The sequence below is a fragment of the Phocoena phocoena genome, chromosome 6, assembly GCF_963924675.1.
Source record: "Phocoena phocoena chromosome 6, mPhoPho1.1, whole genome shotgun sequence".
NCBI lineage: Eukaryota > Metazoa > Chordata > Mammalia > Artiodactyla > Phocoenidae > Phocoena > Phocoena phocoena.
In genome coordinates this window covers 101,151,920-101,224,008 of record NC_089224.1, presented here as the reverse complement: position 1 = coordinate 101,224,008, position 72,089 = coordinate 101,151,920, and positions in this window count along the sequence as shown.

The window sequence follows — 72,089 nt, the reverse complement described above, 5'->3', positions numbered from 1 at the left end:
ATCCCTGTGCAGTCTGTGTGCCTAGTGACTTCGGTGGCAGAGCTGGATCTAAAGTGAGCATGGTCTGTGTCTTCTCCTGGGGTATGCTGGTGGCTGCTGCCATGGTGGGGGTAGGGCTGGAGCTGGAGGGGCTAGAGCCAGAGCCCTGTGTGGGCTGGAGCTTCTCCCCTGGTGCAATCGTGGTTTCCACCCTGCTGGAGAGTGGGGCTGGGGACTAAGGGGCTGGAGCTACAGCCCTGAGCAAGCTCAGCTTGCCTCTGAAGGGATGGCAGTTCCTGCCCTGTTGAGTAGGTGGGTGGAGACAGATTTTAATCCTAGATCAGCTGGATTCTGAAGACTCTGTTCCACTGGCAACACTAGGATTGCTGTCCAGGACATGGAACCCTCTCCTTCTTTAATTATATTTTTCCTACCACAAATCTTCCTTTGATTGGAGAGAACTTAGCTCTAGGCATCTTCTATATCCTTGGTTCTTGGTTTCAACACTCATGATGAGCAAACTCTTTTAGCAGTCATACTTTTGTGGACTTGGGTCCTTGGGTGGAGTGGTTCTCCAGGAGTAGTACTAGGGTTCCCTAAGTTATGAATCTTTCAGCAGTTATCACTGCTTATCCCTCCAGAGTCTAGTTCTCAGAGGGAAGACTTTGAAGAAGTGACATGATCAAATTTTTGTTATAGGATTCTTAATCACTAATATTGGACACGCACTGTGTGCCAGATGCCATTCTAAAGCACTTTACATATATCAACTCATTTAATTTGCAATAATCCTATGATGAAGGTACAATTTTTTTTTTTTTTTTTTTGTGGTACGCGGGCCTCTCACTGTTGTGGCCGCTCCCGTTGTGGAGCAGAGACTCCGGATGCGCAGGCTCAGCGGCCATGGCTCACGGGCCCAGCCGCTCCACGGCATGTGGGATCTTCCCAGACTGGGGCACGAACCCGCGTCCCCTTCATCGGCAGGCGGACTCTCAACCACTGCGCCACCAGGGAAGCCCCGAAGGTACAATTTTTTGCCCAATTTTCACTTGAAAAAACACACAAAACCCATAACCAGGTAAGAGGTGTTAAGTGTTTTTCCTGAGGTCGTGTACCTAGAAGTGGGATAAGAAGTCTAAAACCAGTAACCACTATGCATTCAACCTCATTTAGACGGCAGTGTGGAGGAGGACTGTAGGCTGCCAGACTGGAGTCAGGGAGACCAGCCAGTAACGATTGCAAAAAGCCACATGGTGACTGGGACAGAGATTAGGGAATCTGGAATGGAGAGAATCTAGAGTATTGGATGGTAATTCAAATGGTCGACTCCATAGGATTTCATGTTGTAGAGCCCTGCCCTCCTCCCTTGAGCCCCACCGCTTCCTGGCTTACTTCCAATGGTAGTATCCATATCTTTTTGGCGGAAATCTTTCTCTGAAGCTGGGAAACTTCCTGTGGGTAAGACAGAATGTAAGTGCCAGGGAATTAACACGCCCCAGGAGTGCCCTCCACCAACAAAGGGTGTTGTGACTCTGAGGCTTTTCTACATCATTTCCTCAAGTTTTCATGTGGAATTAAACTCCAATTGCCCACGTTACAGATGACTTGATAAACACATCCATGGTTGATTTCCTTTTCTTCCCTGTCTCACTTCCTCTTTCCTTTACCTTGGGTTTCCTGCACCTTCCAAAGAAACTACTGGCATTTAAATCCTTGTCTTGGGGTTTGCTTTTGGAAGAACCCAAAAAGAAGACAGAGGCAGATGATTATACAGAGTAAAGGAGATGTCAGAGTCAAAGGTACTCCCAAAGGATTAGGTGTCTGGTTTGGGTGACATCCTCTGAAACCTGGAACTCTGGGACAGGAGTGCATTTGAGTGGGAATGGGAGGAGATAATGAGTTATGCTTATGACCTGGTGACTCTGAGATGCCTGTGAAACATTTTGGAAGGGATGCCCCACAGGAAGTTGGCTCTGTGGGTCTGGTGCTAAGGAGAAGGTTCTGGGTGGAAGAGAACCTGTGTTGGAATCATCAGAGTCATTCATGACTCACCTCAAGGTGTGGGCGTGCCTGTGTCTTTACCATCTCCTGAATCATGTCTGATCTTTTCTCCCCAGCTCCTACCCAGACGGAAGGAGAGAATGTGGAGGTGTTTATGTGGGTGGGAGCCGAGAAAGTGTTCATTAGAGGGAAGAGAGAGGAAGCACGTTTATATTGAGGGAGCATTTATCGAACTTTTGCCAGCGGATGCAAGCAAATCGCTGATACATTTCAAAAAAAAGTGTGGAAGGCTTTCCTTGCCCTGCAGGGAGTGTTTTTTTTTAATAAGTCATGTGGTCAGGGGTGTCAGTGTAATTTTTCTCAGCTGGTGCTGCAGACACTCTGAGAGTCCATTGGAGAAATCATTCGGGCTTCCTAAGGCCAGCATGGACGTATCACCATGCTTTCTTTGCATCCTATACTCTCAAAGTAGAACGTATCTTTGAAGAAGTCTGGTCTACCATCCTACCTGACAAATGCTGGGATCCTTCTGTTGAATTTCTAACTGGAGGTTGTTGTTGGGCTTAGATTCCCTGGGCAATGACGAGCTGATTTCTTTGCAAGGAAGACCATCTGCATGGTTTAACAAGCTTCCATTGTTATATAATTCTTTTTTTTGAAGCTGAACTATGCCTCTCCATCATTTCCACTCATGGGTTCTAATGTTTCTCCCGCACAAATGCCCCACTGACCTCCTCTCCTCCCTGTAAGAAACCTTGTAAAGAGCTAAAGGTAGTGGCTTGCCAGGCTCACTTGAGTCTTCTCTTGTTTGGACTGAACTTGCTTTTGGTCGTCTTGTTCCCAAAGCTGGGGACTCACTCCTTCCTAGGTAACGGTCAACCAGAGTCAAGAGCTCAAGGCCAGAGAGTCTGACAACCTGGAATGTGTAGGCTGCCACGTGGGCTGCTCAACCCTAGGGGGCACCATTCCTATTGCAGACATCCTGCACCACCGTACCTGGCTGCCTTGAGGCTGGGCTTCGACCTCTTCTCAGCAACTTTGCAGAAACACACAGTTGCTTGTATGATAGAGAGATAGTTATGGAAAGACAGAGAGAAGGCTTAGAAAATCAAAAGGAATGATCCTATGTCCAACGTGTCTCTTTGGCTAGGAGACTGGTGGTCACCTCTAATGTCTCCAACTCATCAAGTCTTATTGAGTTTGCCTCCTTCTAAATACACCCATATCCAACTACCTGTCTCTGTCTCCCCTGTTGCCAATCCAACCAGTTCACCATCGTCTGGATTATTCAACAACCTCCCCTCCACGCCTTCCAATCCATTCTCCATATAGCAGCTGGAGTTATCTTCCTAAAATTCAAATTCACTATGTCTCTTCCCTGTTTAGAATTTTTCAGGGGCTTCCCAATGTTCTTAGGCCAAAGACCAACATTTTCCACAAGGCATTGCATGATCTTGGGCCCCATTCTCCTGCCGAGTTTTTCCCCAGCTGAGGGGCCGTGGTGTTTGGATGGGTGCCGTAGTAGTTATTGGGAGATTTTAGAACAGGGTTTCTCAACCTCAGCACTGCTGGCATTTGGAACCAGATAATTCTTTGTTGCGGGCGGTTGTCCTGTGCATTGCAGAATGTTGAGAAATATCCCTGGGCTCTACCATTAGATGCCATTAGCACCTCTTCTCCCCATTGGTGACAATCAAAAATGCTTCCAGACATTGTCAGATGTTGCCTGGGGACAAAATAACTCCCGGTTGAGAAACGTTGCTTTAGAGCGAGACCCAGATGAGTCCACTCCCAGCTCTGCCTCTTGCTGGTTGTGTGATCTTAGGGAGGTCACTTAACCTTTTTGTGCCTCAGTTTCCTCACCTATAAAATGAGGTTACTAACAGGAGCTACTACATGGGGATATGACAGTAAAATCAGATCATCCACATCTAGCGCTTGGCAACATAGTGCCAAGAGTATTATGTGTCCCGTAAATACGCGCCGGTTATTATTATTGCTGTTGTTGGTTTTCTCAACATTCCCACCCTAACCCACTTCGAGGGTGGGTTGATGTTGAAGAGAAAAGTCCTTCTGATACACACAACGGCCACCTGCCCCCCCAATAAAAAACAGCAGCTTCTTCCCAAGCCAGGGAAGAAATCAACCTGACCCCCCCCCCTTTTTTTTTTTTTTCTGAAAAGTCGGTTTCCTGAGGCAACGAGCATAATGGGCTTTTCTCCTTTGGGAGATAGTGGCCTTTTCCAGGGGACAGTTTAATCTTTTGGAGACAGGTGAATATGAGCTGCCGTAATCCTGCAATGCTACCAGGAGAGTTGGGGAGAGGGAGAGAATTTCAATAGTGCCTTAGAGACTCTTAGGGTGTTTCAACAATAGCACTTTGAGGCTTGAACCCCACCCCCCCCACCCCGGGACGCATTCCTGGAAATAACAACTTGGGCTGATAGGAGGGAATTTTATGGGTGGAAAGGGGGAAGGTCCTGTCTTTCCCAGGGTCATGTTCAATTCCACCTAGCAGGCAGGTAGGTGGAATTATTTTTATTTATAGATTGGGAAACTGAGGTTCAGAGAGAGAAAGGCATCTGCCCAAGGATGCACTGTGAGTTAGTGCTGGTGACAGGTTTTTCAAAAATCTTGAAGTATAATTGACTTATAATGTTACAATATACATATAATAATACTCCTTTCTCTCTCCAGACGCTCTCTCTGTGCTCCTCCCCCTGCTCTGTGCCCTGGGAGGCCAACCTTTAGGGACTGCATCAATGGCTCCCTTACATTTTGGATCCTTGTTGGGTTTGGCCAATGGGGAAGCAGCAGTAGGAGATCCAAGGGTGGGGGGAGAGAGAGGTCAAACTAACTTCCCTTCCTTTTCCTCCCTCCCTAGAGGCCCCTGCTAAGTTCCAGCCATTGTGTCTGGCTTTTGGTAACTGCGTCTCCCTTTCCCCTTTCAGACCTCCGAGTGGTGACTCCAGAATACCGCATGACCCCTTGTTGGTTTTCACTAGCCTTTATCAATAAGAGACGTTATTAAATTCATCTCAGTTACCATGTTTGAGTATGCCTTTGGATTTCTGCGGAGTCTCTCTTCAGGGAGCCCAGAAGAAGAGGGCAAAATCCAGGCTTTACCTCCCCCAGGCTCTGGCTTCTGATGGACCATGTTCTGTTCATCTCTGAGTTCTCACTACAGCGCAGAGCACAGAGTAGGTGCTCAGTGAATGTTTACTGACTGGAATTAATGGGATTTATAATTAAGACAGAAAGGAGAAGTCAGAGCAGTGAGTTCTGCCTCCCTGAGCTTGCCAATATGTGCCAATGCTGTGGGCATCAGAAGGACATATTGGTAAGTGGCAGGAGATGTGGATGGATTCTGTGATCTAGCTGTGCAGTCTTACCCTCAGGGTCCTATTGGGTTTATGGAAAGTCCAATAGGGAGTTTGGTGACCCATTGTGACATGTTTGCAAAGAGCAGCATCTTAGTGGAGACTCTGGAGATGAGGGGAGTGTTAAAAGCTCAGAGAGAGGAAGCTACCTATCCAAGGTCACACAGCTAGAAGCACAGAGTGAGCCCAAAGCTTGTGACCTAATCACTGTGACAGCCGTCACCTACTGGGCACTTACTGTGGCCACACGCTCTGCTTAGCTTATCTCGGTTTTCACAAAAATCTCACAAGGAAGGTATCATCAGCTCTTTTCACAGGTGGTAAAACTGAGCCTCAGAGAGGTAAAGGGATTCATCCAAGGTCACACAGCTAAGAAGACACATAGCTGGGATTCAAATCTGACTTTATAACTACAGTCTTCTACTTCAATTTGCTCTCTGTGACCACTAGTGTCTAAGTCTACTTCCCTAGGATTTATTTTCTTTTAAGAGTTCTTGCCAAGTCTCAAAAACAGGTTGGGGTTCAAAGAGAAAGAAAGGAGAAAAGTAAGTAAATTGTAAAATTTGGGGGTGATTTTAATTTTTGAACAGTAGGCAAAGATTGACCAGGTCTGGACAGCTCTGGCCTCTGCCTGGTTCCCCTGTCACATCACAGGGGAATGGTTAGGAGGGGCCCAGGGCATGGGCAGAGTAGGAGCTAGGGCAGACAGAGCCTACCCAGGTGTCTGGGCCATGGAAGGGCAGGTCCTACGTGGTTTGTGGGGAGCTACAAAGACACTTCTTCCTGCTAAGAAGCCAAAGCTCCCGGGTCACAGATCCAACAAGGGATTCTAGAGTTTTAGAATCTTTCATTTCTTCATTCATTCATTCAATTGAGATCGAACGCCTCCTTTTGGACAGAACTGGAGATGCACTGGTGAGCAAAATGCCTTGGCACTTGTCCTTGTGGGGTGGAGAGTCTGCAGGGGTGGGGACATTACTTGAGCTAACGTGATCGCGTACTTTGAGTGTCATGAGAGGGGAAGCAGAAAAAGTGGCCCCTAGGAGGTGATATTTAACTTGAGACCTGAATTCAAGATGTAAGAGCCAGTGGGAGGAGAACATACAAAGGTCAGTGACCCAGGAGGAGGTTGAAGAACCTAGTCATCACATAGGCAACTGGGAGCCACTAGAGGTTTTAGAGCAACCTTGATGAGAACTGGAGGCCAGACATGGCTGCATGATGGAGGGCTGCTTGGAAGAGGTGGCACTGGAGGCAAGAGAGTCCATGAAGACACTGCAGAAAGGTTTGGGTTGGTGATGATGCCGATCTAGATGGACACAAGGGGAGCAACTGGATGGACATGAGGAATTTTTAGAAGATAGAGGTTATTGAACAAGGACTGGTAGAGAAGGACTAGTTAAGAGTGACCCTTTAGAATTGTCTTGTCATTTTCTATACTCTTGTACCCTAAATGTCAAAGCTACATCCCAAATTTCAGACGACAAACCAGATTCCACTACTCACTCTGCCTCTAGTCCCTGTGTTCTGAGGGCCCCCATCCTTTACCCACCCTGTGAGCCTAACTTCAGCACTATTCATTCAAAAAATATTTATTGAGCACCTACTAGTACTGTTCTAGCTGCTGGGAATCACAGCAGTGAACAAATCAGACAAGGTCCCTACCCTCCTGAGTGCTAACGTTTTAATGGGGAAGACAAACTATCTACAGATGAAAGAGGAAGGTAATTTCAGAGATGAGTGCTGTGAAAGCAGTAAATAAAATAGGATGATGTGACATAGAGCGACTGGGCTGGCCAGACGGGTTGATAGAAGGAGGTGTCTCCAGCGGGGCGTCATGATGTGGAGTCCTGGAGAGAGCTGAGGTGGGGCTGTGGAGGAGGTCATTCCTGGCGGGGAGAGCCCGCGCATTCGAGGGCTGAAAGGCAAGTGGCATTTGATGGGGTGAAGTCAGGGCAGCCTTCCGTGGCTTGAGCGCATGAACCGTGTAGACCTTAGCAAGGAGTTTTGCTTTTATTTTGGTTCAGTTTCACTGCTGTAGCAAGAACAGATAGTAGGGGGCAGGAGCAGAAGCAAGGAGACCATTTGGGAGGCTATCTTGCTAGTCTAGGCAAGAGAGGATGGTGGCGTGGACAACCGTGGAGACACTGGAGTGGAGAACCCAGCGGGCAGGTGTACGGATTACGTATGGGGAATTGTGGGGGGAAGTAAGGGATCCTCTTGGTCATGGACGAGCTGCTAGGATCACCTGTCTGGAGTCCTTGGCATTTGTCCTTTCACCCACCTTTGGTTCCCTGGCCACCATCTCGCTGCGAGCAATGGAATAGCGTGACATATCTCATGTTGGCCACCAGGTGCTCTGCCTCTCTATAGACCGTCTGTTTCTTCTTCTATTCAAGGCTGAAGTCTTCTTCCCAAGACTGGGCCATGTTGCTCCAAGATGGGCATCCCTTACCCTTGTTCCCAGGATATTCACGCCTCTTATTTTCACTCTCCAAAGAATTTGGCAAAAATATCCATGGGGTCTCAAGCTTTCCTTGCTATTCTTTCACAGCCAACGTGATTAAATGGGGGAGGATGGGGATTATTATAAGTCAGGACCCAGAGAGACCTGAAGAGTCCCTCTGGCTGATAGAGCTCCCCAGTCATCTACCACCGTGCCTGAAATTCCACTATTACTGAGTCTCCTCTTCAGGTTAATCACGGTTCTCTTCAAATGCAAATGTGGCCAGGATGGGCATCTCACATAGTCTCAACCTACATATCAGTGGCTTAGTCATCCCTACCACAAGGAAATCAGCCAGGCTGAAAGTTTGTTAACTGGGGATGGTTTAAAGGGCACCGGGATTTTTGAAGCCAGAAAGATGTACCTTGGAGTCTTATCTTTGCCACTTAGCAGCTGTCTGACCTTGGAAAATTTCTTAATTTCCTTGACTCTCAGCTTTCTTTGTAGAGGCTACCAAATGTCAGCCCCTCTATCATAAAACTTTCTCTCCCCTTTAGGCTTGGAGGAGGGCTGGCCAGTCTGACTGTGTCCGTCCCTCCGTGATTAAGGTCTGCAATCAGCCCAGCTGCTTGATGGAATCAGAGCCGGGTGATTAGCAGGGCACACTTTGGCCTCAGGTTAATGGATGAGTCCATGCTGTGGCTACAGAGTAATTACCAGTTAAAAGGTCCAAGACCAGGGCTCCATGGTCTTGGGGAGGTCTGACCTCATTTAAATGCAGAATCGGGAAAACCATCTTATACCAGCCAGCAGCCCAGAGCTAAGGTGAGGGTCCAGGACCCACTGAGTGTGGCCCGAGAGCTCCATGCTCAGCCTCAAATTGGCCAGATGGGTTTTACTTGTCTCAAGGGAGGCAGCTGAGAGCTGTGGCAAGAGCAGCTTAGACAGACTTGGGGGGGGAATTCCAGCCATGCCATCTATTCCCCCTTGGAGGCTGGACCAGGCATTTAAACTCTGTGCTTTCATGTCCTCATCTATGAAGTGAAGTTAAAAATGCCTGTCTCCTGGGGAGTGCAGAGCTCACTCAGGGCTGATGGCCCCTGGTGCCGGCACAACGGCACTCCTCCCCTTCCTGGGAGTGTGTCCCTTGTTGGTCAAGGATTCTCTGCCCACACTGTTCCTGACAACTGATTGACTTTTCAAGTCTTAACTGAGTACCTATTCTGTGCCAAGTATGCTGCCAGGGGAAGGGATAAGACACTATCCCCAAATTCAAGGAGCTTGCGGTCTTGAATATGGATGGGGACAGTGACTGCTGGAGCAATGAGAGAGAAACAGAAGGAGTGCAGAAACCCTGACAGGAGCCCTTGACCGAGATTGCAAGGCAGGGATGCTTCCTGGAAGGGGTGACACTAACCCTGGTGCTCTGGGTAGAGATGCATGAAAGTAACATTTCAGGCTCTGAGAACGATCGATGCAAAGGTCCAGAAGAGAGGGAGTGAGACAGGTTTGTGGATGGAAATGACAAGCGTTCAGTGCCTGAGACACTGCTGCATGAGGGAGTTCATGACTGAGTGACTTAGTGAATAGGGGAAGCAGTGAATGGGGGAATGAGTGATTGAATTTGTGACTGAAAGAATGAAGGCCTGAATGGAGGTAGGAGTGAGTGAATGAGCAGTTTGGAGAATGAGTGAACACGTTATCGCTTTGCTGTCATTTTTTCCTTACTGGAAATTGCAGTCTCCTCCCTCCCACCCACAGTCTCCATCATCCTTTCCCTCCACTGCTTAGGGGTTGTTTTTTTTTTCATAACACTCAACCCCTGTACATATATATAATTCCCTGGTTTATTATAAATATTATTTATTGCCTGTGCCTCCCCTCTTATCTACCAGGGCAGGAATTTTATTTTAATTTTGAATTTAAATTTTTAGTGATATATATTTTGCTTTTAAATGTTTGCAAATTATTTTATTTTATTTTATTTTTTTAACATCATTACTGGAGTATAATTGCTTTACAAATGTTGTGTTAGTTGCTGCTGTATAACAAAGTGAATCAGCTATACGTATACATATATCCCCACATCCCCTCCCTCTTGCGCCTCCCTCCCACCCTCCGTATCCCACCCCTCTAGGTGGTCACAAAGCACCAAGATGATCTCCCTGTGCTATGTGGCTGCTTCCCACTACCTATCTATTTTACATTTGGTAGTATATATATTTCCATGCCACTCTCTCACTTCATCCCAGCTTACCCTTCCCCCTCCCCGTGTCCTCAGGTCCATTCTCTACGTCTGCGTCTTTATTCCTGTCCTGCCCCTAGGTTCATCAAAACCTTTTTTTTTTTTCAGATTCCATATATATGTGTTAACATACGGTATTTGTTCTTCTCTTTCTGACTTACTTCACTCTGTGTGACAGACTCTAGATCCATCCACTTCACTACAAATAGCTCAATTTCGTTTCTTTTTATGGCTGAGTAATATTCCATTGTATATACGTGCCACATCTTCTTTATCCATTCATCTGTTGATGGGCACTTAGGTTGTTTCCATCTCCGGGCTATTGTAAATAGAGCTGCAATGAACATTGTGGTACATGACTCTTTCTGAATTATGGTTTTCTCAGGGTATATGCCCAGTAGTAGGATCGCTGAGTATTATGCTAGTTCTATTTTTAGTTTTTTAAGGAACCTCCATACTGTTCTCCATAGTGGCTGTATCAATTTACATTCCCACCAACAATGTATGAGGGTTCCCTTTCTCCACACCCTCTCCAGCATTTATTGTTTGTAGATTTTTTGATGATGGCCATTCTGACTGGTGTGAGGTGATACCTCATTGTAGTTTTGATTTGCATTTCTCTAATGATTAGTGATGTTGATCATCCTTTCATGTGTTTGTTGGCAATCTGTATATCTTCTTTGGAGAAATGTCTATTTAGGTCTTCCCCCCATTTTTGGATTGGGTTGTTTGTTTTTTGTTATTGAGCTGCATGAGCTGCTTGTAAATTTTGGAGATTAATCCTTTGTCAGTTGCTTCATTTGCAAATATTTTCTCCCATTCTGAGGGTTGTCTTTTCGTCTTGTTTATGGTTTCCTTTGCTGTGCAAAAGCTTTGAAGTTTCATTAGGTCCCATTTGTTTATTTTTGTTTTTATTTCCATTTCTCTAGGAGGTGGGACAAAAAGGATCTTGCTGTGATTTATGTCATAGAGTGTTCAGGGCAGGAATTCTTTTTTTATCAGTTTTATTCACTTTTGTGTCTTTGATACAGTGCCCTGGCACATAGTAGGTGCTCAATAAATGCTTGTGGAATGAATGAATTTCATGAGAAGAGAGTGAGGGCATGTGGGAGAGAATTTCCAGAGCCCGAGCTTCTGGGTCCCTTCCTCAGTCCCCACAGCCATGCTCCAGGGAATGGATGCACCCAGCCCCCTTCCTTCTAGATCTTCCTTTGCAAAACTCAGCAGCCCTGGTGCCTGGATCCTCAGAGATGCTACCCTGGGGCCATCAGGCACCGCCCCAGAGTTGGCCTTGTAGGGGAGGGCAGGGAAGGATGGAGGGAGGTGGTGGGAGGAAGGGAGGGATGGAGGGAGGTGGGCGGAAGGCGGGAGCTGCTGGTGAAAGCCATTCTGTCTCCTCCAGCCACCTCAATGGTGACCACTTGTCAGAAGAACCAGCAGGGGAAAAAAATGACCAAAAAAAATCAGGTCCAGTTTATCACCTTCAAATTGTGTTGAACAAGAGACCAGAGCTACTTGGTTTTAAGGAAGCTCCCTGCTCCCCCCACACAGAGCAAACACCACTAAATGTCTCTCCAACCGCACAGCTGAGTGTTGGCAACGTGGCTGCCAATTAAAGGGTTCCCTGACATGGGGGCTGATCCACAGTGGCTGTCGAGGGGGGCAGTAGAGAGAATGGAATCATTAAAATGGGAGAACAAAGTGGGTGGGACGAGCTCAAAAGGGATGAAGGCACAGAGAAAAATGTTGCCTTTCTGGGGCATTTATGCCCGGGGTTGGCCTGGGTGCTTCTGGAAGAATTGACTTCCTGCCCAGGTAGATGGTAAGGGCTAGATGCCAGGTGGATCTGGGATGCACCTACATGGAAGGCTTTCAGGAGGACCCCAAATACCTTCATGACTACTGAGCCCCTTTCTTCTCAGTTCACCAGCTTGTAGGGTGCAATGGTTGCAATGATTTCCCAACCTTGTCGATCCAAGCTTTGCCCCAATCCAATGCTTCAGTCGGCTCTTCTGCCGTCACCTAAAAGGTCTGACGATCACTGCTTACATTGCCTCCCATGACAGGGAGATCTTTCCCTCCCGCAGCAGCCCCTCTCCCACCTTGGTGTAACCCTTACTTCTACAGGGTCCTTTATGATGACACAGAGTCTGAGTTCACTGTGCACTTACCATGCGCAGGCTCCACTCCAGGAATTTTGTAGAAACTGATTCATTTACTCTGTTCAGCTTGCCCTACTTTCCTCTTCTCTCTCACTCTCCAGCCATCTAACTCCTCCCCTTCAGGGCCTTAGCACAGACTCGAGCACCTCTCTGCCTCCCTCACAGAGTGTTGTCGGGTGAAACGGGATGATGAACGTGAAAGCACCTAGTACCTGGCTGTCCGTAGTGAGGGCCCAGCAAATGACAGCATTTTTGTTGTCCTCACCCAGTACCAGCTTCAGCTGACTAGGAAATAAAGTATTTTTTTCTCAGAGGTTCAGAGTTGTAACATTTCTTTCACTATTCACCTGGATGCTTCTTCTCCATCTCTCAAGGTTTTAAGAGTATCCAAGATCTATGGGTGTGGTAAGAAAGTGTCGTCACATCCTGGCTTAATTAAAGGGCAACATTATCATCCATTGTCGTCACCACTACCACCACCACCATCATCACCACCATCACCGTCGTCACCACCATCAACCTCATCATTGTCAACATTATCACCACCAACAACAACTCCATCATCACCATCGTCATCATCAACACCTTTATCATCAGTGCCACCATCACCATCATCACCACCATTGCCAACATTATCATTGTCAACATCAGCACCACCTCCATCATCATTATCACCATTAGGATCACCACCACCACCATCACTGTCATCATCACCCCCATCATCATTACCACCAACATTATCTCTGTCAGCATCACCACAAACACCACCACCTCTATCATCATCACCATCGTCACTACCACCACCGTCATTGTCAACATCATCACCGCCACGACCACCACCATCACCACCACCACCGCTATCATCACCATCTTTATCATCTTCATCATCATTAAAGGCTACTATATTTCAAGCCACTTATTTTATACCAGGCATTCTATCAGTTGCTTTATATGTTTTCTCATCTTCCAAATGACCTTTCCAGTTGAGGAAACTAAGGCTTAGAGAAGCAAAATAGCTCACCCAAGTTTTCATAGCAACTAAAACGTCCCAGTCTGGATCTGAGCCCATGTTTGGGTGACTTTATAGCCCAGGTGCTTTTTATCCAGCCCCTGGTCCATGCACCTTCAGTTTCCTGTTCCTTCTACCAGCTTAAAAAGATGCCTCTATGAAATCCTGACTATACATCTGACTGTCATGCATTCCAGACAACTGTAACAAATCTAGGTTTAATTTAGAGTTGGCTTCTACAGAACTTGCAGTTATCTCTTACTTCTAAACCTTTTTCATATAAACTTCTCTTCCCCTGTATTTCTTCCATCTTGGGCTTAGGCCATTGGCTTTGGGATCAAAGTGCAAAAATTTTACATCCATCTTTATGTATCAGGTGCTGCCCACCTTCTGGAGCCTGTCTTACTCCCAAACTGGAGCCATCTGAGCCCCACCTGTGACTTCGTCCTGCCACAAGGGCTAGGACTGTCCCTGACATGAGGTAAGAGAGGCCCCATCCTCACGCTCCAGGATTGAGCCCCACTCCCTCCACTTCCATTCTGGCCCAGATCTGAGGGGTCCTGTTTTATGTCCCAAGTCATGTTTCTATTTGGTACCTTCTGTTTACCCAAGCCCTTCAGTTGAAGCCCAGGTCTTGCTACTGCTGGGCTTCATGACTGTCCCTCTTCACCCCAAGACTTGGTGGTTGAGGCCAGGACTTAGTTGGAAGGTCACCTCATCTATGAAGGTTTTCCTGGCCCCGGTGGTAGAACTGACCCCATCTCCTTTGTGACCTGGAACACTGAACAGTTTCCATCATAGCACTCACATCTCCATGCCTTCATTTCTCTGACTCCCCCTACAAACAGTGAAATGAGACAATTTCAAGCTGGCTTCTTCGAGTCCCACCTTCATCCAAGATTGATGCTTTTCTTTCAGTTCATGATCATTCCATGGAATGATCCAAGGCCTCCAATGATTCCAAGACCTCCATCCTCTGCTCTGGGGACCTTGTAAGTGTCAAATACTTGGGACCATGGTTGGTTTTCAAGAGACGGACCAATTAGAGGCATAGTCTGCAGGGCACAGACTAATGTCACTGTGAGCTAGATGACCAGTGATGGGGCTGATCCCGGGCCAATGGGGTCCCTCGGATGCTCCTGAGTTGGTTGGTGTTCCTGGGGCCTCTGTCACCTTAGGTACAAGGTCCTTTTCTTCCTCTAAGCAATCTCCACACCACCCTCTCTGGTCCTCATGGTCCCCTTCTCTCCCTTTCTTCATTCTTCTGTCTTCTACATGGTTGCTGCCATCAGAAAATCTAGTTCTGCTGGTGTACGTCTGACTCTTTTCGCCTTTGGCAATATTCACAGAAATTTTTGTTTTACATTCCACAGAGGATGATTTATACCTACTTGTGCAGCCAGGGGATGGGGGCAGTGGAGAGACCTCCGGGGTCCAACTGAAAGAATTTGGGGGCCTCAGAGTCTGGGAGAAAGCACAGGGATTAATATGTACAAGCATTCCCTACCACACTGCATTTCCCATAAGAGCAAGGATTTGGTCTCATTTATCTTTCTCCCCACAGCACTTAACCTGGTGCGGGGCCCACAACAGGTGCTCAGTGAATGCTGTGAGTGACGGAATGAATGCAGATCTAGGTTTCTGGCTCTGACTTCCACCTGCCAATTTTTCCGGATGTTGCTCCTAGGAATCTGGGACCATGCTAACTCCTCTAAGGAAGCGTAGCTCAGAAAGTCTAAGGAACCCTCTCAAGTCACGTGAGAGGCCACCTGAGTCAAGACTGGTGGGCCTGGAAGTGAACTCTGAGCTTTATAGCTGACGTTCCTTCTGTTCATCTGTCATCTCTCATTTTCCCTGAAAAAGCTACGAGGGGGCTTCCCCGGTGGCGCCGTGGTCGAGAGTCCGCCTGCCGATGCAGGGGACGCGGGTTCGTGCCCCGGTCCGGGAGGATCCCGTAAGCCATGGCCGCTGAGCCTGCGCGTCCGGAGCCTGTGGTCCACAACAGGGAGAGGCCCGCGTACTGCAAAAAAAAAAAAAAGAAGAAGAAAAAAATAAGCTAAGAGAACTATTCCATTTATACACTTTTTTTTTTTAATTCCTACTTGGATGCTTAGTTGTAATTCTTCAGGTTATTATTTAACCTGTCTGTACTTCTATTTCACCATCTATGAAATGAGGATAATGACAGTATCTATCTAAGGGTTATTGTGAATTATTAGATAATTTAATACATGTGCAACACACTTAGCTACAAGGCTTGAACATAATAGTATTATATAAGCATTATATGTGTTAGCCATTGTTATTATTTTTATTGTTAATGGTGGACTAAGAGTCTATTTTAATGTGGTACACATTCTTTAAGACCCTATTCAAATGCTGCCTCTTCTATAAAGCTGCCCTCACCCAGGAGCCCTGGTCAGACTCAGTCTCTCTCCTCCTTCCCCCCGTCTGTTCTCTTTTACGGTATTTCTGTGTGCATCTCTTTCAATGGCCTAGTGTGTTTTGCTCACCCTTGGGACCCGACGTGGACAGTGGGTGCTCTGTAAATACACAGTGAATTGTCCAGGGCCTGGAGAAATCATCTCCATTCTCCAAACCCTGGGGGCTCCTTGGGCTTTCTCCAGAAGTGTGAGGGTTAAGGAAGCCATCCCTGGAAGATGCTGGAAGGTGGGCTGTTGGCTCCAGGAAAGCCTGCTTCTGCCTCCGCTTCCAAGCCTGCATCTTCGTTCCTGCCTCGCACTTAATGAGCACCCAAAGTGATTCTCTAGTGCTTGTAATTCACCAAAATTGTTCTGACATTTGGAAGGCCCGGAAATTGACAGCCTCATACCCCAGTTTGCCTGTCTGTCTCAATGCCTTGTAGAAGGCTGAGCTGATTGCTTCTCCTGCAATGATTATCCTGGAGCTTCAGACAACATCAGAGGAAATAAACGATTGGACAGGTTAGAGACAGGGGCTGGAGGGGAGAAGGCAGGGAGGGGATTCAGGAAAACCTGGGCGAGCAGCTGCGTTTGAGGTGCGCCGGAGGCTGACCTGAGAATTGGGGAGAGGAAGATGGATGGGAGAACTACCTCCGCTTCTCAGAAAATCTCAGCAACTATTGGAAACTGAAGTGGCACAAGAGACAGCAAGTATGTCTCCTTAGGACCTTCTGGAATATTCTGACCTCACCTTATCGTTTTATAGAAGAAAAAAACTGAGGCCTGGGGGGCGAGGAAGGGGTTGACTTGGCAGAGTGAATGGCAAAGACAGATTGAAGTCAGATCTCCTGTCATCTCTAGAACAGACTTACAAATATCTCACTGTTGCTGAGAAGATTATAAATAGCATAGGTCAACACCGAACTGGGCTTGGCTCAGAGAAGGTGCCTTAGAAGGGGGTGCCTACCACAGGATCAAAGCCAGGACCATACGAGCAGTGAGTCCAGCACAGGGTGGCTGCCCAAGGAGGGACACAAATAGAGGAGAAGACGTAGCCCCTCTCACCTGGAGGCACCAGCGGCTCTCAGGCGAGGACCAAGTCCTCCCAGCGCCGGGATCCTGTCTCAGATTTGTCTGCTGTTGCACTGAAGGTCAACCCCATCACCTAAGCCCGGTGCCCACCCCTTTCTGAGCCCGCAAAGGAGCCCGCTCCATCCTTCCTGTCTTGTTATCACCACTTCCTCTGTACGGGGGTGTTCCTGTGGCATACAAGCATGCCTTTTTTATCACCCTCTGCTTTCTGCATCATTTCTCTGCTCCCCTATAAACAGAGCTCTTGGAAAGAGTTGTTGGCGCTGGACACTCCCTCAGCTCTCGTTCCCTCCTCAGTCCACTCCAGTCAGGCTATCATCCACCTCCTTCTGCTGGGCCTGCTCATATCAAGGTCAAAAATGACCTATGGCTTGCCAAAGCCAAGGCCAACTCCAAGCATCGCTGTGCTGAGTCCTCTGTGGAAATCAGCATCGGCACTCCCTAAACTCTTGGAACATGTGCTTCTCTTGCACCCACTTCTGCCGGCCATCTGTCACCCCCTCGCTCTTTTCTGTGCTGCAGGCCCTGTCCTCAGCTTCTTCTCTTCTCTACCTGCACCTGCTCCCTAGATGATCTCATCAATGCTGTCAATTACATGCTGAAAGACTCTTGATTTTATATCCAGTTTTACCTCTGATTTTATACTTTAAGCTTGAGCTTCTATAATGAGCTTTGGACCTTTATATTCAAGTGTCTACTTGAGTCCATGAATGTGTTCATTGACTCCATTTCTGTCTCAAAATCTTTGCATTGCCTGGTTGCCACCCCGTCTTTTGGATTTCAACTCAAATGGCACTTTTTAGAGAGCCCTTTGCCACCGCCCTGGCTGAAACAGCCTCACAGGAATTCTTTGTTACATTAACTGACACTATCATCTTTATAACATGGCTCAATAACTGAAAGTTTTCTTCCTTCCTCCCCACTCTCTCTCCCCTCTCCCCCTCCTCCCTCCCATCTCCCTCCCTCCTCCCTCTCTCCTCTCTTTTTCTTTCTTCCTCCCTTCCTTCCTTCCTTCCTCCTTTCTTTCTTTCTTTCCTTCTTTCTCTTTCTTTCTTTTTTCCAAAGTCATCTAGCTACTAAGTGACAAAAGCAGGATTTGAACTCAGTACATCTGCCTTCCAAGGCTGCATTCTTCTACCTCGCTGTAACTCCCTTTATTAGCATATCACGAGCCTTTATAGTAATTAAATTATTCTAATTTTGTCCCTTTAAAATTTGTAATTATGCAACTACCAATCAGAATGTCAATCAATGTAAAAGTGCCAGTGTTTCTGAATTGAGTTAATATAATTATGACTTAAAAAAATGAGTCTTAATAGACTGTCAGCCCCTTAAGGGCAGACACAATGCCTTAACCCTACCCACTTCTGCATCTCATCATCTAGACAAGGGCTTGCACAGAGTAGGTTTACTAGTGAGTGACTGCTACAATAATGCTGTATAATGAACATCCCTAAATGTCAGTAGCTTATAACAACAAGCATTTTTTCTTTGTCTCATGAAGGTCACCTGTGGTTTAGCGGATCTAGGCTGGGTTTCACTGGGTGACTCTGTTCTAAACTATGGCCGGCTGGGCTTGGCTCCAGATGGTGGGTTTGCCTTGGGGGCTAAGCTGAAGGACAACAGCTATCTGAGAAACTGTCTCATGGCAGATCACCAGACCACAAGGGTCCAGCCAATCCACCAAGATATGTAAGGCTCTGCTTGCATCACACCTTCTGACATTCCATTGGCCAATGCAAGTCACATGCCCAGCCCAACATCAGCTGGCAGGGAGGGGGAAGAGAGTGACTACTTACTGAACGCTAACCTGCATTACGACCTAGACCTTCATGAAGGTTGACCTAAGCTTTGGGGCCTGACTTTAGGTAAAGAGCTCTCTTCTTCCTGGGCCAGACACCCTGAGACTAATGCCTTTGATTCTTGAGAATCTGAGGATCACAAGTCAGAAGCCACTTAGCAAGCCAGTCTCAAAGGACCCTCTCAGGACCATGTTTGGTGAGTGCCCTGCCTGTGTCCATGGGATCTCCTGGCTTGTACCTAAGGGCAGCCCAGGGCTAGAAGAACATGAGTCTAGTGTCAGGGAGACTGAATCCTCCACATAACAGAGAATCTAGATTCTCATCTAAGGGCCTCATGCCTGGCTTTGCTCCCTGGCTGACCTCACCTCCCTTTATCTTCTCCCCTGTCCCCCTCATCCTGGACTTCCTCTGGTTTCTGGCACACAGCGAGCTCTCCTTCCTGCCTCAGCTTTCTACTTGCTGTTCTCTTTGCTCAGAAGGTCCTCACCTGAGATATTCACATGGCTGGTTCCTTCTTACCCTCCAGATTCCAGCTCAATTTTCATCTGTTCACAGAAGTCTTTCCTAACCAACTGATTGAAAATAGCACCCCCATCGCTCTCTCTTACCACCTGGATTTATTTTCTTTACTGCCTTTGCCATTATCCAAAATAATATTTTTTCTTATTTATTATCTGTCTGCTTCTAGAAAAGAAATCCCATGAGGGGAAGGATCAAATCTGATTCAGAGCTGTTTTCGGAGGCTAGAATATCCATAGAAGGTGCTGAATAAATATTTGTTGAATGAATGAGCACACGAATTAGCTGGATAACCTTGTGCAAATGACTCTGTAAACTCAGTCTCTTTTTCTGTAAAATGGGACCACTACAGCAGGCATTGGTAATTGACAGGATTTGGGGGAAATGTATGTACAGTGTTCAGCATGGTTCTAGGTACATAGTAGGTGCTTGAAGTGGAAGCTCCTGAAATAATAATAATTATCTAAGCCCAGGGCTTTTTCTGCTACCTGCTCCAGCCCTGAAGCTTTTTATTTTTCCCAGGGCTTTTCCTGGCTGGTCTTGGCAGTCCCCATCTCCCCACCGTCCAGGAGCCAGGGAGGCCAAGAACATGGCTGAGGCAGTGAAGGGAAATGGGATTGGAAAGGATACTTAATTCTCAGGAATTGTCCCCCAACCTAGAAACGACATGCTAAATCAGAGTCCTTCCCATAACTCACAGTCTATCTCCATGGAAATGGGCACCACATGGAGTTAATTAGTAGAACAACAAAACAATCAATTAGTTCCTTAATTAGTTTTGCTAAGAAATGATAACAAACAAACACTATTCCAACTAATGCCTGAGCCACAGGGATGGTTTAATGGCCTTGGGAAGCCAGCTCAGGCACCGGCAGCTGAGAATGGAGATTTATTCCCCTGATATTGACAGGTTCCCGGGTCTCTGTCCAGCCTGTGTGTTTCATCTTTATGATCAATTATTTACAATGTCTGAACACAGCTGAGGGGTCGTCTGGGAGCTTTTCTTTCTAGATAGGGAAAAATATGTAATAACTCAAATCATATGAAGCCACCAGGCTCTGGAATGGTCATTCCCTGAATCATTTATTTGACAAATATTTACTGAGTATTTGTTAGGTGCCAGGCATGGTGCTGGGCACAGGGTAGAGAGGGCGGTAAGAAGTGATTGCCTGAGGGGCGCACTTTGGAGGGGGGTGTGGGAGGGGAGGGCAGATCAGAGGAGTAAGTCAACACCATTGTCACACATCTAGTTAAAGGCTGGGGTAGGGGCTCCAGAGCACAGGGGTGGGACAGGGGGTTGTGAGAGGGCCAGGAGGGATCTGGAAAGGCTTTAAGGAGGAGGTAGGTGGTGGCTGAGCCTCCAGGGGTGAATAAAATGAATATCCTTCTCAACAGGTAGACTGGTCCAGTGGAAGGAGCACAAGGCTGGGATTTGGAAGACCTAGACTCTCCAGGCTTAAGGCTGCATCAAAATCCATATGGTTCCCCACCTGCAAAATGGAGAGAATGATACCCAAGTTTCTCCTCTCAAAGGGTTGTTATGAAGATCAAATAGATGGAGAAGCTTCTCATAAATTACAAGAAGTTTCCCACAATCAGACAGAAGCTCTGAACAGAGCACTGGAGGTGAGAGGGGGTCCTAGAGATGCTCCTACTTCCTGCGGGATCTACGAAGGAAAGGGACACTCCAGGAACACCTGGGACATATCTGTATCTACATCTATGTCTCTATATATCTATATCCATCTGTGCATGTGTATAAAGCATGCATATATGTATGTATGTATCTAGCATACATGAATATCTATCTATCATCTATCAAGGAAAATCCATTTTTAAGAGATAGTGCATGTTCATGATAAAAATAATTGAACACTAGAGATTGTCATACTGAGTGAAGTAAGTCAGACACAGAAAGACAAATATCATATGATATTGCTTATATGTGGAATCTAAAAAAAGTGTACCAATGAACTTATTTACAAAACAGAAGTAGAGTCACAGATGTAGAAAACAAACTTATGGCTACCAGGGGATAAGGGAAGGGGGAGGGATAAACTGGGAGATTGGGACTGACATATACACACTACCATATATAACATAGATAACTAATAAGAACCTACTGTATATATAGCACAGGGAACTCTACTCAATACTCTGTAATGAACTACATGGGAAAAGAATCTAAAAAAAAGAGTGGATATATGTATATGCGTAACTGATTCACTTTGCTGTAAACCTGAAAGTAACACAACTATTATAGTTGTAAATCAACTATACTCTGATAAAAATTTAAAAAAAAATAATTGAAGCCGTGAAAAATGTCGCCTTCTTCCTATCCCTGACCCCCACTTGCAAAGTCTCCAGAAGCACCACTGTTACCTGTTTCTTCTGCACCCTTCAGAGGCACTCTGTTTAGGCAACACATTTTCATAAAGCCTTTCTTTTCTCTAAAACATACTGTTGTACACTTTTAGTTTTTCACGTATTACACCCCGGACAGTGGTCCGTCTCAGTATCTTTGGATTGACCATATTCTTTTTTATGGCTGGTCGCCATTTTATCCTATGGATGTTAGTTTATTTAACCGTTCTCCTTTTATGGACATTTAAGTTGTCTCCCATATCTTGTGACCCTAAGCAACGGGTTCTTCTGTTCATTATCTATGAAACTTTAAGTAATAGATTCAGTTTTCTATTTCTTGAGGTAGTTTCTGTTGACTCACTTGATCTTTATTGATGGTTGATTTTTGTGCCTTTTCTCGTGTGTTTATTGCCAGTAAGAACTTGAACTAATGTGAAATAATTGATGACAAAGTATACAAATGAAATCCAAGGCCAGTGTTGCAGATATCTTGGCTTAACTCACTACTATTACAGGGGCAGAAACAGGTAGTAACACACTTGAACATAAACATTAAATAACAGTCCACTAAAAGGCAGACATGAGGCATCTTTCCCTCCATTCCCCCATCCCTACTCAAGACCTCACAGGTGTTTGGACTATAATTATGTCTTCTGGTCCACTGATTGGCTGGCCTGTATTTTGAACAAAGAGAACTAGGCGTGGGCAGTAGATAAGTCTTATAAGACGTGTGGCTCCCAGCCATGTTGGGCAAAGGGAAGCAGAGGAACCTGGTTGAGAGACAGCCCAGGGAGAAGCAGAAGCACGTGGCCTGTAGGAACTGATGCCTTTGGTTCCTGGTACATTCCTGCTTAGCTACTCTGAGCCTATGAAAACATTCTTGCCTGAGCTATCTCAGGGAGGGAGTCCGTTCCTTTGCTGTCAAACAACACCTAAGTCAAACAGTAGATAAAAATGATATTCCTTTCCTATAAGATTGCAAGAGACTAGAATATCTAGATAAAGTGTGTTCATTTGATCACTAGTCCTTAAATGTGATCAGTTATGTCTTAATCAAATTCCGGTTTTCCTCTCCAGGCTTGAGTCATGCATAATTTTCTATCTCTGTTGGCCACCTTTAATTGAAGACACTTTTTCAAGAGCTTGTCCTTAGGCAATAGCATTCTTATGCCAATGTGGGCTCAACATTGGAGAGGCAGCTTGATGTAGAGGTGGCAGTGTGGATTGTGGTCCCCGGGTTCAAATCCCAGTGGTACCTCATATTATTTGTGAGACCTTGAGCAACTTGTTGCATCCTTTTGTTTCCTTGTCTGTAAAATGAAAATAATAATAATAACCTCACTGGGTTGTTGTGAGGCTTAAACGTGCTAATGTAGGCAACTGCTTTGAATACTCTCGTAGGTAGAAAGTTTTATGAGTGTTTCTCCTATTATTAGCTTCTCATATGTGCTGTTTTCAGGATTGTTAGAAAAACTTCCCTTTGAACCATTAGTTTCTTATGAGCAAAACAAACTTCCCTTCTCTATGTATCCATTTCTCTCTGTTTCAGCTAACTTGCCGGAGAGGATATTACGGAGAACATAAAGCAAGCATCTTTCCTTCAGTTCTTAGCATCTCCAATTAAACAAAGAAAAACAGTACAATCCCAGTCTCTCTCCACCTCAGGAACGGTGACCCTCTAGCCAGACTCTCAGTTTTCCCTCAGTTTGAAGAAAATAATTTTACCCTCTCACATCCAATCAATATCTTTGCTGGGTCTATTGTGAGCTGATAATTTAAATACAATTGTCTCCCTAGCAACCATCCTTTCACAGTCTGCCTTTGAAAGGGCTTGCAGTTACAAAATTCACAGTTTCAGCCAGAAACTTTTTTTTTCTCTACAGGAACTAGCTTCTCTTCCAAAATAAACTCTTTAAAAAATGGAACAGAATTTCTAAAATAAAAGTTAAAAAAAACTTTTTTTTTAATTATAAAGGTAATTGAACAGGATTTTAAACAGAGACGGAAGTGGTTTTATTGCCTCTATTTCTTTAGCTCCAGAATGGTCTATATGGGACAGGGAGGACCCAGTTAGGCTCTGGGAATGTAGGAGTTGGAGGAAGGCATACAGGTAATTTAGTCTGACCTCCTGTTTCTCCTTCTCTATTTGACAGTTGAAGAAACAGAAGCCCTGAGATTTAACAGCCATGCCCAAAGGCAGGGAGCTAGGATTGGAGGCCAAACTGGGATTTCAGCCCTGTCAGGTCTCTAAGCCCAAAGTATTCTTGCCACTATAACGTGGCCTTTGAGATTTCTTGTGGGGGGTGATGATGAACAAATACAAAGAGGACAGGGCTTTGAAATCAGGTAAACCCACAGTGGAGTCACTGGGTATAGTGACCAGCTGTCCCAGTTTGCCAACATGGGAGGGGCTTTCCAGGACATAGGACTTTCAATGCTCAAACTGGGAAAGTCTTGGGCAAACCTTGACAAGTAGGTCATCTTACTGCTAAGCCAGTCTCTAGGTGATCTGGGGAAGTTTGGGTCTCAGTTTCCTTATCTGTGTTCAATCATAGTAGTTCACCTCATGGGGTGTTGTGAGGATAAAATAACAAAAATGAATATTAGCTTCCTTCCTTTCTCTCCTGACTTATTCTGTCCAATAAGAAGCTCTTGAATTTCTTTAGCTGGAAAAAGCTTAAGAGTGATAGTGATGCTTCTTCCCCAGGTTGGCCCAGGTCGGGGGAGGCAGAGGAGTGAGAGTTTTATTCCAGAAGGTCTGATACTCAGAGATAACAGTCCTAGGAGACTCCCCCAAATGCCACCCACGACGTGAAAAATCAAAATTAGCTTCTTGGCTACTTTTGGCAGCTGTGATTAATCATTTCGTAATGAGACCGTTGAAGCACAGCTATTTATTTGCATGGGATCAGGATATGGAATATAACATTTTCATAAATTTGTTACGATTCTAGATATATGTTAGTGTGATGAATAGTTCAGGCTGCAATAGATGTTTTCATTTCAATAAAGTTATTTTGGGGATATGTTTACATGATGAAATAACCTATTATTTATCCAACTGCATTTTTATGAACTAATTTTTCTTTTTATGCCGACTTGCAATGGTGATTCATTACTTTCTGTCCTTCAATTTTTCTCTCCTTATAAATGGTTTCTGGTTTATTATTTTTTTAGTATGATCACAATTTTATTATATCTTATATATAACTTTGATAGTACTTATACCAACATGTTAATAAAAGTTACCTTTTGCTTTGCCATTATGGGCAAGTTTTAGTTGCTTTTTTTTAAACTTCTTTATTGGAGTATAATTGCTTTACAATGTTGTGTTAGTTTCTGCTGTATAACAAAGTGAATCAGCTATACATATACTTACATACCTGTATCTCCTCCCTCTTGTGTCTCCCTCCCACCCGCCGTATCCTACCCCTCTAGGTGGTCACAAAGCACCGAGCTGATCTCCCTGTGTTATGTGGCTGCTTCCCACTAGCTATCTATTTTAACATTTGGTAGTGTATATGTGTCCATGCCACTCTCTCACTTTGTCCCAGCTTCCCCTTCCCCTTCCCCATGTCCTCAAGTCCATTCTCTATGTCTACATCTTTATTCCTGTCCTGCCCCTAGGTTCTTCAGAACCTTTTTTTTTTTTTTTTTTTTTTAGATTCCATATATATGTGTTAGCATACGGTATTTTTCTCTTTCTGACTTACTTCACTCTGTATGACAGTCTCTAGGTCCATCTACCTCACTACAAATAACTCAATTTCATTCCTTTTTATGGCTGAGTAATATTCCATTGTATATATGTGCCACATCTTCTTTATCCATTCATCTGCTGATGGACACTTAGGTTGCTTCCATGTCCTGGCTATCGTAAATAGAGCTGCAATGAACATTGTGGCACATGACTGTTTGAATTATAGTTTTCTCAGGGTATATGCCCAATAGTGGGATTGCTACGTCATATGGTAGCTCTATTTGTAGTTTTTTAAGGAACCTCTATACTGTTCTCCATAGCGTCTGTATCAATTTACATTCCCACCAACAGTGCAGGAGGGGTCCCTTTTCTCCACACCCTCTCCAGCATTTATTGTTTGTAGATTTTTTGATGATGGCCATTCTGACTGGTGTGAGATGATATCTCATTGTAGTTTTGATTTGCATTTCTCTAATGATTAGTGATGTTGAACATCCTTTCATGTGTTTGTTGGCAGTCTGTATATCTTCTTTGGAGAAACATCTATTTAGGTCTTCCCCCCATTTTTGGATTGAGTTTGTTTTTTGATATTGAGCTGCATGAGCTGCTTGTACATTTTGGAGATTAACCCTTTGTCAGTTGCTTCATTTGCAAATATTTTCTCCCATTCTGAGGGTTGTCTTTTCGTCTTGTTTATGGTTTCCTTTGCTGTGCAAAAGCTTTTAAGTTTCATTAGGTCCCATTTGTTCATTTTTGTTTTTATTTCCATTTCTCTAGGAGGTGGGACAAAAAGGATCTTGCTGTGATGTATGTCATAGAGTGTTCTGCCTATGTTTTCCTCTAAAAGTTTTATATTGTTTGGCCTTATATTTAGGTCTTTAATCCATTTTGAACTTATTTTTGTGTATGGTGTTAGGGAGTGTTCTAATTCTCTTGTTTATTATTTTAAAGTGTATGTCTCCCTTCAGATCCATTGACCAGTTTCACGTGGGATCTTTGCCCTACAGCCAACTGCTTCGAAAAACCAAGGGATTTCATATAAAATGAATCATTTTTTACTAATTGTGTCTGGGCAGTGCCACTTACTGGATCTGTGACCTTAGGCAAGCCACTTTCTCTCTCTGAGACTCAGTTCCCCGACTCTGAGGGATTTTGGCCACAGTATGTTCTCAGTTAGTACTTGTCAAAGGAATAAATGGATGATGGAATGAGGAGAGTGAAGGCATTTGTTTGGCCTTAGGAAAGGTTTAGGTTGGGGGGTCATATCAAGGTATGCTTCTTTTGGTGGGAGGTTTACCTGTTATCTGCCAGAGAGGTAGACAGAAACATCTCTCTCTCTCTTTGTTAACCAGTCTGCCATTTTTTCATCAACAATAAAATAAGAAGAGGCTATTGATCCTTTTTTTTTTTTTTTTTTTTGCGGTACACAGGCCTCTCACTGTTGTGGCCTCTCCCGTTGCGGCCTCTCCCGTTGTGGAGCACAGGCTCCGGACGCGCAGGCTCAGCGGCCATGGCTCACGGGCCCAGCCGCTCCGCGGCACGGGGGATCTTCCCGGACCGGGGCACGAATCCGTGTCCCCTGCATCGGCAGGCGGACTCTCAACCACTGCGCCACCAGGGAAGCCCCGAGGCTATTGATTCTTGAAAGGCTTTGGGCACCTGTTACTTTGCTGAGTTTGGGGAATTAAATTTCTTAGAAAAATAGGGGTTTTTTTGGAGGGGGGAGGATTTTATACCTACTTCCTTCAAATAAATCAGGGCAACCATCAATAAATGGCATAGAAGAAGGTTGTAAGTATATGGAGAGAGTGTGATTAGGTAGATATCTATCAACCTAATAGCTATCAAAATAATCTAGAAGAGAAAGTAGATTCCAGAAGAACCAAACCCAGGAGTCCCAGGTTCTGATCTGCATTGCCATGTGACCTTGAGCAAGCCATACCCCTCTGGGTCTTCTCTTCTTCAACTATGTGACAAGGAAGCTGGATGAGGTAGCCATGGGTTATTTAATGTCCTAAGAGTTTAGTCCAGTGTTTCTAAAAATGGGGTCATGAGACTTTGGGGGCTGCAAAAATATTCTTGAGGACTCCTTGAGTTCTGAGAATTTGTTTCATTGCTTTCATTTCCTTCTCCTTTTACAAGTTTTATAGACAAAGCTTCTCTAGCAGTGCTAATTCACCATTGCAAGACATTTTCATGCAGTAAGACTTCATTTTATTAACTTAATATTTTTCCAACCCAGATTGGAGGACCTGGGAGGACTGGGGTGGCCTGTGAGAAGTATTTTCCTTGAAAGGGGATTTATATAGTATTCAAATTCTAGAAATAGTGCTTAGCTTATGTGTATCAATACAGAGTTTTCAAAGCACAAGAAGGAAAGATGAAAAACTTGATTCATGAAATGGCCAAGAATGAGGATAAAATACTACAAAGCAGGTGGTTCTGTGTGTCATTGTTAGTGGTGGAAGGGAGGCAGGAGACATTTTACATAACTCATTCAACAAATATTCACTGAGTGTTTACTATATGTTGAGAACCCATAAAACATAAGCACTGAGGAGACAGGAAAGTTATTCAGTACCTGCCTTCCAGATGGTCATGGCAAAGGGTGCTGGTGTACAAGTAAGCAAGTATTATAGTTTAGTGTGATAAGGGCTGTGTTGGAACAACCATGGTGGCCATGGAGTCCAGAAGAAGGTGGATTTGGGTATATGGAGAGAGCATGGACAGTGGGAAAGTAACTTCTGAACTGAGCTGTGAAGAAAGGGTAAGAACTCTCAGACAGAGGAAATGCAGCAGAAAGAATTGCTTGTGCAAAGGGGGAAATGATAGAGGAGTGAGTAATTCACTCCGACTGGAGTATGAAGGCTGCAGTGGAAACATTTAGAGGGCTGTATCTTGAAGGACTGTGTGGACGAAATGGAGAAATTTTGTCCTTTTCCTATAGTGATAGGGAGCCATGGGAGGTTTGTACACAAGAAAGTGACACAGTCAGATATGAGTTTTAGAAAGATCCCATTGGCAGCTGTTTGTGTTGAGGGTAGACTGGAGGCAGAGGGGGATGAGTAAGGGGGATGGATTCCATTGTCCAGGGGAGAGATGATATATGCTGGCCAGGACTGTGGCAGAGGATGTGGGTAAAAGGGGGTTGGTGCTGGGCTGAGTGATATTTAAGGAGACTAAAGGGAGATTAGATATGAGAGGGGATGGAGTAGGAGACTCCAAGAAGACTCCTAGATTCCTGGCTTGAATGCTGTTTTCGGAAATCAGGAGAGGATCAGGTGGGGTGAAGACAGTTTTGTGCAGGTTGATTTTGAGATGTTCCTGGGAAATCTAAAATGGAGCAAAAGTTTGGAGGGGAGACCAGGAGACTCTTCTTTTCCCTCCTGATCTCATCATGAAATTGTTTCATGAACTTAAATTCCCAGGCACATAATGGGTAAAACAGGCAGTTCTGTCATTGGGACTTAGATCTGAGTTTGAATTCTCTTCCATTAGTTACTTATTTGGTGACTTTAGGCAGGTTACATCCTACTTGAGTCCCGCCTAATTTCTGTAATGGAGAAAATAGTGTCTATGTCATGTGTGTCTGGGAAGCTTAAGTAACATAATGAATGTAGTAGGTGTACCAGGAAGGGTAGTTCTTTCCAACTTGTTTTGTGTTTATATCCTCAGCTCTGCTTCTCCTCTAATCTTCCCAGTGTAGCAAATTCTTAAAAGTTGAAGCCTGAATTTCTTTTAGGGAAGATGTTGTCTTTGTTCATAAAAGTACCTTCTTGGGGCATAGGGGCTATAAGAGGTAAAGCATTGGAAAGAGATGCCCAGAGTGTTCTGTTTAACTTAGTAAGGAAAGGTGAGAGGGAAGGGAGGAAGGAGAGAGAAGAGAAGGGGATGGGGAGAAAGAAAGAGAGCTTGCGGTAGTGAGAGGGATGGGGGATTGTGGTTGGTAAAAATTCCTTGATGGTGGTGGGACCAGAGGATATATTAGAAACCATGATATCTAATGTTTGCTAAAAAAATTATTTGCATTCATATGATATAAATTCCTTCTCTAGCCCCTTACCCCAAATGATCAGTAAAGTTGACTATGCCCAAGAATGCTCTGTGTACATGAAATGTTTCTGGTGACAACTGTGGATGATGGATTTGAGTTTCTCATTGGGTCTGGGTGGTGTGAGATAAGATAGAACATGATCAGAAGGGAGATGTTCCATTAATAGAGCAAATTCTACAGATGCAAGAAGTCAGAGTTAGGATGACTCTGGAGAGCTGTGTGCTTCCACAGGTGTGGAACGGACCTGATTGACAAACCTGATTATCATTTTCATTCATGCATTCATTCATTCATTTCTTCAACAAATATTTATTAACTGCCTACTATATGTCAATCACGTTCATAGGCACTAGGAACATCTCTGTAAGCAAAACAAAGTTCTTGCCCTTAGAGAGCTTGCATTCTTATTGAGGAGAACTACTAAAAATTAATAGAAAAAATATCTTATACCATGTCAGATAGCGATAAGAGTTATTAACAAAACTAAAACAGAGTAAGCAAAGATACAAGGGTGGTGATTTAGAAACGGTGATTCGAGAAGTTCTCCTTAAGGAGGTGGCATTTGAACAGAGACCTAAATTAAGTGAAGGGGAAAGTCATAGTTAGATCCTGGTAGAGCTGCTGGACAGACATAGTAAGAGTTTTCTCCTCATCTTCCTTGTGACCTTGGGCAAAGGACAACTTCTCAGCCCTCAGTGTTTTCATCTAAGACTAGGGTTGATATCAACTTCCCATGGTGGAGGTAAGTGTTCCAAGAGATCACAAATGTTATTTGGAAATAGAAAATGCAGCCCACATACAAGGGACTGTGGAAGACCCAGCCAAGGATGGGAGTTAATTCCACTTCTTGCTGTGGGAGTTTGGAGTGGATCATGTCCCAGGTGAGTTGTGTGAGCTCTCTTGGGGGATTGCCAGGTGTGGGAACTAAGCTTGAAGATGGACCATGTGTTAGAATGTGAATGTCCAAACTCTGCTGAAGTGACCTGGGAGAAGTGCCTTAATACAGACTATTTCCAGAGTCTCATGAATTCTGTATTACAGCAAGTCATCTCATGGTTTTGCAATTCTCTTGCTGATAATACAGCCCCTGATGTATTTAACATTACAACTCAGGCAGAAAGACCTGATAAATCTTGGCTGCATAAGGACTTGGCTGCTTGGATCCATTCCCTTCTTAACCCTTCACCCACTGGCCAGTCCCTTTTGAAGAATCACATTGAAGAATCTGGTGTTGTCTTCACCTTTCCCTGGCCTTGTGTATACTTGTCATTCCTCTGGCCTCTGTGGCAGACATCTTTGGTTGCCTACCCAGTAGCCATTATTCTTTCTTATTATTGAGGCTGAAAATACCATATATTGTTTTCCTAGCCTCCCTTGCAGCATGGAGGTGTATATCAGTTATCTCTTACTGCAATAGTACTGTGTAACAAACCTCCCCAAAACTCAGTGGCTTAAGACAATAAGCATTTATTTAGAGCATGAGTCTGGGAGAGTCGATTTAGTCTGAGCTCAGCCGTGGGTTTCTTTTGGCCTTAGCTGGGCATACTCACATGTCTGCTGGTTGGCAGCTGGCATGACTGAGCTCTCCTCCTCCATCAGGGTAACTCAGGCACGTTCTAATGGCAATTGCAGAGGATTAAGAAGTGGAAATACACATGGCCTCCTTAGAACTAACATGTCATCACGTCAGCCACATTCAACTGGCCAAAGTAAATTACAAATCCAGCTTGGATCCAAGGGATGGGGAAATAGACTTTGCCTCTTAGGTAAAGAAAGATACAGAAGCTCATGGCAAAGGTATTATATGACCATATTATATGACCTCATCCTAGATGATTCTATGCCTTGAGTGTAGAGGCCATATTGCAATCATGAAAGAACGAGCCCAATGACCAAGCCAATATAGTGAGAAGCAGAAAGTTGGAAAAAGTCCAAGTTCTTGACCATGTAGTAGTTGGTCCTCTGGACAAACCCTAGAGTCACCTGCCTATGGATATCATGTTATGTGAGATAACACATTTTTCTCGTTGTTAAATCACTCAAAAGCATTGGATATTCTGTAACTTGCTGCTGAAGGCGTTTCCAGCTATGTTAACCCATGAATGCTGGCCTCCCTTTTCTCTGTTTTGGGAGTTTGCTTCATGAGCAGAGATTGAATGCTATGACAGATGCCGGGCTTGCTGGATGATTGCATTCCCAGTCTCCCTTGTAGCAAGGTCATAGGCCCATGATCTAAGTGTTCACATACACCCCAGATTTTGAATTAGAAAGTAGCAAAATGAAGAAATGGGATGGACCACTTGGGCAGTGGTGGCTTTGATGGCAGCTGCCTGTGATATCCTGATGCCCCATTGCCACCTTGGAACAAACATCACGGCAGTTAACCCAGTGATCCGCTGAATGAGACCCAAGAGAGGGAGACTAATTTGATCCAGAAAAGAAGGCGTCTCAGAAGCCAGAGGGCTGCCTTGATGCTGGGCCAGCATCTGCCCCACACCTGGCAGCACTCTACACACCTGCAGAGGACAAAGGAGACCTTTCTCAGTTGAACCTCATCACATGCTCCTTATCATATGCTCTTTACTGTGCAGAAGTGCCTTCCAGAGACAGGCTCCAAGAATCCCACTCCCAGTGACCTCCTGACTCCCCTCTACCTTTGCCCCATGGGCTAGTTTGATCCTTGGAATCTAGTCTCTGCCTTTGGTCTCAGGCTGTCTTTAGTGTGGACCTCTTAACATTTCAAAGCCGACTCTCTTGCTGACCCATAAACCCCTGGCTGTGGTTTCTTGTCCATTTGTTGCAATGTCTGCCACGTCACTCTGGCTCATCCTGTCCTGCTACCCATGACCCTGCATTGACGAGTAAAGACATTGTCTGTCACACTCTGTTGTGGTTGGTTGCACACCTGTCTTCACCTCCCACCAGCCTCTATGATGGTTCAGGGCAGGAACCCATCTTCTCAAATCACTGTACCCTCAATGCCTAGAGCAGCCTTCGGAGTGTAGCAGATGTTCCACCCAAACAAGCGTCCAAATAAAGTGATAATAAAGTCAAACTAGAAGGAAGCAGTGATCATTCAGAGCCAGGGCAGGTTCATTAAAAATAAATCTTGTTTCTTTCTTTTCTGTGTCTGATAGAGAAACTAGCCTATTTGGGGGATGCTTCCTAACTCTTAATCTGGGTTTAAGGTCTGAAGCAAGGCAGAAATACACAGACGACTTCTGTTTGGAGATATTTTCCTAAACCTTAGCCCCATACTTCCTCTGTTGTGACACTCATCACTCTTAGTTGGTGCCCTTTTCAGTGTCCTTTTCACCCTACTCTGTGCTCTACAAAGGCAGGGGAAAAGTCTGTCTTGTGACTGTATCCTCAGACCCCAGAACAGAGAAGGGAACACAATAGGCACTTAATAAAGAATGAAAGAATGAATTGACACTGTCCCTCTTGTAGAGTAATGCCCCCCACCAAAGATGCCCACGACCTAATTCCTGAAACCTATGAATATGTTAAATTATACAGCAAAGGGGAATTAAGGTCACAGATAGAATTGTGGAGTCTAATCAGCTGACTTTAAAATAGGAAGATTATTCTGGGTTATCCAGGTAGGCCTACTGTAATCACAAAGATCCTCAAAACTGGAAAGAGAGGCAGCAGAGGAGATCAGAGTGATACAATGTGAGGTCTCCACCTGCCATTGTTGGCTTTGATGTGGTGGAAAGGGCCACGAGCCAAGGAATGCAGGTTCCTCTAGAAGCTTGGGAGGAGTTTACTTTGTGTTAAGTGCTATTCTAGGCACTAAGGATACAATGATGGGATCTGCTGGCCTTCAGAAGCAAAGAAATAGATTCCTCCCTAGAATCTCCAGAAAGGAATACAGCCCCGCCGATACCTTGATTTCAACCCATTGTTGGACTTCAACCTACAGAACTGTAGGACAAATAAATTTGTGCTGTTTAAGCTGCTAAGTTTGTAGCAATTTGTCACATCAGCCATAGAAAATAAATACACCTCCTGCTATGGTCTGAATGTTTGTGTCCCCCTAAAATTCATATATTGTAATCCTCATGCCCAGTGTGATGGTATTAGGGGGTGGTTAGGTCATGAGGGTGGAGCCCGCATTAATAGGATTAGTGCCCTTAGAAAATGGACCCCAGCCCCTTCTGCCACATAAGAATACAACCAGACAGAAGTCTGTGACCCGGAAGAGAGTCCTCACCTTACCATGCTGGCACCTTGATCTCAGACTTCTAGCCTTTAGAACTGTGAGGAAGATTTCTGTCGTTTATGAGCCACCCACTCTGTGATATTTTGTTATAGCAGCCAAACAGACTAAGCCATCTCCTCTTACCTCATGACCCTGAGGGGATGTCCTGCTCACTTTAAGGGTCTCTCCCAGATGTAGGAAAGCCCCTAGTGGCAGGTTCCAGGCTCTGTGTTTGGACTTGTCCTGCCTCTTCTTTGTGTTAATGACTCAACGAGGTCATTGTTGGTATTACAATGCTGTGAGACCTGAAGGGAAAAGCCGAAGTGGAATTATGCGTTCAACTGTTTAAATACGATATTTACTGGGGAAATTGTAAAGTTCCATGGATGGGGAGATTCTGAGTTTGAGAAAAGTCAGTAGAATGATGAGGATGGTTTTGTCAATGGATGGCCGTTTGGTGATGTGGACTTAGCAGGGCCAAACCCAGGGCAGCCTTAACCCAGACCTTTGAATCGTAAATTTGTTGTTCTAGAGGCTTTTACTTAAAAAAAAAATCTGGACCGACACTGAGACTCTGGGAAACTTGTTAGTGACCCTCAAGTGTGCTACTAATCATCTATGTGTCTAATTAACTCCTTTGGGCCTTAGTTTCTCCATCTGTGAAATAGAGTCCTTTTAGCTATGAAGTCCCTGGATCTGTCTGGAATAGGAGCCCCACCTCGTCAGCCTCTGTCCTCCAAGCCTAGTTCAAATGTCATTGTCTCCTAGTGGCTTTCGTTTATATTTTCCCTCTGCCCAGGCATAGCTGATTGTGCTCTGTGTTTCATTCGATATCGATCTAGCTATCCATTTACTTTCTGCTGTTTAATATCATAAACATTTATCTTCAAGTTTATACTCTAAATGTATGGACTTATTTATCTCTGCAGCCCCAATGCCTGGGAAATAATAGGTGTTTAATAAACCTTTGTTAACTAGAATTGAATTCAATTTGAAGTTTGTTATGTAGTATCATTTAATCTTACACTTTCCAGCTAAGCTTAACAACTACCTGGTCAAATCTCTTTGTATCAGCAGGAAAATTGAGATCAACAGGGAAACTGAGAGGGTGGGAAAGGCCTCCCCAGAGCCCCATACAGCACGTCTGAAGCAGAGATTAGAACTCATGTGTCCTGATTTATGATCCAAAGTCCTTCTTATTCTACTAAGTGGCCTTTCATCTCTGTCTTCGTTCAAGTGAGTCTAGCTGTTGTACCGAGAGGTCCTAAAGGTTGACGACTTCACACAAGCGAGGTTTTAGATTGTGTTCACATAAAGTCCTCTGGCTGTGGGATTGCCGAAGACTCTGCCATCTTCAGCATGTGACCTCCAAGGTCACCTTGAGTATCAGTGTCCAGCTGGCTGTTGGAGAAAGAGAGAGAACAGAGGAATACTTGGGGCTCTTTACGGGCCAGGCCTAGAAGGGATACACTCTGCTTTGGCCCATATTCTGTTGGCTGAAACACAGCCTGGGAGCCAGCTAGAAGCAAGCAGGCAAGCAAAGGCTGATTTAACAGACAGCTGCCAGTCTCTTCCGTGCCATCCACGTGCCGGGCATGGGTTTCGATTTCTATCATGACAATTTAATGTTTTACGTACCTACCTAAAAGCCTCTCGTAGGCTCCGAGTGAGCTAAAAGTGTATCAGGTAGTGTTGATACTATTGTTATTTTTGTTATTTGCGCTAATAAGAGGGGGGAAGTGGCAGACGGGAGTCAACTTGAACGACTTTGCAGGGTTTAACCCAAAACACGTTTTGCCAGGCAATTTCCCCTTAATCTTGAAACCTGTGCATATTTCAAGGGAAATTTAATCCTTGTGTTTCTGATTCATTTGCACTTAACTCATCAAAATGTTGCTTTGTAAGGCGTGTTTGATGTCCAAGAAGGCTCATAAGCCCTTTCATAAGCCTTTCAAATGCCTTTTCTCTTTGAAGCAGAAGTTTGCGTTCTTCCAGCGCTAAACAGAGCTAAAACCAGAAAAAGCCTCCAGTTGCCTTTCCACCCCAGAGGCCACCGATTAGTGCAGTTTGTTGGGTCAGCTGTGGACTCCGGTGAAATGCCCAAGGGGAGGCGGTGAAGACATACCGATGTTTCTCACTCTTCTGCCTCCAGACCTTGGCTGCTCCAAAGCCTGAGCTCTTTCCTCACTGCTCACTTACAGCCAATAGCTCCCACTCCTCCAACACTCAGCGCCTCTCTGAAGACCTGTTAGAAAGAACTAAGCACTCCTTCCTTTGTAATCCATTATATCCTACCATAATAACAACAGCAACAATAATAATGGTTAGCATGAACTGAGCACTTCTTAAGTGCCAGGCGCTCTGCTAAGTGCCTGACTTGTGTTAACAAATTTCATCCTCCCAACAGCCCTGTAAAGTAGGCATTATTTTCAGCATCCTTTTACAGATGAGGAAACCGTAGAAAAACGTGGGAAGGTCACTTGCCCAAGGTCCCACAGTGGGAAAGCCAGCATGGCATCTATAGCATTGACAACGTTTAACCAGGGCACCCCTGGGCTCTCTGAAAGGAGGTGCTGTTTCCTCTCTGTGTCTGTACTGATATCAGAGAACCTGGCCCCGAGAAGGCCCTCTGTCTCAGCTTGAGGGGCTGGACAGTTTGGCACTGACAAGCACAGAGTCAAGTCTTGCCTTTGCCATTTTATTTGCTGAGATCCTGCAGGAGATATTTAACCTCCAGATGCCTCCTTTTTTGTCTTCTGTCAAATGAGGATGGCGAGAGTACCTGTCTCATAGGGGTGCTGTGAGGACAAAATGAGCTCATACACGTAAAGCTCTTAGAACGCTGCCTGACCGTGTGCTCGTTAAATGTTAGACATTATAACCGAAGGAAGAAAAGGAGGTGTGGACGGCGTGCATACCTCGGTTTAAAATACTGGAGGGTCAGTGAATGTGTTGGGAGACAGACTCAGACTCAGAAAAGGTCTCGGCAGCTTACAACTTGAGCTGGAATCCTACAAAATGAAACACAGAGGGGATAAGTAGCCGCCCTGTGCTTAGGTCTCAAACATCAGTAGCACCAGCTTAGGACAGGGGGAGATAAAGCTAAGACGTAGCAAGTGTCACGGGTGCTCAGGTATTAATGTTGACAGTGAGCCCAGCTCTGGGGTGTGTTACCGCCCAGCTTAAACCTTGTCAGCAGGAATGTGTTGTCTAGAACAGGGAGGGCGCTGTCCTGTTCTCTTACGCATTCAGTCTCTACCGGGGAGCAATGCAGAAATGTATGGCATCCTACTTAATGATTTTCACCTCTAATATTTTTTTGGATTATAAATATATTCACTGTTGACAACTTAGAAACTTAGAGAAAAATGAGGAAGAAAACAAGGTTATCCATAATTGTCCAACCAACTCTTAATAGTTTGGTATTTCACTCTTTGTAGTTTTTTATAGACATATTCTTAACACAGAAGTGAATTGGAATTTCTTGGCCTCCTGAGAGCTGGGTAAATTTGGCCTCAAATCCTTATTCCATACTTTGGAGAAGCCCCACCACCTCAAGATTCCTGCAGATACCTCAGGACCTTACATTTTTATCACTGTCACTGACTTAGATTTCTTGTCTCTCCCAAATTCTTGTTCTTGAATCTGCTTTCGGTTCTTCAGCTTTGGAGGAAGTCTGCCCGTCATGCAGGGAGAGGATGGCTCTTTCTTCTTGGCTGTCCTGGCCAATGCAAATGCGTGTCTGGCTGTGGCATGACATGCAGAAGAACTTTCACAGGAGGACTGAGGGTTGCAGGGAAGAGGAGTTGCATTCCACTGCATTCAGCAAACAACTGAAGCAGACAGCCAGGGAGCACACTCCAAATTCACTTGTTCTTTTCTTTTTAATTGAGGTATAGTTAATTTACAATGTTGTGTTAGTTTCAGGTGTACAGCAAAGTGATTCAGTTATATATAAAAGAATCTTTTTCAGATTCATTTCTATTATAGGTTAATTCAAGATATTGAATATAGTTCCCTGTGCTATACAGTAAGTCCTTGCTGATTATCTATTTTATATATAGTAGTCTGTATATGTTAATCCCAAACTCCTAATTTATCTTCCCCACTCTCACTATCCCCTTTGGAATTGGCAAGTTTGTTTTCTATGTCTGGGAGTCTATTTCTGTTTTGCAAATAAGAAATATTTACAAAATAGTCACAAAATATTTTCTGTTTTGTAAATAAGTTCATCTGTATCTTTTTATTTTTTTAGACTCCATATATAATTGATACGGTATTTGTCTTTCTCTGACTTACTTCACTTAATATGATAATCTCCAGGTCCATCTATGATGCTCAAATGGCACATTTCATGCTTTTTTATGGCCCAATCCACTTGTTCTTATTCAGTCCTTTCAGTAGCCCTGTCACAAAGCTGTCTCACTGGCCACATCAGTGGTACCCAGACACCTACCACCTCTCTGGTTTCCTCCCCAAACTCACACTCAACCTCCTCCTCTCCTCATTCACCAAGTTGCTTGGGCCACAGCCTTAGGGTTAATTTTTACCCCTCTTGGCTCTATTTTAAAATAGAATGGGAGTCTGATCACATTTCATCACCCCATCCCTGCCACCCTAGTCAAAGCCATGTGCTACCTGGATCATTGCAAAGCTGGTCTCTTCACTTCCACCATTACTCCCTATAGGGTATTCTCTACACAGCACCCAGAGTGACCTTTCTCCCCTTGAATCCTGCCAATGGCTTCCCACCACACTCGGGGTAAAATCATAGCCCTACTGACGGCTTCCAGGATGCTTCACGGTCTGGCGTCTTGCCTTCCCTCTGATCTCATCTCTTGCTGCTCCAGCAGCAAAGAAAGGCTTTGCTGTTCCTTCCTTGTGGCTTTTGCACTTGCTGTTCCCTCTGCTCAGGTACTTTCCCGAGATACCTTCATGGTCCTCACCACGGTCCATACATACTGGGTGTCCCAAGTTCAATGCGAGACCAGGGGCCATTGATCCTGAGGCCATCCCATGCCTGGAGGAGGAGGTGACATTAAGGTTGAAGGCTGAATTCCTAACGGCCAGGAAAATAATATATGATGAAGTGGATGTTCTGATGAAACTCTTTTAATGGAAAGCTACAGATCCTGCGTGGCTACACTTTGAAACCAGAGAATAAGCAGTTGCTAAGCTCTTTGCAAACAGGCACGTTGATATGGGAGCTATGGTTATGGGTTGATGCTGGTCACAATATCCTTTCAAATCAGGGGACCCTATTTCCTCCATTAAACTGTCAAGGCTTTACTTTATTACTTCCTTTGAGAGAGAACTTTTTTATCCTTTTTTTTTTCTTTCTGGCTGTCCCTTATTAACTAACTCGATTCATTTGCAGTGGAGCTAAAATTAGGCTCCTGGTAGCCTCACTGTTCCCACCCTAGTCCTGGTTCTGCCATCTCTGGCCACACAGAACCATGCTGCTTTCTTTGTCCTGTGGTGACCGTAAGCAATTTGTATACCGTAAGCGAGTCACCTGAGTCTCCTCTTCTCTTGGTTAAATAATTCCAATTTTTTTCATCCATGTGTCAGAAATATGGTTTTTAGGGAGGCTCACAGAATTGTAGTCTGGGTAACATTCCCTTTTCTTCTGTCCCTCAGGCACCACGGAAAGATGCTCAATAAACTTCAGCACCTTTGACTTGTGGTGGAGATGCTGCTGGTGAAACTCATGTAAAATGAGCCTGTAGGAGGCTGCGGGCCCTGCTGCGAGCACTCTGCGTGCATTCATCGAGATAAGGACTATTACCAACCTCGCGATACAATGAGGAAACCAAGGTAGGTAACTTACTTAAGGTCACTTAGTAAGTATCAGAGGTAAGATTCCAAACCAAGGCTATTTATGACGTTAAGTGCGTGCCTATTATTTGCCAAGTGCTCTTCTAGAACTTATCGAATCCTCCATTCAACTCTGCAAGACAGGCATCATTACTTCTATTTTATGGACGAGGAGGTGGATGTGCCAGGGTTATGTAATCTGCCCAAGGTCACCTAGTTTGTAAGTGACAGAGCCTAGCTTTGAGCTAGGTGTGTGCTGCCTTCTGATGAAGGCTCTCTGCACTGCAGGGCTGCAGTCTATTGCCCAGATTCAAAAGGAGATCATTAAACACATGCCCTTCCCTGCACCCACACCCAAGCATCACACACGCTGGGAAATAGCTCTCCGTTCATTATGTGTGGTGGGTGAAGTTTATGCGTAAGGCACCGTGACACTAATGCCATTATATTAAAAGTGAGAAGATTCCAATAAGTTTCCAAGCACACGTGTTACAGTAGAGTTGCCTCTCTCTCCCCGAGTGAGTGTACAGCTTTCTGTGGATTTGCTTCACCTCACACAGTTATTACAGCGAGATTTCCCCCAGTGTCCCAGGCTCCCTTCGGCTCTCATTTAGATTTTCCTCCTAGATGCAGCCATTTAAATGCGTATCAGCTGCAGTTGAACACGCCAGATTTCGTTCCCGATTAGCTGAGAAGATGGCCCTGTTAGTTATCTATCTGTGAGCTGAGCGAAAAATCTGGCGGGCTGGGCAAAACTGCTTTGTGACATGACCTGGCTTTGTCCGTGTTGGCAGAGGGATGACTTGCAGTGAGATCCTAGGTGGTGTGAGAAGGGGGAGGGGCTTGTGGAGGCGCCCAGGAATGGAGATGGGGAAGGATGCATAGAGAGAGAAGTGTGTGTGGGTTTGGGTGCTTGGAGGTTGGGTGGGCATGTGTATCAATAGCATGGTGTTAATAGGTGGGATAGCTTGTACATCAGAGTAGGTTTTAAATGAGACTGAAGAGATGTACACATAAGGTAGTGGATGGTTGAAAACTGTTTGGATGGATGGATATGTCATTGGGGTCTCTGAGGCAGCTCATGGCTCTGTTCATGGACCCTTAGGTTTAGGAAGGCTCACCCACCCAGTTGGGGAGTGCTGGCTGAATGGGGGATGGGCCTCCCAACATGACAGCCATCCCAGGCAAGATTTAGGGCAGGGATTGCAGAGGGGAACTGTATACCGGGAGTTCAAGCTTGTTCCCAAAAAGGAGGGCTGAGCTGAACTGAGCATATGCTCTGTTCACAAATCAGATATAAGTCTCCCCAAGTCCCCTGGGCAGAGGGAGTAATGTGGTAGAGAGGGCAGGAGTTACACTAATTGCACTCTCGCTCCTGGGGGGAAACAGCAGGGGCCGAGAAGAAGGGTTCCCTATCATCACACACGTAGACTGTGAGCTCTACCACTGCTGTCCTCCCAGCGCCCAGCACAGCTCCCGACCCCCAGCAGGCACCCCGTCGTGGGTGGTGGGAGGGAATGACAGTGAGAGGGCAGTTACAGCGTAGGGAGAGGTGGGGACGCATACACGTTGGTACGGCATGTTGTGTGCCGTGTGTGCATGCATGGGATTCTCCTATAGCTGTGGAACAGGTGCTCCTAGGGATGGGATGCAGATGTGGAGACTGACTGTATGGACAGGTGATAGGGTGATGCGTGGGTTTGATGGTATCTGGGGTCACAGGTGTGTGTGCTGGGGTGGGAGCAAGGGTGGATATTTGGAAAGGCCAAGGAGTCTCCCTAAGAGCTGTGCTTGCATGAGGGAGGGCTGCATGCATGGGTGTGTGTGTGTGTGTGTGTGTGTGAGAGAGAGAGAGTGAGGAACAGTCAGTTTGTAGATGTTTTCCTTTCCTTTTTCTGCCTGTCACACTCTCACTTCCCTCTTCTCTTTCTGGTCGTTGTCACACATTTTCTCTTTCTCCCTAAGGCATCCCGGGGAGTGACAACACACTGACCTCAACAAACATCCTGACAATCACACCCCACGCCCACAACAATGCTCGTGCTCACACACACACACACACACACACACACACACACACACATGCCTGTGGATGACCCAAAGACATGAATGCTCTGATCCGAGCTCCATGGGGTGGGGTCCCCCCAGGCAGGTGGACAGACCCCCATGGGGCAGCTGGTGTTTGCTGATCACCTCCGCATGCCAGGCTGTCTGCAGAGCTCCTTGCACCATCTCATTTAATCCTGATGAGGCAGGATTTGTGGGTCCTGAGTCTGAAAAGAGAGGGAAGGGAGGCTCAGAGAGGCGAAGTGGATCGATCACTGACTCCCGTCTCATGGTTGTCCAGTGGATACATCTCTTGGCATCCCCGCTCCTTCCCTCTGGCAGGGAGGCAGACCCCTTCCCCTTTCCCTGCCTACCCCTTTGGCCTCAGCTCCTCCCTGACAACCCACCACCCCTTCCCAGGCCTGACAGCAGGTTCCTAAGGCCCCGGGCCTGGGATGCCGAAGGCTGCTGGCTGACCCGGCAGCCCAGCAGGCCGTGGGCAGAGTGGAGGAGGCTCAGGTTTGTGGTCAAGGTGGACTTGGCCTTGGATCCTGGTTTTATGACCTAGTGATGTGACTCTCCACCGGGCACTCCCCTTTTCTGACCTCCATTTGCCTCCTCTGTGAAATGGAGATGCTAAAACCTGCCTGCTGGGGCTGCGGAGGGGGGTGAACAGGGTGCTATTCACAGAATGCTTGGCTCAGAGTAAACATCTAGGAAAAGTCCATTCCTTTCCTGCACACAGCTCCTTCCTGCCTGGATCACCCCACTTCACCTCCACGCCCTCTGGAGCCTTTCTTCCATTTGGAGCACAGTTAGAGGCCAAAGCCTTGGCCATCAGAAAGGGTAGCTGAGGACATCAATCCGCCTCTTTCTCCTATCTCTTTTTCCTTCAGAGCTACAGTTTATTCATTATTTTCTTTTAATTGCTTATTCCCTCCCTGACATCTTTATTAACCCCCTCTCCTCAAGATGTCTGAAATCGAACTCAAGTATTTGTCCCCAAGGCTGCTCCTCTCTTACCTCTTGTGTCTTGTAAGGACGTTACATTGTAGGCACCATCATTTACTCCTATATTACAGAAGAGGAAACCAAGGCTCAGAGAAGGCAAGCAACTCGCCCAAGGTCACACAGCTAATCAAGTGCTAGAGCTGGAATTGGAGCTGGGGGTCTCTCTGAACCTAAGCTCAGGCCTTTTCCCTCTACCAGGCTGCCTGCCTTATGTGACAGTGCCCATTGTGAAGGGTCCAGGGGGGAGAAGATCACACAGATGCCCCCCTCCCTCCCAGAGGGCCCAGCCGTTCTCTGGCCTGAGGTGAAAGCTTCTTGTAGAGGCTTGGAGGTTAAGCCAAGGTGCTTCCTCTGTCCCTCCTTGGTCACACCAGCAGCATAATCAGCTCATAACCCAGTCACCCAAAGTACTGAGAAGCCTTCCCTGACAAGCTATGGGGCTGGCCCGGAGGCGGGTGGGGCGGCTGGAGCGTGTCAGAGGGAGCGGTGGCCCACAAGCCCGGCTCCATCCATAGTTTAATACCAGGGTAGTGTCTTCCACCCGCTTCACCTCAGCTAAACGTTCAGTGCAGTTTGTTTTTTTTTGCGGTACGCGGGCCTCTCACTGTTGTGGCCTCTCCCGTTGCGGAGCACAGGCTCCGGACGCGCAGGCTCAGCGGCCATGGCTCACGGGCCCAGCCGCTCCGCAGCATGTGGGATCTTCCCGGACTGGAGCACGAACCCGTGTCCCCTGCATCGGCAGGCGGATTCCCAACCACTGCGCCACCAGGGAAGCCCAGTGCAGTATTTTCTTTCCTTCTTCCTTTTAAAATATCGGAGGGCGATGAGGAGAGATGGCCGAGGCTCATGGTGAGATCCCTGGCATTGGGGTGAGCCCCAGCAGCTCAGTCACCAGCCTGGCTACTTAGGAATTGAGCTGTGTGGCCTGGAGCAAGCCTGTAACCTCCCTGAGCTTCAGAGTCCCTGTTGGCAAGGCGGGGGTTATCATCTGTCCCTTCCGGGCCCGATGTGAAGACAGAGCAGAGTGCCCAGGAGCACATGTCTATTTCCAAAGCTCGGCTCTGTCGCTCTGTTGCTAAGTGACCCAGGGCAAGTCACTGCTTCCCGCAGGGCCTCAGAATTCCTTTCTTGTAAAACAAGGACAAAGGGATCTTCCTCATGGGATCAAGTGAGCTGACCTGTGTGAGCCTGTAGCATCTGTCTGGCACTTGATAAGCAAGCAAACCCCCCCAAACAAACAAAAAAAGTCCCCACAGCCCCAGACAAACCTATGGTTTTCACACTTCCAATGTCTGTGCTACAGCGATGACGGCCCAGCCTCTGAGAGTTCCGTGAACGTGTTCAAGGTCAGACAGCTCAGGGTGGCAGAATGAGATTCAGGCCAGGCAGTCTCGCTCAAAGATGCCTTCTTTCTTTTCCTCTACAGATGCCACAGAGGCATCTGGGATGCACCCAGACAGGAGACTTCGGACACGAGGCGGAGACACGGATTATCTTGCTTGGACTGGGGCTGTGGGGATGGACTATCCTGGGCCCAGGGGTAGAAGGTGTTTATCCTCAGAAGCATTAAAGCAGAGGGTAGATTCCTCCCTGGGCTTTCAGTGTGATTTAGAGGGAATCAGGAAATCAAATGATGCAAAAGTCACTATTTGCTGGTTAATATGCGCGGGGAGAAGTTTGGGGAGCCTGAGGCGTGGAGACACTAACACACTTGACCTCTTACCTCATCATACAGCTGCTGCACGGCCGCCTGGCCCTGCCCGGACTCATGGTTCCCATCTGCACACCTCCTTGGACAGGCTGTGATGACAAAAACCCACGGTGTGTCTTGGGCATCCTCCCCACCTTGGCCGCCCCATCTGATAACAGAGGGCAAGAGCCAGGGCGGTGAAGACATCCACAGCCCCAGGTGCTCCTGGAGACATGCCCCTACCCAGTGATTTCCTCCAGCAAACCCCCTCTCAAGGATGCCCGGCAGCTGCCGAGCACGCAGAGTCCCTCTAAGGTGCTCAAGAGACTGTGGCACATTGCTGACCCTTTTCGCCAGCTTCCTCTGTTGACAACCACCCCTCTGGAATCAGGCGGTGGCAGAAGAGAGATCCCCAAACTGCCCAGGGTTGGGAGGGGCATGTCTCCTTTAAAGACAGTTGAGGTATTCAATTTACCAGGCATCTGCCCCGCCCATGCCTTCTCTCTGGTCCCCTCCACTGGGGACTGGGTCTCTCCTCTCCTGGTTATCGGGACTTCAGTTCCCAGCAAGTGAGACTAAAGACTAGAGATTGTCTGGGCTTCCCTGGTGGCGCTGTGGTTGAGAGTCTGCCTGCCGATGCAGGGGACACGGGTTCGTGCCCCGGTCCGGGAAGATCCCACATGCCATGGAGCGGCTGGGCCCGTGAGCCATGGCCACTGGGCCTGCACGTCCGGAGCCTGTGCTCCGCGACAAGCAAACAAACAACAGAAAAAGACTGGAGATTGTCTTGTGCATCTCCCTCAGCTGTGGTGGGGAAACTGAGACTAGAGAGGTGGGAGGATCTGTCCTGGTCAGTGGAGGAAGTCTGAGGTACAGCCAGGGTACCTCATTTCAGGGGATGCAAGGGCTGTGGGCAAAGGCCATTGGGAGTCAGCTGCAGGGCCAGACCATCATCATTGTCCTTCCCCTGCCACTTTACCCTCCCCTCGTCCCCCTCCCCTCCTCCCTTTTCCCCTTCTCCTCTTTCCCTCCCCCTTCCTTCTCTCCCTCCCCCACCCTCCTCCTCCGTCCTCCTCATTCCCCTGTACCTCCCTTTCCTCTCCCCACCCCTTCATCGTCATCATCCAGAGACAGCAGCAGTCAATAGCAGACAAGCAAGCCTTCAGTAACAACTTGCTCTGTCTGCTATTGCACTAAATTATCCTTATTATTCATTTTAACGCCCATAAAGACCTGACAGATAGATTTTAATTTTCCCATTTCAGAGATGGGTAAGGTGAGATTTAGCAAGGTTAAGAAACCTGTCTCAAGATCACACAGCTAGCAAAACCAGGTCAATGTGGCCCGCGTTTTAACCACTACAGTGTTCTAACAGGGACTCTGATGGGGGAAGAATTTGAGAAGTTCTGTTACAGCTCCAAGCCTCAGTTTCCTCAGCTGTAAGATGAGGTTCTTAATGACATCACCCCCACCTTGCCTCAGAGAATTTTGGGGAGGGTCTAGTAAGAGTGGAGGAGAAAGGGCTTTGTAAACTGTAGAGTGCAGTAGGTCTGATGGTTTGCTTAGAATGGGCACACAAACAGGGTTTCCCTTGGCTATTTATCTCCATATGCCAACTGCCTAGCTCAGCACCTGGCATACCTATGGCAGGTGGATAGAACATACTTAAATAATAAACTAATGATTATCAGGTGGTTATGCACATTCCCTTCCCCCGCAATCTTATTTCCTAAAAACATGGGGCTCTGGTCTACCGAAGGGGACAGGGCTTTGTCAAACTGATGGGAAATGTAGGGCCGTCTGGTACCTAAAACCTTTGCATCTCTGTCCGGCCGCCTGCGGAAGGTCTGGGGTCTGGATGGAAGTGTGGCTCTGTCCCGGCAGCCTCTAGGGCTCAGCGTCCCCTCAAGGTTATCAGTGCAGGTTTAGAAAAAAGGCCTGGAGCTGAGGGAGAAGGAGGCAGGCAGGCTGTCCCTTCAAAGCTTTGCCTTCTTCCTTTTTTATTTTTTAATTTCATTTTTTTCTTTATCCAAAGGCTGCAGAGCTGAAATAATTTATTTTGGATTTGAATAGGATATGATAAGCCGAAGAAGGGGCAGCCAGGGTGGACATGGTAGAAGCATTAGGTTTTAAATTAGTCATTTGATGCTGGTTTGGGGACCAGAGCAAGGGTTCTGGCTGACAAAGAGGCGCCTGAGTCCCCTCAGCTGACTGCAGTGGTGGCTGGGCGGGAGGGGACGGGAGGGTGCCGGAAAGTCTGCGGCAATGGATTTGGGGTCGGGCATCCTGGGGCCACCTTCCTGGTTTTACCTTAACGATCGTCCCAGGCCTCCTCGTCCACCTCCCTGCTTCCGCTTACAAGCCACGTGACCTTGGGCAAGGCACCTCATCTCTCAGAGCCTCGGTTTTCTCATACATAAAATGGGGATGAGAGTCATTCCCTCTAACACAGACACTGACAGCCTTTTTCTATACAAGGGTCAGATGGTGAATATTTTAGGACTTGTGAGCCCATCTTCGTTGCAACCATTCAGTCCTGCTATTATAGTGAAAGCAACCATAGAGGACACATAAACAAATGGACGGTGGTGGTGACTGTATTTAAAACTGTTATTTACAAAAACAGGCAGCAGGGGGCATTTGGTCCACAGACGGTGGGTAGTCGGCAGACTCCTGTTCTAACATCACTGGGAAAGCTCCACGGGATACGTGGGATACGTGTGTAGTGCCCAGTCCATCACCTGACCTAGGCCCTCCAAAGTTAATTTTCCTCTTAATATCTGCTTCTTCAAATCAATCTCCAGGGATGGAGCGTTCCAAATCCCAGCTCTGATCATCTCACCGTGTCTGCTTAAAGCCCCCAGTGGCTTTCCCCGCTGTGCTCAGATGAAGCCCAAATGCCTTTTCTTGACACTCAACGCCCTTCAAAGTCCTCTGCTATTGCCACAGCCCTAATCATTTTATCCCCTGACTAACCAGATCCCGGTCCACCCTCAGGGGATAAGCTGAAAGCTCTCCTGTTCCTTTGCACTGGCTGCTTTGGGGCTTCCTCTCTGCACTTGGTGAATTTCTCCCATCCTTTAAATCCCATTCAGTGGGCCCTTATCCTCCCAGCCTTCCCTGAGCCCCAGGCAGAATCACCTACCACCTCTGCATATGAAGGGGATCCTGGGTAAGGGTTGTATTTTACTCATCTCAGGCTGAGGACAGGTGGGATCAGACACTGAGTGGCTTCACTGGAGACAAGTAGAAAAAGGAGAGCTCACAGAGGCCGTAACCTCCTCCACCCTCCCCTTCCTGGGAGCTATTTTTGCCTTTGCCTTGGAGAGAATTGGATTTGCTGCTTTAAAAGACTGATTTCTTTATGCCCCCCTAGTCTGTGGTGGGTGGGTCGGTAGCGGTGTGATGGGCAGGGAAGGGACTGGCTGGCACAGAAGGTTCCCACCTTATTGTTACTTATGGTTTACAGAGTTGGGTGATATCTGGGGCAAATCGCTTTATCCCCACAAATCTGTTTTCTTAGCTCTAAAGGAGGCAAGTGCCTATTTCACAGAATGCTGGGGATAATAGAAATAATCATTATAATTAGAGTGGCAAACATTTACTGAGTCCTTATCATGAGCCAGGGACTGTTCTCAGCACTTCACAAGTATTAACTCATTGAATCCTCACAACGACCTTTGAGGTGAGTGCTGTGTTCATCCCCAGCTTTGGGTGAGAAAACGGAGGAGCAGAGGTATCCCCAGCAAGTAACCTGCACGGATGAAATGGCTCCAGAATCTATACTCTGTCAATTCGCTCGATGAATGGGATGAGGGTACACATGCAGTGTAGGACATACACACGCACATAGTAGGACCTCAAGAAATACCACGTCCTTCCTGCCCTTTGCAAAAATGTTTAAGGCCAGATGTGAGGGATGGATTTGGCTCGGCTGGGGACAAGGCTGGTCTGTAAAGTTTCTCTCTTTCCCATCTTCTTGCCGGGGGAGGAGGGGACGTCTGGGCTTGCTGTGGGTGGGGTGGCTGGGGGCACCCGGGGAGCATGCGCTGCGCTCCACCTAATCTCACCTGCACCCGTGAACCAGACGGGATGAGGAAATGAGTCTCAGAGTGCAGTGGGGACAACGTGGGAAGGAAATAAACACCTGGCAAGAAAGATCTCTATTTTCTCTTTAGAGCCCATTAAGTTTAAGGAAATTCGTGAACTTGGCACAAACCTAATTAAGCTCAAATAGGGACGCCTCAGGGAAGGCAGCGAGTGCAGGGAGGCCTTGGTGGTGAGGAAGGCGAGCTCTGGAATGAGTGAGGTCTCACAGAAAGGTGGGGTCAAGGGTAGACGTCTGGGTCTTGACCATCTGGGTCCAATCTTTAATTCCCTCACGGATTCCTAATGGGCAGGGACGGTAGTGGTAAGTACATAGGGTTTTGTGTCTGACAGACTAGGGTTTGAATCCTGGCTTTTCCATACCCAAGCCTTGATTTCTCATCTGTAATATGGGAATGTCTGCCTTGAAATGAGATAATGGTGTTGAACATCTGACCCTGTGCCTGGCACAGTCTTGATGCTCAGGAAACAGTGGCTGTTGTGGTGACGGAGGCGTCCTCCGGTCCAGACGGGACAGGAAGAGTCCCTTCTTCCCCCCATCCTCACAGCTCACTCAGGTTTCCCTCTGGCTCTTCTCTCTACTCCTATGCAGACTGATTGCATTAAGGAACTCTGTTCTTCTCCTTTCCTTGTGCTCTGTAACTCTGAAGGGTCCTCCTTTCTGATGCCAGCCTCAGCCATGCGATTTCTGATGGCCAATGAGATGTCAGTGCGTGTGACACAATCTGAGTCTTGGAAAAAGCTTGCACAGTGTGGCTTGCTCTCTCCTCTCTTCCTCCATGATCCCGGGAGACCATTCCTGGATGATACTGCTGGAGGATGAGAAGCACATGGAAAAGAGCTGAGTTACCCTGGTTGTCCCAGCCACGGTCATTCTGGACCATCTGACTGCCAGCCAACACTGAGCTACATGAGAGTGTCAGCCAAGATCAACAGAACCACCAGGTTAGGCATAGACTCGTGATCAGAAGTCCGTGCCTATTGTTTGAAGCCACTGAGTTTTGGGATTACTTGTTACACAGCATTTACTGTGGCATAAATAGCTGATACACTACCCATCAAGTTGTAGCCATCTCTCAAAGCTCAATTTGAATTCCCACTTCCCCAGGAAGCATTCCCAAGGCCACCATGTGGAAGTGATCCTCTTCCTCAGGGGTGTACTCTACAGCTACAGGCTGCAGACTTTGCTAGGTCTGTGAGCTCTGTAAGGATCAGAGCAGCATCTGAGTGCCTTCTGTGGGCTCACTGCCCAGCACAGAGCTGAACCAGGGTAGAGCGTGGGAGGATGTCAGATGATGAAAGACCCTGTCCCGCAGGAGTGAGTAGGTTCAGGCCAGCGTTCTGTTCTCCACCCCTCTCTCAACGAAGTGTCCAGGGAAGGGTGAAGTTTGGATCTCATTTCCTCTTGCATTCCCCAGAGAGGGTACCAGGAGTCGTCCCACCTAGTGGGCTAAGTTCTTTTTTGTATCTTATATTATGCGATGTTTAAACTTCTCCGTGTGGCAATAATGCCAGCAATGACTATGAAACTATTACCACGTTTCAGGCCAAATGATTCCCATGGTTTATCTCAGTGAATGGTCATAACCCCCTATGAGGGAGGGACCACCGTCAGCCCCACTTCATACATGAGGAAATGGAGACTTAGAAAAGTAGATAGATCTGCCCTAGGAGACATGCCAAGTCAGTAGCAGAATCACGGTTTGAACTGGACCACGGAGCCCGTGGTGGTGGGTATTGTCCTTGACCTGTCCTGTAGAGCAACAGAGCACAGAACCGGGAAGACTGGGTGGATTGGAACGGAAGCAGATTTCAGCTCCAACAAGGAAAGCAATCAAATCGATTGATTCAAGCGATCACATAGGGTGGAATCACGTTCTCCCTCCCCAGGTTACTGCTGCCTCACAGAACAGAGGACTCGCAGAAGTTTGAAGGAGAAATCTTTCACTGGGCTTTGGCCTCTGCTTGGCTGCAAGCCTTAGGAAGAGATGGTGAGAGGATGAGAGAGTCTGCGTCTTGGTCCTGCCTGTTGGGTGGAGCAAAGGGCCACATGCCACTCGTTCACAGAGAAGCATAGGACGGCATTCCCATACCCTCTGGGCCCAAGTGGGGTGTGAGGCAACCAGGGTCCCCCAAGTTGCTGGGTGGGTGGGAGGCTGCTCTGCAGACCCATCTCTCATTGAGGCTGGCCCTAGGCTTGGGGGAGTCATAGAAAGCCCATTCTGGTCTCGTGTCCAATTTGCCTACTCCCATCCCCGTAGCTAAACATTGAAGCTGATATTATCCCCAGCTGACTAATCTCTTTCACAATTGATTCAAAACTGGAGGGGAGAAGGGTGTGCTTATTTATCACCCTCAAGGACCTAAAAGAAAGAACTGTAGAGGAAGGAGGTAGTGAGCCTATTGTCATTAAAGATGTGCAAGTAGAATCGCTCTATATTGGCTTTTTTTGAGAATGGATTAAATGGCTTTGGGTTTCCCTAAAATGCTAAAATTCTATGATTTTTCTTTGAGACCACCCACAGGAAAATTTTAGATAGTACACAGTGTTAAAACTGGCACAATTACAGGAGCAGTTTTGGTCAAAGGTTGATTTTCATGATTATATATACCCTTCAGCCCACGTATTATAATAAATAGCACATCAACATTTTTTTTTTTCTTCTGGTTATGGAAGGACCATTATCAAGAGAAGAAAGGCTCTAATGACAACTCCCTGCATCTCTCTAAAAAGGCCTTTCATGTCTGGCCTCAAAGTACACAGCGGGGAGGCAGATCTGGCTGTGTCTCTTCCCGTGGGCATCCTCCTGTGTACCGTCCGTGATCTCTGCTCTGTTTGGTCCAAGGCTGGAAAAATGCCTTTGCTGCCATGGGCAATGGCCAGGGGGATGGTGCAGGCAGAGATTTCCTGGAGATAAAAGACAAGCAGAGGGGAGATGTGTGTGAAATCATGATAATGTGGATCCCCTGAGTACTAGTGAGAAAGAAACACCAGGTCACCAATGTTCCTGGTGGGCAGATAAGGAAGATGTAGCACTACATCCAGAAAAGAGCAAAGTAACGTGTTCTGAGCCCCTACTGGGTGCTCTGCCCTTTGAATACACATACATATTCTTCCTCATAGCAACTCTGGGAGGTATGATGCTGCTGACCCCATTTTACAGATGGACTAATTGAGACTCAGAAAGGATGAAATGACATGCCACAACTCACACACTCAGGCGTGTCTGAGTTGGACTTGGAACACAAGCCTATGAGGGGCTAAAACCAGTCCTCTTTTCACTGAATCGGGTCTGACAGGGGAAAGACGAATTCAAAGAAAATGTACTTTTCCTACTGTGGTAAGCTGAATAATGGCCAGCCCAAAGGTGTCTGTGCCCTAATCCCCAGGACCTGTGAATCTTACCTTATAGAGTAAAAGGGAGTTTGCAGGTGTGATCATGTTAAAGATTTTGAGTTGGGGACGTTATCTGGTGTGCCCTAACTAGAGCCAAAAGTTTCCTTATACGGGGAAGGCAAGAACATCAAAGGCTGGCAGCAGTGATGCAATGCTGGAACAGAACTTGGAGTGATGTGGCTAGAAGCCAAGGAGTGCTGTGACCTCTAGAAGCTGGAAGGAGGCAGGGAAAATTCTCCCCTGGAGCCTCCAGAAGAAACCAGCTCTGCAGGCACCTTGATTTTAGCTCCTGAGGCTCATTTTGGACTTCTGACCTCCAGACCGAAAGCAAATACATTTGTGTTGTTTTCAACCACCGAGTGTGTGTTTATTTCTGACAGCAGCCATAGGAAACTAGTACACACACCATCTTTGATAGGAGATGCGACATGACATTCACATTCTTGATGACTTTCCCCAGCTCATAAATCTGTCTTGGCCTGTATGGATCTGAGAAATTAATTAAGTCAACTTTCGCGTAGCACAAGGCCATGCTCTTGAGACGAGGGGATAAGACTTGGTAACTTTGAAATGCCTGCTTTGACCTTTGATGGCCAGAGATGATGTTATGCAAACTGTGGTCCACAGACTGGTGCTGGTCCGTGACTATTGGGAAGAAAGCATTTACACTGCCCTACCCCACCCACTGGCTCCACCTCTAGCAAGGAGGAGTGGTAAGAAAATGGGCAGAACTAAGTGTTTAGAACATTTTGCAGCTATTTGGCATGGCTGGGACATCCAAGTATGTGATCAGAGTCTTCCCTTGCTGAATAGGGCACAGACCGGTGTGGGTGTGTCTGGAGGTGGGTGGTGATTTGCAGGTAGAACAATCCGTGCCTTAGTCACATACACCAGTCCACACAATAGCCCATGATGGACGGGGAACCAACAGTTGGTTGGGAACCAACGATTGGTCCCTGGCCACAAAAAGTTTGAGGAGCACCAGTCTAGGGCCCTCTAAGTTCTACGGGCACAGACTTTGTGAGACCCAAATGTCTCATCTTTTGCCAGCCTATGGCTACTAACAGAATCATATTAATATTTGTATTCATATTTTGCTGGTCTGAAGTCTCTGGAGTGAATCTCTCCCCTGGCTTGTAGATGCTCATGGAAATTCTTCCCTTGTTTGTCTGTTCTGGTTCCCACTACAAAGGTCTCTGTTTTCCATGATCTTCCTGAGATTTCAGCCTCCTTGGGCACACCTGCCCTTATCTACTGGCAACCCTACACCAAGAGGATGGCCAAAGAACATGGTGGCTTTGGGTGGAGTTGGGGAAGAAAGATTCTTTCCCTGATTCTGTGCCATACACAGTGGCACAAAGCCACACTGCCACATTGCTTGGGCCCTGAGTCCCACACAGCCTGTCACTAGCGCACCTCCTTTGGCTTCTCTCCTAAGACCAACCATTCCCAGGCACTAGTGGGAAAGGGGGAGATGCCATGTCATTGCTTCCAACATTCCCATCACCTCCCCTGTTCCCTGGACACTGACTTGGGGAAACAAGAAAGAACAAAAGACTTCTAGGAGCTTGGGTTTAATCTTGAGGCAGAATCAACAGGATTTGTGATGGGATTAAATGTGGTAGGAAGATGGAGTTAAGGGGCTAGGATGATGTCCAGATATCTCACCTGGGTCCCCATGTAGGAGGGGGTTCCACTGATCAAGGTGAAGGGACATGTTTGAGGGGAAGACAACAAAGTTAGCATCGAATATTCTGAACCAGGGTCCCTGGGAGATCAGCTATAAAACTGATCTTCTTGTAGGTGTGGTACATATATGCAATGGAATACTACTGAGCCATGAACAAGAATGAAATCATGCCATTTGCAGCAACATGGATGCAACTAGGGATTATCATACTAAGTGAAGTAAGAAAGAGAAAGACAAAAGCCATACGATATCACTTATGTGCGGAATCTAAAATATGACACACATGAACCTATCTACAAAACAGAAACAGACTCATAGACAAAGAGAACAAACTTGTGGTTGCCAGGGGGGAGGGGGGAGGGAGAGGGATGGACTGGGAGTTTTGGATTGGTAGATGCAAACTATTGCATTTAGAATGGATAAGCAACAAGGTTCCTACTGTATGGCACAGGGAACTATCTTCAATCTCCTGGGATAAACCATAATGGAACAGAATATTAAAAAAATACACATATGTGTATAACTGAGTCATTTTCTGTACAGCAGAAATCAGCACGACATTGTAAATCAACTATACTTCAATTAAAAGAAATAAAGACACTGATATTTTGGAGAGAAGAAAAGAACCACCACCAACAACAAAAAGAACCAAACTGATCTTCTTGTATGGCTGTGAGAATGAGGAAAGCAGCCTCTGATACCTGCTGACAGGCCTCCGGGCTCTTTGGAGCTGGCCTGGCTCTCCCATTGGGCTGTGTGCCCAACTTTTGGATATAAACACCCTCACGGAACACCAGAGTCAGACAAGGTCATTCTTCGACTCCAACAAGGTGAGACAAAAAAGACCCCTTCATTGTGCGATCTGTGCACAGACAAAAACAAGGTCACTGTGCAAATCACAAAGGGCCAAACGACCTCCTCTTCTAGCTAATACGAGCGAGCCATGCAGGGCCAGCTAGAAACTGCACCCCCAGATAGCCTGACGTCTCCTTCTCAGGGGTTCCTGTTGGTCTCGGCCTTACCAAAAACATTCTGTTCTCTAGGCCACGACAACACTTCAGAGATCTGAAGGCAGTGAAATTGTCTCCGAACACTTGGATCTTCTTTGCTTCAACTTCTCTGCTTCTGTCTTCCATCAGCTCATCACGTGGCTTTATCCTTCTCATTTCCCTGAGTCTGCAGGAAAGTGAGATCTCGCACGATATTTCATGTTTTTGCAAATGGGCTCAGGCGTTTCCCTTTGCCCTGATTCTGTGAACCACCTTCGCTGAACACATCAGTCCTGTGGAAATGAAAGCACATCCTTATCTGAATCCATGAAGAACCAGGAAGCAGGGATTCCTGTCTCCAAACCTTACCATCCATCCTGAGGGTGCAGTGAACATCCTTGGGACGTGGCTGCCATTGATCCTTTCCCAAAGTCTAGCAGTTCTGTCTGGCTATTAAAAGGAGCCTGCCGGGCTTCCCTGGTGGCGCAGTGGTTGGGGGCCCGCCGGCCGATGCGGGGGACGTGAGTTCGTGCCCCGGTCCGGGAGGATCCTGCATGCCGTGGAGCGGCTGGGCCCGTGAGCCATGGCCGCTGGGCCTGCGTGTCCGGAACCTGTGCTCCGCGGCGGGAGAGGCCACAGCAGTGAGAGGCCCGCGTACCGCAAAAAAAAGAGCCTGCCATGTTGATGAATTATTTAAACCTCAGCAGCACTCAATTTATGCAAATCCGATTATCTGTTTAAGGGCAGGTTGGCTTGGAAGAGCTTGTAGTTGTGATACTTATTATTATTTTTTTTTTTTTGGCTGAAAAACTGGCAAATTCAGTTGAAAGTGGACTTTAATTTTACCCGAGGACAGCTCAGCCCAGAGCTGCATCTTGTTGGGGATGGGAGGTCCCTTCGGGTTCCCATGGGACTGTTTTCCACCCTGATGTTTCCACATCATTTAGACCTGGGAAGAGCCTTCCAGACCAGCTGGTTCAATGCCTTCCTATTGCAAAGGAGGAAACTAAAGTCCGGAGAGAAAAGTCGATCTGCCCCAGTTACATGCAGCATTCGTTTTTGTTGGATAAATGCTTCAAATCTTGCTCCAGATATGGGACACTTCCTCCTTAAACTATTCTGCCTCTGTGCTGGGAGATCAATACCAGAGCTCAGAGGCCTTCCCTCTGGGTCTGTGTGGTTTAACCAGTGATAGACAGCTTCATGGGGCAGCATGGAAGAAAAGGGATCCTCCGGTCTGGAGGCAAGAGACCCAATCTCTGACTTGCTCTAGGATTTGGGCCAATATCTACTCCCTCTCTGAGCTTCAGACCCAGCTCTCCGAGTGTGAAAGGGTTATTTAGAGTTGGACTAAACGATCTCTACCAGTGTTTCCAGCTCCAGTCATGTGAAACACAGCACCCAGGGCTGGTATCATGGGTGAGTGGCCTGTGCCACCCACACAAAGCCCCGCACTCAGAAGGGCCCCCTCCCGGGTTAATGCTGTGCTGTTGCCATCTTGAAATTCTTAACACATTTTCAACAAGAGGCCCTGCATTTTCATTTTGCACTGGGGCCCACAAATTATGTAGCTGATCCTGAAAATACATTTCGCAGGGGGATAAAATAAGAAGCTGAAGAACCAACTTCCTTTGTCCTGCATTTTCCCAGGCAGGCTGTGGCCAGGTGGCCCAAGAAGGAAGCACTCACCCATTCCTTCCCATGACCCCAGAGGAGCTGGATGCCATTTGCTGTGTCATGTAGGTACTTCCATGAGGCTTTAGATGGCTGAGCTGGAGATTTGGAAAGGAGGAAGGGACTAAATAGATTTGGCTTTAGGAAGATCACCCTTGGTAACTGGGGTGGAGGATGAAATGCAAGGGATGGGACTGGAAGCAGAGAGGAGGCAGGCAATATCCCCAACGCTCCCAGCAAGAAATGGTGGGACTGGACTGAGGTGGCAGCAAGACTGGAATTTATTGCACGAGCAAAATTAGAGCCGTGAATGAAAAATGCTCATTAAGGTGGCATCTGGTTCTCAGGCTCTGTCACAGCCTCTTTACATTCTTCACTGAATACCTATGGAAACTCGAGGTAAAAGCTCACAGAGTCACCTAAAACTAAGAGCGGTAACCAGCCTAATATAGAATCAAAGAGAGATTTCCACTAACTCTGAAGCAGGTGGATTTGAACTAAGAGAAACCTGCCTTATTTTTTTTTTTTTTTTAATGAAAACTGAGACCACTTGAAGAAAAGTAAGAAGGGACTTTGCACTTCCTCCTTGTCTCTAGACCCCAGGACCATTAAAATCAGAAAGTAGGGCAGCCATCCTTCCACTGGGAGGCAGCCAGGATGTTACTCTTCCCCTGCCTCCATCTCCTCTGCCCTCTCCCTTCTCTCCCCTTCTGTCTGCATTCAAGCAGAAACAGTAGTTCAGAATTTTCAACAGAAAATGTGTGTGTGTGTGTGTGTGTGTTTGTGTGTGCACACTCGCTAATTATGCCACATTCCAAGCCGTGGAGTTCAAGGCCTGCAAATGAGATGCTGAAGACAGAAAAAGGAACAAGGGATGAGCCACATGTCACTGCATGCTGAGAATTATGGTTTCTCCATGTGTCTTACCCTATTCGAGAACTGCTGCAAATCGAGAACTTAGCTGTGGGCTGCATCCTTCAGGCTATCCTTCTGAAGACTGAAGAGGGGGTTCAGCCATCATCTCTAAGAACAGAGAGTGGGTCCAGGACAATTCTTATAGGATTTAGATATTTACAGGTTTAGATTTTCTTGAAGATGAACGATAGGGAAAAAAAGCCAATAAAAATCTTAGGTTGCAGATCAAAAGGAGAGACCTACGATGCAGGTACATCTCTTTAGCCTCCAGTAATAAAGAAGAAAACACAAAAGAACTCAGGAAACCATTTTATATCCTTGGCAGACATTAAGAAGACATGGTCTGCTGGAAAAAGAATCAGAAACTCAAAGGAGGAAATTTCAGCTCTGAGAAGGATGTTGGATGAGATAAGGAAGAATATCAAATACTCTTTAGCCAAAGATCGTTAAATTAACACAAACTATAATTACAGACTGTGGTGAATGCACGAACAATGAGAACATAGCATATCAACACTGATGGAATATTGCCAAAGATTTATCCCAAGGAATATTCACAGCCTTTAATAAATTCCTTAGGTAGGAAAGAGCAAAAAAAAATACGGACTTGATATTCAACTTCAGAAGTGAGGTAGAGGATCACAGAGTTAGCTCAAAGAAAGTGGAAAGAAGAACAGAATACATTTAAGAGAAGAAATGAATACATGAGAAAAGAAAAGGAGAATTGGTGAAGAAATTTAGGATTTAATTTTTTTGGAAAAAGATGAGTACAAAACAATCTTTGACAGTCTCAATAACTGAAAGGGATAAAACACAAGTAGTCGACATTGAACAGGAGAAAGGGCATTTAAACTCTGATAAACCAGAAATTTAAGTAAAATACTACGTAAAACTTTACGTTAATGAATTTGAAATTCTGAATAAACTGAATGATTTTCTAGAAAAGATAAAAATAAAATGAAATAAAAATGACCTTAATGGATATGACACACTATAACAATAAGTATGACAGAACTTGGGGGAAAATTTCAAAGAACTACCTCTAAAATGGTGACGTCTTACGTGGGTAGGTAAATTCTTCTAAACCTTCATAAAACAAAAAACTCCTATTTTGTGTAAAATTTTGCAGAGGATAGAAAAACATGGAGAAAAAACTAAGTTTTAGAATATGAAGCAGCAATTTTGAAGGAATTTTGAGAGAAAAATTAGTGATTCAAGATTTTATACCCAGTCAAATATAATCAACAGAAAGACTTGCTCAGCTATGTAAGGGCTCATGAAATACCAGCTACAATAGAGGTGACATGTCACATTAGTGGAAAAGAATAGATCAGTCAATAAATGATGTTGGGATGGTTGACTATTCATAAAATACATGGATTTATATCATTACCTCATATAGATGACTCAATTCCAGTTAGAGTGAAGACAAGAAAATTTTTAAAAAGCATATTTGGGTTAAAAAATGATAAAAAATATTTACTTAATTGCAGAATGGGGAAAACCTTTCTAAGTATTAAAAACATACAGTAAAGGTAAATATTGGTAGATTTAACTAAATAAAATAAAGCTATTATGCTTCAAAAACTCCATAAACAAGTTCAAAAGATAATATAAACTAAGGAAATATTGACAGTATATATGGCAGACAATGATTAAAAGATGCATACACAAGGGAAAAAAAGCTCCAGTAAGAAAATGGGCAAAGAAGGAGGTGACAGCATTGTGTAATTTAGCCATCAATCAAATGCGGCATTCCTTTCAACTTTCCCCTAGCCTACTTTTGGTATGTTTCAGTGTTCTGTAAAATTTTCTTTGATAATTCAAGATGTCTCTGATTTTTAAATATACACACAAGATATATTCTTTCTTAAGGCAATAAAGATATTTTCATGGAGCTAAGTGAAAAAAAAATGGGCAAAGGATGTAAGTATGTCATTTAATAACAAATGAAATACAAAGAGCAAATGATCAATCTCACGGGTGATCAAAGAAACAAAAATTAAAACAATGCTGAGATGGCATTTTCACTCATTAAACTGGCAGAGATGAAAGAAGATTACTATCCCCAATGCTAAGTGACCCTGTGGAGGAAATGGGCATTTTCAGGCATGGCTGGTGATTATCAAACAGGTACCTTATCTGTGGAAGGCAATTTGGGCAAATGTGACAAAAGCCTTAAATGTATCCATTTCTTTGACCCAGGAATTATATTTCTAGAAAGGGATCCTGAAGAAATAACCAAGTATATATATATATATATATGCACAAAGGTTTATGTGTCAGGACATTCATTGGGGCATTATTTAGAATAGTGAATTCTAAAATCGGGAGATTTGGTTAAATTATGTGCCATGATGTGGAATACTATGTAGCCATTAAAAATGAAATAGAGAAAGAAACTTAATGCCACATGAAATGCTGATATTACGTGGTTGAGTAGAAAAAGTGGAGGGCAGAAAACCCGATGTGTGCGGCCTAATACACGTGAGTGTGTGTGTGTGTGCACGTATGTGTAAGTCTGGGTGCCAGCAGGCACATGAGTGGGAGGAGACTTGAGCGACGTACACTAAAATCTTAACAGTGGTTTTTCTTCCTTACGCTTTTCTGTATTTTTCAAAATTTCCGCAAGGCCCATATGTGACTTTATAATTTAAGAAAATATTTGAAAAATCAAACACAATTTTCCATCATGATATATCACCCATTTTATTTTTTTCTTTATATCTTTGTCCATGTAGTCAAATGTAACGGAGACGCCAGCACAGGCCCCCTGATTCTCCAATTCAGTGTAGGGGCGTTTGGACTCTTCTCCTAGCTTTGGAGAGTTTCTGTGTCCCACTGCTCCCTGGCTTTGCTCTGCTCCTGATCTGTGTTCCTATGGTTGATTTTTATTTTCCTTTGCATCCGTCTGGGCACAAATCCAGCCACTTCCCTCAGTGTCCAAGCAAGCCGTGCACTGTCACTTGTGCACGAGTTCGTAGCTTGACCGAAGTGCGGGGACTCCTGGGAAGGCCTCCCGTATCCTACAACACGGGGTCTCCTGCCTGTGTGCCTGCTGCATCTCCTCTCCCTTCCCTTCTGAACTCCTCCTCCAAGACCACCCTTTCCTGGAGTCACAGGAAAGGTCTCCCCCATCTCTCACTCAGATTAGTTCCCACATTTAGCCCACTTCTTTCCAAGTAATTTACCCAAAACAAACGCATTTCCTTAAGAAAAGAATTCTGGTGAGGACCGGAGAGAAGAGGTAAAAATTTCTCCACCTTGTTAGATCAACATATTTTGTAAAGCATCGTGCAAATGCACTCCCCCCCACCTTTAAAATTTTGTCACTGCCTTTTTACTTACGTCATAACATTTTTCCAGATTGCTACCCCGTTTCTAAAGTTATTCTATTTTAATTGGATGAATAGGTGATCCACTGATTAAGACTACTTTTCTCTAAAAATATCTACATTTGCCTAATTCATTTTGACTGCTGCATCCTCTCCACATTGCATTAGACTGAATTGCTGAGGTTTTGAAGGAAGGCTAAGGAGGACTGAGGACCTCTTACATGCTAGGTAATGTGCTAAGTGCTGGGTCTACATTATCCCATAGGTGCCGCAAATCCTTTCTGGAACGGGGCGGGTGTGTAAATACCTTCTAAAACTACACGCTCTCATTCGACCCTCACAGCCACCTGGGCAGCATCCCAGTCACAGGTAAGGAGACTGAGGCCGACAGGAGTGGGCGTTGCTATAGATCTCATGGCAGGTAATTGCAGTTTTAGGAGTCAGTCTCAGGGCAGCTCACCCATCCTGAGTGACTGTGCTTTCCAGGCACCAGGCAGTCTTCCTGTGGTGCTCCTGACCCAATTTCCATCCACGCACATAGATCCTGCCAATCCAGGTGCATCTTTAGGGTTATGGCGGATGGGAATAAACTTGGCAATGTCATATTCAAGTCCATATAAATCTATTTCTCTCTTCCTCTCCATCTCTCTCTCTCCTGCCCTCCCTTCCTCCTTCCATCTCTTTTTTCTATCTCTGTCTCTATCTCTAGCACTCTCCTATCTTTTTGGCACTATATGGATGCTCGCCTGGTAGGGGCTGAGTTGAGCCCTGGAGCTGTCATTATCTCCGTTGACCTGGACTAAATCCAGGCTCACCTGAGCTGGTAAGAAAAGGCATCTTTGACATCCTCAGGCCCTGGAAACCACTCGGCCTCCCTCCTTTTGCCAATGGGCAGAATTAAGAATCAGAACCAGTGCATCTTGACTAGAAAACATTTGATAAATGCCACATGAGATCTCCTTCCCCATTCCAAAGCAAGGGCATTGGTGTGACTCCCTACCAGGCTCCCGATGGGAAGTGGAACAGTCTGGTAGCTGAGCCTACCTTGTGTAGTGTCTCCTGGCTAGGGCCAACACTCAGCTCTGCCGCTAAGAATGCGAGCCCTAAGGCTTGGGCAACCGCAGCTCTGAGAAACCAAAACCCTGCCTGCCTCATTCTCTTTGGGTCAGTCATTGGCTCTGTCCCCTCAGCGTCCAGAAGTTTTGCCATGTGGAGACACACAGCAGTGGGATGAAGTGGAGAGAGCCGCAGTTTGGAGTCAGTACACCTGGCTTCTAGGCACCTTGGCAGCCCCACTCACCTCTCTCTGGGCCTGCTTCCTCAGCCATATGGGGCAGCCCAGGTCTCTCTCCCATTGCCCATGCCTTTCCTGAGCCTGCACTTCTTGTCATGAAGTTAACAGAAAACAACCTGTGGTTGGGTAGGAGAGTGTCTATTTCAGCATTATTAGGTACTGGAGAAATTCTAACAGGAGTTTTATCTTCATAGTGCAAATGGCCTAATTTTCTTTTAATGTATTTATCCTAAGGATTGTGTCCTTTGTACTGGTTTGAATAGTGTCCCCTGAAATTCCTATCTACCTGAAACCTCAGAGTGTGACCTTATTTAAAAATAAAGTCATTGTAGATATAATTAGTTAAAATGAGGTTATACAAGATTAGGGTGGGCGCGAAATTCAGTGTCTGGTGTCCTTATACGAGGAGAGGACACACAGACAGAGGGAAGACGGCCCTGTGAAGACAGAATCAGAGATTGGGGTAATGCAGCTATAAGCCCAGGAATGCCAAGGACTGCCAGGAACCACCAGAAGCCAGGAAGGGGCAGGGAAAGATTCTTCCTTAGATCCCTCCTTTACAGGGAACATGGCCCTGCCAACACCTTGATATCAGAGCTGGGAGAGAATACATTTCTGTTGTTTTAAACCATCCAGTTTGTGGCCATTTGTTATGGCAGCTCTGGGAAATGAATACACCCCTTCTCTTCTGCCCTTGTGGTCTAAGTACCATAACGCACAGAAGAACCAGATGTGGCTGAAGATTATTTACAATTCACGCACACAAGATGAATAGGAATTGCTTAGGGGGCAGAAGAGCATTGAAGAAAAGAGTTAAAAAGGACGAAGGAAAAAGAAAGTGTGCGAGGGTGGGGTCTGTGCTGAGTGAGTGAGGGGCTGCATGGAGTTCTCAGAAAGTGTAGGACCATGTCCTCCTGCCCTAGGACAGAGCTGCGGGCACAGGATGAAGATGTCCCAGAATTACATCTACATTCTTACCATCCTGTGGGCTCTCTATGATTTAACTGCTTAAACCTGAAAAACAGAATCACATTCAGTAGTTCCCAGATTTCTCTCTCTCTCTCTGAACGAGTCACAGTAGCTTTCATGAGGACAATATCACCTCTCACTTTCATTATGGAGGGTGCTGGCCTGTTATCTGTGAGACGGATTTGTGAGAAGAGGAGGTTCCCCAAAGGGTGATGCTTTTCCCTTTCTCCAGAAGGTTTTGCCGTGAGCTCCAAGGTTGGCACTCACCTCTTGTGTGCCCTGCTGGACACGATTCCTCATGGAAGATTCCAGCACCATTGCTTGGCAAATCTAGAGGCTGTGTTGGGTGTAGGGGGGCTTCATCAGCATTGCTGTGTGTTATGTTCTGGGAGAAATTCAATACGATAGAACTTACAGCTGTGAAATCCATGTGCCTCTCTCCCCACCTCATCCCACTGTCTCTCCTACTTCGGGCTGGCCGTCTTGGCAGGATGCCACTCTGCTGGGATGGCATCTCTGCAAAGAAGGGGAAATTATGCTACTGCTGAAGCTTGTGGAGACAGGAAAAAATGTAGATCAGGATGCCTTCCTGATATCGCTTCCTCAGGGCACTAGACAGCCAGGAGATGCTGGAAGCAGGGACTGGTCTGGTCTGGCTCCATTCCCATTCCAGCCCCTGCAACTTGCTCCCAGACTGGATCCAGAGTCATCCTTCTGAAACACATTTTGACCATGCCTCACCCCTGCCCCTGAACATCCCATGACTCCTCGTTACCTTGGGAAATGAGTCAAGCCCCTCTGCCTGCCTTCCCACTCCACTGTCTGTGGGATCATCTCCCTCACCCGCTCCCTCCTGCTCCAGCCACCTTAACCTCTGTGCAGTTCCCCTGAGCATCAACCATGCCTCCCTGCCAGAGCCCAACTCTTTTCCCCCTAGAATATTCCCTCCTCGCCTCTTGTTACCGAACCAAACTAGGGTCCGTGTGCCCTCATGCAGTAAAGCCAATCTACTGACACTGGGTTGTGGTGAAGGAAAGTGCAGCGTTAATCGCAGGGCACCGTGTGGGGAGAACGGGCTTTTCATGCTCAAAACACCCGAACTCCCCGATGGCTTTCAGGGAAGGGGTTTTAAAGGTGGTGTGAGGGAGGAGGCTGCAGGATGTGTGATGAACTCATGCACGATTCACAGATTGGTTGGCACCAAGTTGAAGTTTTCAAGCATTATCAACCTTCTGGTTTCAATGGGTCTCAGGTCTATGTTCTCATGGTTAGCAGTTTCCATCTGGTGGGGGTCTGTTTCCTGTAAAAACAACTTTGGAACGTGTGTCAGGCCTTTGTCGATATCTTTCAGGGAACTGGGAGTTCTGTGATTCTGCCATGTCACGGGTTTATAGTCTAAATTGCTACTGTTTTTTCAGCCGAACAGCTCTTTTCAGTTTCTGTATCTTCAGATTTCCTAATCATTAACTCTTGAGCCAGGACTTTGAGACTGAGGGGAGGCCTGGGAGGCTAAAGGAAAAGCTTTTTACTTCAAAAGACAAGGACACGAGGGCCTGTATACAGTTCCATTCTTGACCAGCAAAGCCCTTTTCCTCATGAGACTTTTTTCACTTTTTTTGATGTCTCTCCCACTCCCCTCGTCCCTTCCTCCCAAAGGATCTTGCTCACACCGCTGGGCCGCACCCCCGCATGGTGTGGCCATGGCTTTGTTGAGCCTTTGCCTTCCGCATCAGTGGAAAGTTCCTAGAGGATGGAGAGAATGCCTTTTCCTTTATGTCGCCTCACAGTTTAGCACAGCACTTGGTGCCTAAGTGCTTCTTAAATGCGTGTTGAAAGAATGAATAAGTCATGTAATCTTAGAATTAGAGAAGTAGAAAAGATCAGCTGAGTCAATCCTCTCATTAGTTACTAATAATGAAGGGTCTTAACTAGTTGGGATATAAACATGAAATGCTTACATCTTCTCCCCTCCTAACTGCCACCAGCTGTGCCCGCCGTACCCCCCCCCCCCCGCCCCTTTCATGCTGAGTGGAGAGCTCTTGTAGTGACAGCTCAGGCTGATTCCAGGACTGTCAGTTACTTTTAGTATTAGCCTTATTTTGATGATTAAGACTCAGGTCTATTTATTTTAAAAATTCTGATCTCATATTAGATTCAAAGCTCGCTCTACCACCCTTAACAGTGTAGAGCTGAGATCTCAGAAGTCAGAGTGGGGTTTGGATGGGAGGTCCATGTGCTCACACAAACCCCCTTTCTCTTCCCTGCGTGGTCCCCTCTGGCGCTGGGGTGGGAGCAGGGACGAGAGGAGAGCGTGTTTCCCTCATCTCAGTTGATTCCTAGTGGTCTAGCTTGTGGATCCTAGGCTCAGAGTGGATGCGAGGGACTCCCACAGGGCACCCTACCCCAATGTGTCCTCTAGGCTTTGGAAGTGCCTTGTGTGCTGTGGCTGAATCCTCCAGCTGACCGTGTCCAGACAGCCTTGTGCCAGAACCCTCAGGTGGGAGTTCCTCTCGGTTCCTCACCACCATGGTCCTGGAGGGGTGCAGCCGCAATCTTCTTCCCCTGTTCCAGGACTCCACTGCTGAGATCAGCCACATACCCGTGACCACCCAGCTGGTAAGTTTTGGTACTGAAACTAAATCCCAAATCTCTTGTGTTCTGATCTTAAGTTCTTTCCACGCAATCACACTCTCTCCCAAGGTAATGAGTCAAAGTCAAGAAGTGACCACAGTTAATAAATACATAGAAGTACTCTCAATGGAAAAGAAATGAAAATAACAGCAGAAATGAAATTTTTCACTGAAGATGAAAGTGAGCCCTAATAGTCAGTCCTGGTGAGAATGAAAATGGGCCCTCCATGCCCATGTAGGATCTCAAATGGACATCACATTTTGGAGGGCGATTTTGAAATATCTATCAAAATTTTAAATGCGTGTGCTGTTTGCTTCTGTAATTCCACTTTTAGGAATTTAGCTTACAAATACAGCTGCCCAGTGCTGGGTGGCCCGAGATGGTCACTGTATGTTGTTTGTAATCATGAAATACTAGAAATGACCTAAATGTCCATCAACAGGGAAATGGCTAAACGAAATAACATATCATGCACTAAATAATATCATGCACCCTGTTAACTCTCTTTAAGTAGCACTTACCATATGGATTTATTGTATTTTTTCCCCACTCTGCCTCCCAGACTGGGAACTCAATGAGGACAAGAACCGTGGGTTCACTTAAGAATCTGGGATCAGGAGTTAGACTGCCTGGGTTCAAATCCCGGATCCACCAGGAACTGATAGGGTGACATTACGTGAGTTACTTAACTTCTTGACACCTCTATTTCCTATTCTGAAAATGGAGATGTTAACAGTACCCATGTCACGTTCTGATAATAAAAGAAGGTCAATGTGAAGGGCTTAGCGTGTCGGCTCCTCAGATGGAGGTGATGATGGTGGTGAAGACCGATTCATTCACCGATGTATACTCAGCACCTCACAGGGTGCCTGGCACCGTGCAGAGTTCCATTAATAGCTAACGCCACCTACGCGCTGGTAGAGAAGGCTGTCTAAGATACATAGTTGGAGGAAGAAAATCAAACTGTAAAGCAGTTTGTCTAACCTAATCCCATGTGTATCAAACATATTAAAATTTCTGTTGGGGGTCAAGACACAAATTATATACGTGGTTACCTCTGAGAAATGGGTTTGGGAGCCAGACGAGAGGAAGGGGGCATTCACTTTCTACTTTATTCCCTTTGGTACCACTTGATATTATAACAGTTATAGTGCATTACTTTTAAAATTTTTTTAAAAATCTATCAGGTTTGAAGGACCACAGGATTAATTCTTTCCCAGGAATAATTATTTTGATCATCTTAGGATTTTACCTTTGACTTTCGTCTTCAATGAGATTAAAACTAGCCACGAGTGTCGGAGAAGAGAACAGCAAGTGAGTGGGGAAGGCGATTAAGAGAGGATGTGGTCCTCCATCTGAGCCTGGGAAACGGTCAGACCCGGTGTGATGGAGCTTCAAGGGGTGGCTGAGGGTGAATTAGTGCTTTTTATTTCATGGCAGAGGCTACGTGTGAGATAAAGAGGGACAGCGCGGCAGCCTTGCCTTGTTGGGATGACGTCACAGAAAGGGGCGTGTGCTTTGGACTCAGCAAGCCTGGGCTCCAATGGATGCACTCTTCCTTGACCTAAGCCTCAGTTTCCACATCTGTTAAATGGGAATAAGTATAACTATCTTGTAGGGTTGTGAGGGGATTCATTGTGATAACGCAACATGTTACTCAAGAGCCAGCAATCCATAAAAGGCAAATTTTGATGATAATGATAATAAGTAATGATCTTAGAAAAGCAAGCTAGTCACAACCGTGGATTGTGACTCAATTTCCTCACCTACAAAAGGGGATAATAATATCTATTTAACAGGTTGATGTGTGTAAACATATAAATGCTACACAGGAAGGTACACGTGTACATTTATAAGTATTTTAACAGTTAAGTACAGTGTCAGACGTTGGTACCCTCGCCATCCTCTCTGTCCGGAAGGCTCCCACTTAATGTTTACGTTGTTATCATCCTCTCAATAAGGGCAGCACTGACCTCCCGTGGTTCCAGGTGACCATCAGAATGGGAGAGGACCTGAAAACAGAGGCCATGAGCTCAAATACTGGTTTTGAGCTAACTGGCTGCGATGCCCCTTAGTGAGGTGAGAAGCTCCAGGGAAATGATAGCTGACCTTTCTTTTTTTTTTGATCAGCTTCCGTATTGGTGGATCCAATTCCATCTAGAACAGTGGGGTGAGAGAACTCATGCATATATAGGTCAGGTTCCAAGCAGGAAAGAGAATTCACTCCTGATGAATTCTGGATGGTTCAGCTGAAGAGTGTTTACTGGAGGGACCACTTACAAAGGTTTGAGTCAGGATAAGGGGGTAAACGTGGGAGATGGAGGCACCCAGAGAGCAGCATCAGTGGGAAGCCGTCAGCATCTCTAGGGATGAAGGGACAAGGGGAGGACAGAGGGTTCTTGGGGGATCCTGCTGGGAGCTGGAATTGTAGGTGGGTAGTCACTGCTAGGGGGTGGTGCTGAAGCAGGGAGGGTGGGGCAGTGGGCAGGAGAACTGTGCCTATTCCTTTCTCCTCCTACCTGCTGATCTCCTGGGGGAGGGGGCAGGGGGCTCCCACTGGCTGAATGCAGGGAGGAGGAAGGTTGATGATGAAGTCCTTGGGTATGAGCTTCCTGGGCCCTAGAGGGGGGCAGTGGAGGGCCGAGAATGGATCTGCAGAAGGGAAGGTGTGGCATATGGAGAGTCACTGAGCATTAGTTAGGCTTCCTGTCTCCATCCTTCCTTCCTTCCCCAGCCCCTCACATCCTCCTATTGGCCAGCCTGCCAGTCTTCTTCCCTTCTTTGCTCCCGCCCTTCCTTCCTTCTTGCCTTTTCTTTCCCGCTTCCCTTCATTTATTCATTAAGTATACTTGCTACAGTCCCAGTCCTGCCACTGAACAGTTTTGGGCCCCAGTAGGCTCGTCTGTAAAATGGTCATGCATTCCCCTGCCTTGTAGAGTTGCAGGGATCAATCGAGATTGTGAAAGTGCTTCGTAAACTCTACCGTGCCGTGCAAATGTAACAAATTATTATTAATATTTTATCCTAGAAGTATAAATGTGACTAGGGTGGGTAATTAGGACAATTTTGCATAAACTTCTTGCTTTGAAATTGCCACCAGAGACCCAGTAAGATAAAAGGGACAGCTCTCCGTTCCAATTTAGAACTGATGTTGAGGTGATGATAAAGTTCTTTTTTCACCTGGGTCTTTTTTTTTTTTTTTTTTAATTATTGCTGAAGGGTGAAGAAATATTTTCTTTCTCGCTCTTGGGTGGAAGCCACAATAATATTTCATGGCTACTGCTTACCCTAAAAAATAGATTTCCTTTTCATCCTCAGCTGGTGATTTGGTTTGCATTAATGCCTTTCATAACTCATACATTTTGCTATTAAAAATTAATGCTTGGCACTGACATAAACAAATGAAATTTGTATTATTAATGTTTTACATAGGTAAGGCTCTGTAATAACAGATTCATCACAGCAGACTGTTTTAATTAAAAGATTCACTGGTTCCTTGAACACATCTGAGAGACTGGTTTGGGGAGAACCAGGGATGCGAAAAATGACAGGTGGAGAGAGGGCATCTCTGATTACTGGGGGGATCAAGGAGTCTGAAGCTCCAGGTATTGGTAATGGCATCACAGGTGGATACCTTTAGGAGCACACTTAGTACAAGGCCTGGCTCACAGGAAGTGTTCAATTAATGGCAAGACTCATAAAGGAGAAGAAAAGGAAAAATATTTATTCCTTGAATAAACATGCCCATTCATGTGTTCATTCAACAAGTACTTAGTGACCACCTATTGTGTGACAGGAACTATTCCGGGTACTGGGGATACAGCAGGGAAACAGATTGCTACTTTCACGAAGCTAATATTTTAGTGAGAAGAGGCAGACAATATATAGTATGTTAGATGGTGATAAAGCTTATGGAGAAAAACGCAGCAGGGTCAGGTGTTAGGGACGGCTTGATGGGCTGTGGGTGAGTGGGAAGAGAGGTTTGCAATTTTAAATAGAGTGGTCAGGTAAGGCCTTAAGAGAATGTGACATTTGAGCAAAGGCTTGGAGGAGATGAGGGAGTGAGCGTATTGCCATCTGGAGAAAGTTTGCCCAGGAAGAGAGAAGAGCAGGTGCAAAGGCCCTGAGGCGGGAGCATGTGGACAGAGCAGAGTGGATGAGCATGAGCCTAGGAGATGAGGTCTGAGAGGTGGAGGTGGGGCGGGTGGGTCATAGGACTTGGTAGGCCAGGGTGAGGACTTTGGCTCTGATCCTTATAAGTGCTTTGTGAGTTGGATGTATTGGCCCCATCTCACAGATTGGAACATTGAGGCATAAGGTGTGTCTTCCACCAGGAAGGCGCCTAGGCTGAGATTCCAGGTCTGTCTGACTTTGTGCCTCCAGTGTGCTTATCGTACCACCTTCAAGTGGGGCTTAAGGGAGTCAGGTCGGTCATCTCCGTCCAACAATGGACTCACACCTCTGACATCTTAGTCTAGGATGTTTAAATGAAAAATGACCTTGGATATTACCTAGCTCAACCTCAGTTTCGCAGATGACGAACCCAAGGTCCCAAACGTGATCTACCCAAGTTAGTGACAGAGTTGGAACCAACATCACAGAACATCAGGGACACCTGTTCCTTTGGGTCCAACCTCATCTCACCCCATCTTGATCAGTATGCAGGGTAGCCTGGTGGTTAAGATCCTGAGTTTGAATCCTTGTTCTGTCACTCCATGCTGGGTTACCTCGGGCATGTTTCTTAATCTCTCTGGATCTCCATTTCTCATGTGAATAAAGGGGATGATAATAATCTGATTTGAAAAGAATTGTTGGAAAGATGTGGTGATGGGGTCAAGCACTCAGCACTCTTTGTGACACATAATAAGCCCTCCACTACTGGTCACTATGAGTAACATTAATCGTATGAAATGGGTATCACAACCTGGGGTTCACAGATGGGCAAACAGAGTCCCGAAAGGGGGAGTGGTTTACCTAAGGACACTCAGCACACTTGGGGCTGTTGCTCAGGCTCCCAGGTTCCCAGGGTGATGCTCCTATCTGATCACTGAGCTGTGAAGAACACTTCGGCATTCTTCGTTGACAATCAAAGCCCCTTGGTGGAAGTGAGTTCTTGCCACACTACCTGTTGCCAGTGCCGGGGACCCAGAAGCAGGGGTTTGAGCAGGACTGAGATCATATGATATTGGTGAATACAGTGTGTTGAGAAAGCAGTTTACCAGCTCAGCTCCCAACATGCAGGGGATGGTCCTAATGGGCTTTCCTCATCTGAATGAAAATGCCAGCGACACAGCACACGTCCCATCAGCACCACGTCTGAAGCCCTCATTTTCTTGAGGGCAGAGGTGGCAGGGTGTGTCGAGGGAGACTTTGCCGTGTTCATTATATGATAATAATAACAGCCCACATTAATTAAGTCCCCACTGTGTGTCAGGCCCTGAGCTAAGTGCTTTATATACCTTCTCCCCAATTCTCCCAACAGCCTCTTATTTGGTCATGAATTTATTCATTCATTCAGTTGTTTGATAAATTCTCATTAACTACTTCTACGTATCAGTCCAGCGCCCTGCTGGGTATCTGTGAAGAAAATCAGTGCGATCATGAAGCTTATAGGGAAACCAGAAAATAAACAGATAATAGCAGCGGTAAGCCTATAATTATGATTTGGGGGCTATGAAGGATTCTTTTTTTTTTTTTTTTTTTTTTGCGGTACGCAGGCCTGTCACTGTCGCAGCCTCTCCCGTTGCGGAGCACAGGCTCCGGACGCGCAGGCTCAGCGGCCATGGCTCACGGGCCCAGCTGCTCCGTGGCATGTGAGATCTTCCCGGACCGGGGCACGAACCCGTGTCCCCTGCATCGGCAGGCGGACTCCCAACCACTGCACCACAAGGGAAGCCCTAGGAAGGATTCTTTGAGTGAAAATCAGAGAAGGGCTACTTAAGTGACTTGCAGGAGGTTCCAGAGCTGAGCTGGAAACAGAAGCCCCCTCTGGAAAGACTCAGAGCTGGAGAAGGCTTGGTGCTGCCTGTTTCCCACCACAGAGGAGGCAGGCTTCCCAGGAGACTTGGTCTGAATCCCGGCCCTACAACTTCCTAGTTGAGTATTCTTGGGTCAGTCCGTTCATCTCTTCATGCCTCTGTTCCTTCCTTGAGAAATGGGAAGGAGACCCACTGCATCGATCTGGTGAGAGTTCAGAAGAGGTAACACAGGAGGAAGTTTGGAAAAGTCAAAAGTGCTTTGCATATCATAGCTCTGATGACATGACCAAAGATCTTGCATGGCTCTGGCCGAATGACAGTGTTAGGCTGGGGTTTGAGTACTGTTACAGCCATGTTAGGGCAATGTCTCCCGGCAGGGCCAACTTCTTGCTTTGCTTCAGATTATGTAAAATGGGTGTACGTCTGAGAATTTATCTCTTGAATGCCAGCAGCCCTGCACAGAGGATACAGAGAAGGCGTTTGCCCAGGTGAGGTGTGTGCGCAGGTGAGAGCATCAGAAATTCATGTGTTTGTATTTCGAGGTTTTGCAGGGATAAGATGAGGTGAGTTTCACAAGATTGGAACTCAGAGGAGGAGGAAGGGGTAGTTGGACCATCTCTCCTTCGCTCTCCTCTGTCTGCCATCAGGATATCTGGAGTAGTCAAAGAGGAAAAATAAAAGAGCCCTTAGGTCCCCACCCTCATATTTCTTTCAAGAAAGTTAGGCTATTCCTCTGAGTGGTAGGAAGTCCTCAGTGCGTGAGATGGGTGATCTGTGGATTAGGAAGAAAGAAGGGGCTGTAATTATTGAGGACACTGTCTTGTAAATGTACATTGTTCATTGACTTGGACAATTGCAGTGTAAGTATACTAGTAAATGTACTGTACTCTACTCGGGAAAGGTAGTGAAATTTTAATTGCGTTCGACTTCCCTCCCTGCCCGGCATCCAGGCTCTGCGGGGATGTGTGAGCAGTCAGTGGCATTTCTAGAGAGAAGGACCAGGAAAGCATGGAAATGACTTGTGGAAAGTTTCACTACGTGCCAGCCATACTGGGATTTATGCTGTGTTGTCATCACGACAGTCCCGGAGGGCAGCCGCATTTGGTAGAAGGAGACCCTTGAGGCCAGAAAGGGAGGTGACTCATCTGAGTCCTCAAAAGTGATAT